At 44.9% G+C, this 72089-nt stretch overlaps 1 long non-coding RNA gene across 1 annotated transcript; it reads left to right on the plus strand.

Moving 5' to 3' along the window:
- The first annotated feature begins 40804 nt into the window (after positions 1 to 40804).
- Positions 40805 to 42274, plus strand: LOC135907876 (uncharacterized). The gene is made up of 2 exons (XR_010566144.2): positions 40805 to 40901; positions 40966 to 42274. It is a non-coding gene; the product is annotated as an uncharacterized lncRNA (long non-coding RNA).
- Positions 42275 to 72089: the final 29815 nt, after the last annotated feature.

Here is a 72089-nt window from a genome sequence, read left to right on the forward strand (position 1 = left end):
AGCCGAGGGGCACAGATTTCAAAGGTGTCAAGAACGTGATGGTGCTTTTAAGTGAAGTGGATCAAGTGTTCCAAAGCTGTGTTGTTATAGCGTGAAAGGAGCCCGCAAATGCACGCCAAATTGCAACGCGCCTGGCCGCTCGAGGCACTTTCCATGTATTCAATTTCAGTTTCAGTTTATTTCTCTGAATTATTATTTAGGTATTTATATTATTATTGTAGTTTATAGATAATAGTTTCAATTACTATAGTTTATTATTATTCACGGGCTGTTCAATCGCATTATAATAAATAAAAGCGAAAGCCACGCATCAAGCCTCTAGAGTGCTGAACATCTCTAGGTCGTCTTTAGAAGCTATTACTTTACCGTTGCGTACTCCAACATGGAATGTTGTGCTCTGTCTGCAGTGCAGTACATACGTGTTGTTTCTCTAAGACCTGGCCTAAGGCACTTATTTTGTTAATTTATCATCATTAGCAGCAGCCTATATTTTTATGTCCAGTGCAGGACGAAAGCCTTCTCCCTGCGATCCCCAATTAACCCTGTTTTGCGCCAACCGATTCCAACTAGCGCCAGCGAATTTCTTAATTTCATCACCTCACCACGTCTTCTTCCATCCTCGACTACGCTTTCCTTCTCTTGGTATCCATTCAGAAACCCTAATGGTGTACCGGTTGTCTAACCTACGCGTAACATGACCTGCAGAGTTCCATAATTTTTTCTCTAAATATAAATTAGAATATCACCTATCCCCGTTGGCTCTCTGATCCACACCACTTTCTTCCTGTCTCTTAACGTTACGCCTAAGATTTTTCGTTCCATATCTCTTTGCGTGCTCCTTAACTTGTTCTCGAGCTTCTTTGTCAGTCTCTAAGTTTCTGCCTCCATATTTTAGCACCGGTACAATGCACTGATTGTTCATATTTCTTTTCAATGATGATGGTAAGCGTACAATCAGTATCTGACAATGTCTAGCGTATGCGCTCCAACCCATTTTAATTTTTCTGTGAATTTCCTTCTCATGATCAGGGTTCCCTGTGAGTAATTGACCTAGGTAAACGTACTCCTTAACAGACTCTAGAGGCTGACGGGTGGTCCTGAACTCTTGTTCCCTTGCCCGGCTATTCATGATTATCTTTATCTTTAGCATATTAATCTTATACTCCACTCTTAAGCTTTCTCTGTTAAGGTCCTCAATCATTTGTTGTAACTCGTCCGCACTGTTGCTGAGGAGTACAATGTCATCGGCAAACCGAAGTTTGCTGATATATTCGCCGTTGATCCTCATTCGTAAGCCCTTCCCTGTTTAATAGCTTGAATACTTCTAAGCACGCAGTGAATAGCATTGGAGAGGTTGTCTCTTTGTCTGACCCCGTTCTTTGTAGGTATCTTCCTACTTTTCTTGTGACCCGCCGTGGTTGCTCAGTGGCTATGGTGTCGGGCTCCTTAGCTCGAGGTCATGGTATCGAATCCCGGCCATGGCAGCCGCATTTTGATGGGGGCGAAATGCAAAAACACCCGGGTACTTAGATTTAGGTGATCGTTAAAGAACCCCAGGTAGTCGAAATTTCCGGAGTCCTCCACTACGGCGTCTCTCATAATCAGAAAGTGGGTTTGACATTTGAAACCGCACAGTTGAATTATTTAATTTACTTTTCTTGTGGAGGATTAAGGTAGCTGTGGAGCTATATAAATTTTCCAAGATATGTAAGTAAGCCTCCTGGTAGTCCTTGATTATGTAATGACTCTATGACTGCTGGTGTCTCTACTGAATCAAATGCCTTTTCGTAATCTATGAAAGCTATATAGAGAGCCTGATTGTACTTTGCGGATTTCTCGATTACCTGATCGATGACAAGGATGTGATCCAGAGCATTCCTTCCTGAAGCCAGCCTGTTCTCTTGCTTGAGTGAATTCCAAGGTTCGCCTTATTCTATTCGAAATTATCTTCGTGAATATTTAATACAAAACTGGAAGTAAGCTAATGGGCCTATATTTGTTCACTTCTTTAACGTCTCCCTTTTTGTGGATTAGTACAATGTTGGCATTTTTCCAGCTGTCTGATACAGCAGAAGTCATGAGACAGTTCGTGTAGAGGGCCGTCAGCGTTTCAAGCATGATGTCTCCTTCATCTTTGATTAAACCGACTGTTATTCCTTCTTTACCTGCTGCTTTTCCCCGTTTCATGCCTTGCAAGACCCTTCTAACTTCATCACTACATATAGGAGAAGCCTCTGTGACCTGCTCATAAATGTACACACATCCCATACCATATCACATAGGCTGTCGGGGACATCACAGTATACGTGCAGAGGTATGAATTTTGAGTAGGTGATATTAGGTGAAATACGATACCGTGGTTGTAGCTGTTGGTTCGAAATTTCCTGAGGATTACTGACCCTTCCCTATTTAGGCCGGCTGAGGTGGCGGGTCAGTTTTTTCTAGCTTCTAGTGTTGCAGAATATCACGCTACTTTTTCAGTTCATCCGTTCTCTTTGACGCGTCTTGTGAGAAAACCACGTGAACGTGAGCTCGGGCGCTTGCGCTTGCGGCCCCATTCCCGAGCAGGGCCGCGTGTCTAGGAGTTCAAACAATGTACATATCTGGTAGGTGCTTCTTTGCCGTTTCTGTGAGGATTTGTAGGGCTTGCCTGTAGATTATCCCTTTCCCGAAATTCTGGCAAGCTGCTTGTGGATCTGTGAGTATTAGTGCTCTTTCCCCACAGGGTGAGATGGCCAAGGCTATTTCTGCTTGTTCTGCCATATCTCTTTCTCTTGATAAAAAAAAATAAATTATGGGGTTTTACGTGCTAAAACCGATTTCTGATTATGAGGCACGCTGTAGTGGAGGACTCCGCAAATTTTGACTACCTGAGGTTCTTTAACGTGCACCTAAATCTAAGTACACGGGTGTTTTCGCATTTCGCCCCCACCGAAATGCGGCTTCCGTGGCCGGGATTCAATCCCGCGACATTTTATCTTGTTAATATGCTAGCTGCCGTTTTCTCTTTACCCTTGCTGTCGACGACACTGATCGCATTGGTCGGGGCTCCTGTATATTTCGCTGCAATGGTGTATCGTGTGTCCAGATTTTGACCATAGGTTTTCGGACCGTCTCTATTGTGGCTTTTCATCTTCATTCATGGTTCGTTGGATGCATATTTCACGGAATAGGGGCCACAAAGGTGTACTGCCAGATTGTATCTGTGATTATCCTATTGTCATCAGGCATTTGCTTCAGTATATCCTAATCTTGTGATTGTTGCCCTTCCTCGTTCTGTAAGCGTATCCAGCTGTTCTGGACATCAGAGTTTAGTACACGGGAGTGCCACCACGTAGCCTACTGACTTTAAACTTTCAAACTACCCGTGGTGACGTAGAGATCACGTCAACAAAGAAATAAAAGGATTAAAAGCTATCTCTATGCAGTGAGCTTCATCACAAAGCTGGTTCCGCCAGTGTTATCAGTGTTTTCGATAAAGAGTGGCCGCTCGCCTGCTGGAAATTACTTATCATCCTAAGAACGCTTAGTCGCGACGACGAAAACCCAGCGATGATTGATTCCACGATTTTCAGATACTTCACCAAAGGCACTCACGGGCTTTCTTTTGTTTTTCTTTTTTTTTAAATGCCGCGGTGTCAACAGGCTTGGATAATCGTCGGAAGCACTTCACAGCAGCTTTAGCTCGGGCTTAACTCTGATGTCGCCTATTCAAATACATGTAAAACACAGAAACGCAGCTCTGAGATAACCACGGCGACAATAATAATGAAATTTGTTGCATTTGGAAGAGGATGTTAACTTCTAGTGAATGTTTGAAACGGAAGTTCAAATTAGTTCTGGATGTCTTAAAATGAATTTTCTAAAGTGGTAAGCATGTAAAAAATAGAAGCGCGAAGCTTACAAATTTTCAGCCCTGCATCTGCAATCAATATCGCCGTTCTGTAAACTGCATCCATGAGAGCATCTAAAGTGCCCAAATTCCATATGTCTATTTATATCTTATGTGAATTTGTTACATTGTTTACAAGGGTGTCGCGAAAATTCCACTCACAAATTATTGGTATTTTTGAGAGTAATGTATATTATATCAATTTTGTCCCCTTTAAATGCATTTTTAGGGGCAATTGACAAAATTGTGATATCCTGTTTCATTGCTGAGTTACAGATGGTTTCGTTTTCTGAAAGTATTCGATATTTGCCGATCTTTGTAAAAAAAATTCATGACCTAATTCAAAAATACGCAACCAACAGTAACTATCTCTCAAAATTTTCTCTTAAATGCAACAAAGCTCATCCCATTTTGCTGTGATTATGGAGCAAAATGATGTCTCAATTTCCATGCATTTAGATAGGAGGCCCTAGCTAACGCTTTCTCAACGTAGCGCAGCGTCTACGAGCGACGCCGTTATGGCGGCTTTTGATTTTCACTAGGGGTGTGCGAATATTGAAATTTTCGAATACGAATCGAATACGAATAAGGCGAAAAACTGCCTTCGAATATCGAATCGAATATCGAATATATGTGTAGTATTAAAAATTGCAAAACGAGGTAACAATAGCTTTATTACCCTTTTAAAAATAATATTGCATTTTACGAGGTTGCTTCAGGTTAAAGAGGCACTCATTAGAGGCAATGCACTCAGGTAATGTCAGGTAATGCTCTGTCAGGCAAACGCTTGTTACAAGTTATCGCGAAGGTAAACTGACTGCTCAACATGTTCACAAAGTAAGGGCTCTCTATGCACTGTGACAACATTTATCCAGGTAACATTTTCTTGGTGCATATTTTATTGCGCATACTTACAAAGCCCGAAAGTACATAATATATTGTTATGAAAGAGCTCTGGAATAAAGCTTGGTAAAAAAAATCGGAACTGATCATGTCTCACGGGCCTGGTGCAGATAGACTGGAACAGAGCGTACACATTCATAGTAAGGTTCGTTACAGCACTTAAGATCACAGTGCTGTAACGCTGTGTCGTATTCTTGTGACCTTCTTTTATCCTTGTTTTGTGTTGCGCTGTAACGAACCTTACTATGAATCCCAACCAACTGGCCCAATTTGCCATCTTCATGCAGAGCATACAGATAATGAGCGGATCATGTGAAGCTCTCAGTGAATAAACATGTTCTTAGGAGAATGTGGAGCAAGCATATAATTCGTTAATTGCTAAATTATTCACAGTCTGTCCGAATATTCGCTGTTTCGACCATTATTCGGCCGTCCTCGAATATTCGGGAATTTACGAATATGCATTTCTCGAATCAAATACGCTTCGAATAAGGAAAATATTCGATTCGTATTCGAAATTTCGAATATTCGCACACCCCTAATTTTCACCTATCGGTTTCGTTAAAGTACCCCCTGTTATTTTCCTAGCAATTTTGTTTTCCGCACTGATGGGCTACCGCAGCAGCTGCAAATCGAGGAAATATGTGCCTAAGTACTAGGATTGAAGCATGTACACGTTGGTTTTGCACCTTGGTGCAAAAGATATGACACATTAATTGTTTGAACTGTTTCTTTGTCATCGTCCATTAGCATGCTATGGCCAAAGCTGTACACAATATCACGTCACATTTACTGGTCACCGCGCCAGGTACACCTTTGGGCATGACATATACATTACTTGTACAGTAGCCCAAATCTTTAACTGGTGTGCGGGAGCGGCGACTTTTCCGTGCGTCAGCGCCGTTTGACGGGGCGAGGCTGCAAACAGTCTGAGGCTAAGCGCATGCGGACAAAGCGCGCTCAGCTGGGCCCATCGTCTACTAGGCTGTTTCCAGCCTCGCCGCGTCATACGGCGCTGACGCCCGGAAAAGTCGCCGCTCCCGCACACCAGTTAAAGATTTGGGCGACTGTACTTAGCAGTGGCAGCGTCGCAGTCAAAGAATCTCACGCATCTACATTGCCTATTATACAGCTTGTTTCTCGCTGCCATCTTCAGCAAGCAAGATACTGCAAGGCTTCAGGAGACAGTCCGGGAAATTTTGTCGCTGCTCTCGGCTGCGCTGAGCGGTTGCGCAGATTCATCTCAGCCATAGGGACGACTGCCGCTTCTGCGAACTGCCAGCGTCTGGACACTTGTGGTTCACCTCCTTATCTGGGCACCGCGGCCTTTGCCGCTGTCAGCCTCACCGGACTGCTTAAAACGAGCAATTCAGTGGGCGTGCATTTATTTGGCAGCAGTGGCAGCGTGACGAGCAAAGCATCATACGCATCTAGATTGCCTATTTTACAGGTTAGTGTTTGTGCACGGGTGCCATTTTTGGTCCTTGCTCTTTTTACGCAGTAGCTGTCACTGTTGCCTTTGCTTAGTTTTTACTTTGCACCTTTCTTTTGCGTGTGTTTGTTTGTGCTGATACCGTCTTGAGTCATGCAGAAGTCAGTCGATGATTTAGGAGATGAACTACGGCAAGAGCTAAAGACAGTCCGTGAGGCTGTACAAAGGGAGTTCCACGCCCATATGAAGGCACAGCGAACAGAACTTCGGGATGATGTTTGCAGTATGAATCACACGAATAGTGTCTTCGAAGACATTAGACAGAATTACGAAGCCATCAAGGCGGAAAACGGTGAGTTGAAGGACGAAATTTGTAAGCTACGCGCTGAACCTGATGGAATCAAGAGACGTCTTGCAGACGCGGAGCCTCATTTACAACACTCCGAACAATATTCGAGGAACAAAAACATCGAAATTAAAGGTGTCGAGGAAAGCCCCAATGAGGACGTAACTGCTGATGTTTGCGAACTTGGAAAGCTGCCAGGGATAAGCGTTGCACCAGATGGCATTGAGGCTTGTCACTGTGTTCATGCTAGAAACAAGCCAGGCTGCATTATTGTACAGTTGACGCGACAACAGAAGCGAGATGCCCTCTTGAAAAGGCAAGAAAGCTGGGTCTTAAGAACAGCGACTTTGGCAATAAATAAGCATCGCCTGTCTACGTAAATGATCGCTTATGTACAACACTAAAAGTCTTCTCGTAATGGCTTGGTCTGAAAAGCGCGAAAACAGGTGGAAATACGTATGGCGCCGTAATGGGAAGATCTTTGCGAAAACGTCGGACGGATCAGAGACACTTTTCATAAGACAGAAGCATGATCTGGAAAAGATCCAATGAACTGCCCTACATGCTTATCGAGTACACTTCGAAGGGGAGCAATACGAAGACAACAGACTACGGCAGCTCATTAGTAACAAAGGCCATGTTACAACAGAAAGTATTGAAGCCAATCGGGCAATACTAATTGAAACACGAAGGCGCAGAGCAAGACGTAAACCTAACAATATTGTTGCATTTTGTTTTGTAGAAACATTCTATAACGGATATAAAATCGGTACTTCGCAAAGACTGTTATCCTGGATGCATTCAAAGACGAAGACAGTTTCACAAGCTGCAATGTTGTTGATATCGGGTACAATCAATAAAATGAGAAGATCAACACATTGTTAAGTCAGATATAGTCCGATGTTCGCTATCGTTTTGGAGACGAGACTGGTGATAACGTTTTTCATGAATCGGCAGACATGGCGTGGTCGTTCTGCATGTTAATAGTGACTGGGACATTCTGGTAAATATCTGTTTTCATCGAGCAAATAACAGAGCAAAAGTATTGCTTTTCTCGTCTATGATGACTTCGTCGACAAATGAAGCCGCAAAATTGATGCAACTAAGTAACCTAACGATGATTAAATTTCAGCAATGCTTTAAGTGTGTCTATTTCAACTTCAGATCCTGTGACAATAAGTACGACGACATTGACGATTTTTTAGTGAGGCTAAAATTAAGTTCGATATTGTGATGTTTACGGAAACGTGGTTTACTTGCGAAGCGGATGTGTTTGAAATGCACGGATATAAGTCTTCCTTTGTAAACCGCTATCAGAAGATTGGTGGAGGCGTGTCTATTTTGGTCTCAAATTAAGTGCATTGCGAATTACGATCTAAATTTTGTTCTTCTACTCCGCACTATGAAGCACTTGTTCTCAAATCGAGGAAATTTTTATTCTGTTTCTGCTATCACCCACCTCGCGGCGACGTTTCCTCCTTTTTTAGCTTTCCAGATTCACTCCTTGAATTAGTTAAGTATCATAAATATGAACCAATTTTACGCGGCAATTTTAATAATAATTTACTTACAGATAATCGTAATAACGCTGCTTTAGAATCTCTCGTAGATATACACAATTGCCAAAATGTAATGACTTCACCAACGAGGCTAGCAACAACCACATAAACTCTTCTTGATATCTTCATTACCAATGTTGATTGACGCCGTGTGCACTCTTGTGTCATTAACTACTGCCTCAGCGGCCATCTTCCAGTATTCATTTCTGTAAATGAGTCTTCTAAACTTCTTCTAAACCAGGTTTCAGCTGAACTCTTTCAACAGCCAATTTATTTGTGCCGAAATTTGGCCACCTTGCCAACGTACGTTGTGGTTTTTTATCCTTAAGTTATTTTTAGGTTTAAGTTAGTGCTACCCTGAGAGTTCCATCAGTTTCACCTTTCCGAGGATGCCCGCATTTTTATCTGCCTCTGTTCATATTTTGGCTGATTTTTGATAGACGTTGAAACCATAGCGCAGCCTTCGGGCCATGCTGTTGAAGAAGTAATTTTCCTGAGGCCGTCTGCAGACTTCAGCCTTCTTGCCGTTCGTCAACTTCCTGAATTCACTATCAATTGTAGCCCGTTTTTATGACTACATTCCTACGGAAGTAGTATTACAGCCATTTAGATCAGATTTACCGTGGACACGCCAGCTGCTTTGTCCCACTTCGATTATAACTATTCCATTAACGAGCGCGATTTTAAAGCATATAACTTCCCATTCTAGAAAATTATGCGGATACCACGCAGTGTGGGAATGGATGTGAGCGATTCTCTATGTGCTGTTTGCTTTGATTGACGATATTTAGCGGTGATGGTGATTGCGAATGTTTTATTAAGCGTTTGGTTTAATACGAGAGTATTCAGTTGATGGTAAATGTTACCTAGCATGTACCACTGCTCTTTCTCTGCGTAGTACATGGAACACACAGGTAGACGTGTTTGCTTGAGTCGTCCTTGTGCACCATTGTTTATAACCTATGAGATGGTTCAGCATTGTCATTGCCTCACATGACACATCGAATCGCGGCAGAAGTGTTGGCAGAATTATATGGCTGTGCGTGCCAAAACCACAATCGATTACGAGGCACGCCGTAATGGCGGACTCCGGAAATTTGGAATACCGGGAGTTCTGTAACGTGCACCTAAATCCAACTACACGGGCTTTCGCATTTCGCTCCCAGGCCCACTGTCATTGTTCTGCTGGTCGGGAAGTTCTGTATGCAGCCGTATGTTCTTTCGCCACAGCGCATGTCCTGGATGTTCTTCAACATTGCCGCGTGAGAGACGTTGTAAAATGCTCCTTTCAGGTGCACGGCCAGGATTGCGCTCTTACTGCGCTTGCCTAGATGATCGATGGCTTCCTCCTTCAGTTGTAGCAAGATGTCTTGAGACTCTAAGTGGGAGCGGAATTAATACATGGTGTCAGGTATGTACCGGTTTTCTTCCGTTATTAGGGTTAGTCTGTTAAGCACCATATGCTCGTACAGCTTGCCTGCGCATGATGTCAGGGATTTGGGTAGCATTTTTATTATTACCAGTGGCTTGTGTGGCTTCGCAATCGTGATGACTTCAGCATGTTTCCAGATTCCTGGGATCGTTGCACTTGCCGAGCCTTCGTTGATGGTTTTTAGGAAGTATTCAGCAGCATTCTTGCTTAGGTTGCAGATGGTCTTGTTCTTTATGTGGTATTTACCTGGGCTTTTATTTCGAGTGAGCTTTGCCTTTACCGCTTCCATTTCTGTCTGTGTGAATGAACGATTCAGTTTTTCATATAGGTTGCCTGTATCTGATTGTTGTGGCTTGTGTACCTCCTGTCAGGTTCTTTTCCCAAGATTTAGTTTTCTGAGGCTTCATAATTGTGGAGGAGCTTCATGAGGTTCTTTCATGACTTGGTTTTTGATTCGGTAGCATATAACGGCGACTTGAGGATGTTCCATGTCTGGCGGTTGCTTAAAGTTCCCTCAAGTGCCTCAGACATCTGGTTCTAGTTCTATATTTCAAATTGGTCGGCGTATTCTTCAACTTACCTGGTCAGCTCCGCAATTCGTTTTTTCAGGACTCTGTCCCATTTCTGTTTTTTTTTTTCATCTACAGATAAGGCTTCTACGAGCTTCCCACAAGAGGAGAAGGTGGAGATCTACTGCCGGTGTTTCCGTGGTCAGTTCAATATCCTTGGTGTGTTTCTATACGTTTTCTGTGATGAATTCGGTCCATTCTTAGAGGTCTTCGGTATCTGGTGTGAGACATTCTTTTCGGAAAGTGGTCTGCCGTGTGTCACCGATCTCGGGGGCATGCGGTTGCCATGAGAGATGAGGTTGGTAGATGCAGAGCAGCAGAACGAGCAGATTTTATTTACCCCAGGCTCAAAATAAAACTTACGTAAACCACAACACCACGAAGAGATGCCAGCACCTATGCCACCTACTTAATAGTGACTGAAGTGACTGAACATGTCCAAATTGCTGGCCACATCAGTCCTTGGCGCTTTCTACGTGAGAGTCCGGCAACCCTAGCCTATGGTTGCGCACTAACAGAAAGGAGTGTTCTTACAGACTTTTGTCTGCGCACGTATCTTCCGAGTCCGGTGCGAGTCAGATCTTCATCATGGTGCTCTCGCCGACTCTGCAAGTGTTGCTGCCTTGGTGTTGGCCAGTCAACTCGTCCGTCTCTGATGTCGGTGTCCCGAACTCCGTCGATGACGTGACACCCCGGCCTCACCAGTTAGGCCTAACTCCGGGTTCCGTCGCTATTTCTTCTTCGAGTACCGACGAGATGCATCGGGGACTATCGTACGTGCTGGTCTGCCTTTCAAGGGGGATCCTTCCTGGAGTGCAAAGCACTGCCATGAGAGGCTGCAGCCGAGGAGTCTCGCTCGAACGTCGCTGAGATCGACGGCTACACCCTAGGTTACCAGCGTCACCGACTTGACCGAACCTCCATAGCTCCCGTCGCCAGTACGATGCTGACGCTACGACCTTCTTGGCCCAGAGCTACGTAGGTAATGCCAGCTCAGCACCGCTCCTCTCTCTAGATCATATCTCTGATCACACGCCTCGAGGCCTCGTGCCGTTCGGACCGATACGTGCACATCGTCCTCTGCCTTTCTTTCTGCGCCGCATTGCTCTTGCATATGACATGGTGTAGTCAGTGATTTTTGCCTTATCCCATTTTGAGGGGTTGTCTCCTGTAAGCCACTTCCCAAGGTTTCTTTGAGCCTTGTCTACTCCACCTGAGGTATCCCCACTGTGAACTCACATTGTGCATAAATATATATACCAGTCTATTTGCTGCTACAATCGCGTTGTCCGTGCAATGTTTTTGCATAGCGGCAGATTTCGCGGCGACTGCCTGAACGACGGTCGGAAGATCGGTTTCACTGGCATCGTCAGCGCGAAAGCCTGTCACAGTACCACGACTCGCTGCCGTTGGTCGCGTCGAAATTACTGTCGGCCTAGTATGACAATATGTATTTCAGTGATATTGACTGTTGACTAGTCGACTGATTGTTGGCATCGTTGTCAGGTCGGACTAGTACTGGGCTCTTAGTGAAGGCAGCTGGCCAACGGCAAAAAGCACTTATGAACGAGAAGCTTTTGAATTTCGCCAGAGAAGGACGGAGAAAATGACATAGAGCCCCAATCGATTTCATTACTCTGTTCATTCTCGCGTTTACAAAATCGTAGCTGTGAACTTCCAATTATACCGATTCACAATCAGTGACGTAAGGTTCAGCTCTAGCTTACACTTGCGCCTGAATAATTTAGAAAGGAAAATAGCACATCCAGCATAATTACTGAAATCGCGATGACAATGTTGAATCGATTAGCCATGCAATGGGTAGAATTGTATCGCAGTTAGATTAACAACTAACTAACTAACAAATAATGGAGAACGCCGACTAAAAATCGACGCGGTAGCTCAGTGCCTACGGTATTGCGCTGCTGAACACGAGGTCACTAGTCTGATGCGGCATGCCGCGGCCGCGTTTCGATGAACTCGAAAAGCATAAACGCTAGTGTATCACACATTGAGTGCGCTTCGATATTTACTGCATCTTCTACTAATTAACAAAACAATCTTAATTAAGTTTATAACAAATAACCTTATCACGCATACTGAAATTTACAAATTCTAGCAGGTAAAATTACAAGGCATATCCACTTGAAAACAATTCCGCGGATGACAGCATTTACGAGATATGCGCCGTCAAACTCCCGATAAAAATACGCTGTTGTTTCACTTACTTTCTTAAAAAGACGTCAATTTAAGCATCGAAGCACAAAAGTAACTAGAAGGCCAGTGCATTTAACTGCAGAATTCAAGAATTATTATCTAGAAACTGTTGTCAACTTGAGAATTCACTCCAAGTGGAACCGCCTTGTAAACTCCCCGGCTAGAAATTGTTAATTGCAGTATTTGCCATAAGGTAGTTTTTTAAAAGCTTATTTTTTGTTTTTTTTGCGAATTAGTCGATTAGGCATTTAAATTTTTTGTGCATGTCCGCCTCTTCAAGCAGACCATCTAATGAACTACAATTGTGCTATATGGCACAGGAAATTTTTAAAATGTTTGGAAAGTGTTCGCTGGAACAACCTGTGGGCTTGAATGTCGGCGTGCCGTTCTGCGTAAGTGGAATTAATGGCTGATGATGCTTGATGCGACTGTTTCTTCCTGCCAGCATCCTGCCATTCTGCAGCTTCGACTTTGCCAATATTGAAACTGTAGCATCAAACGCCTTTTTTGGTTCGCAATCGCCAGTAAACTTGATTTTTTTTCAATAAACCAGCTGCTTTCTACAATGTTACTTATTTAACACAGTAATTTAAGTCAGCAGCATTTATGCTGATGCAAACGTGACTGGTCAGTATTTCAGAATAAGGTGCTTCTTTATGCTTTCATTGCAGTTAGTATATATTGCATAAATCTAAAAACTTTGCTGTCCCTTTTTCCATTTTTGTCTATTGTTGGACACCAAAAAATTTAACATTACTGGCAAGGAAAGGTAATGAGCAATTGTATTTTGTTATTACATGGTTCGAGTTTATTCTTAGGCACAGTACACATCGTTCCAAATGCATACTAGGATATCGTTTGCCAATCAGAGATGTTGATTTATATTGGTGCACTGTAGCCTAAAAACAAACAATTACACTTGTTCAGTATTTTTTCTATCGATTTGCCTCACTTGTTTATTTTGACTGATTTCGATCTTCTTTCTTCAGCTAGCAATTTTTATCATACCTATAATAAGGACTAATACACTTTCATATAGGCATCAGCTCTTGCGTTGGTTTTATTGTCAGCCACGTTTTTCAGAGCCTTTTCTCTACAGTTTTTATTACTTCAGATGCAATGTACAACTAGTAAAATGTAAAATAACTTGTGCCTTGGAAAATCCGGAAGACTGCAGTAATGATAATAAAGGCCACTTTTCCAGTTAACGGGGTACTACAATAATGATCAATAATAAATGTAACAGGTTTATTTTTATCGAAAAGCACAGTTGGATAGCTCACAGAAAAACTGCTAAAATTGCATATATAATGGCGTGACATTGCGGTGTCGTGCAATGGAATTACAGAAGCTAATATTTTTGCACGGGAAATTGCTGTAAATATGACGGCCTGCTGTTGAGGTGCCGTGGAGTGAAGGTATAGAATTATGTATTTTTACGGTACGGTATATTGCCATAAATGTGACGGTGTGTTTGTGGAAAAAATTACAGACGTCTGTATTTTTACGGAAAGTTGCTGCAAATATGACAGCGCGTCATTGCAGCGCTGTGGAATGAAATTACGGATGCCTGTAAATTTTGTGCGAGACAGTTTGCAGCGGATGCTGTCAGGTGACGTCCAGTAACAAGAACGACACATTTTATACAGTGTAAGAACACTACAAGGTTAGGATGAGAACAGTGGCTGACATTTTTCGCTAACTTGATGGTGTTAACCCCCATGCCAAAATTGTGGGGAATTTTCAGCATGCTTGCTGGGAAACCTCACACAAAGGAGCGTTTCGAAGCCTTCACGTCATCACACTTTCTAGTGCACGTCGTGGAAGGCCAGTGGCTATGGCGTTGCGCTGCTGAGCTCGAGGTAAAAAAAATTATGGGGTTTTACGTGGCAAAACCACAATCTGATTATGAGGCACGCCGAAGTGGGCGAATTCGGAAATTTTGTCCACCTGGGATTCTTTAACGTACACCTAAATGTACGAACACGGGTGTTTTCGCATTTCGCCCTCATCGAAATGCGGCCGCCGTGGCCGGGATTCCATCCCGCAATCTCGTGCTCAGCAGCTCAACATCATAGCCACTAAGCAACCACAGCGGGCCAGAGCTCCAGTTAATGGGGTCGAGAGAGAGATGTGGTTCTTTATGAAGAAGGTAAAGGTTGGCACTATCTTCTGCAGCTCTTGAGGGAGCACGGCTAAGTGCGAACGGAGTCGATCCCGGCCACTGCATTTCGATAGGAGTGAACTCTCAGATTAGGGTGCATGTTAATGAACTCTAGGTGGTCAAAATAAATTCGGAGTCCCCCAGTAAGGTGTGCATCATAATGTATCGTGGTTATGGCATATAAAACACCAGAATTTAATTTTTTTAACGTTTTGCTTTATAGCATTATACACTCTAAAACAAAATTACACCCTTTAAGTTGTATTCTGCCAAACAGAAATAAAGGTCGTCTGTCTTGTCCGCATTGCCTTTAACGCTGCGAGCCCGGTACTTCCCACTAATGAACGGCATGCGTGTTAGCAGCATGGCATAGCATTCCCGACAGGAAACTAGCGGGAGCGGCGTTTCTAAGAAAAGAAACGCAAGCAAGGCAGATGACGATTATTGTTGTGTGGCAGATATACACCCCAAAGGGTGTACCTTTGTCTGAGAGTGTACAGAGTTTTTCAGCGAACACTTTCAATTTTTTTAATGGTTGTCTGTGGCTGATAGCTCAATTCTAGTTTATGAGCCGGTGTACTTAAAGCGGCGGACACTACTTGCAAAAAAAAATTAATATATAAAATTGACTAATTAACAAGAATTCACCAATTAACTTTTAAGCTATGTCTTATGACCCATATTGCAATTTACAAATTCTAAGAGTGGTATGCGCAAGACGGATCCACTTAGAACGATTTCTCGGGATGACACCAGTTTCGAGATATAAATTCCCGAACTTTGCGGACAAATGCATTGGCGTTCCAGGTACTTGTGTGCATCAGTGCATGAAAGGACGTTTTCTTAACAAATTAACTGGAACGCCAATGCCTTTCTCCGTAAAGTTCGGGAATTTGTATCTCGAAACTGGCGTCATCTTCAAAATTTGTTCCAAGTGGATCCGCCTTGCGTACTCCACGGCTATAATTTGTGAATTGCAATATGGGCCATAATGTAATTACTTAAAAACATAATTTGTGAATATTTATTATTTAGTCGATTTAGCATCTCAATTTTGTGTGCAAGTATTGTCCGCTGCTTCGAGTAGAGCAGCTCATGAACCAGAATTGTGAAATCCGCCACAGACAACTTTTAAAGATTTTTGAAAGTGTTCGCTGACACACTCTGTATAACATCGCATATTCCGACAATATGTATCGCCAAAATCGCTTCCAAGTGAGTGGAAAGTTCCTTACTCCATACAACTACATGGAGGCATTGAGCCAAACAAAGCCAAGATTTACCGATCAAATTATATCTTTAGCATGTGTCTGACGTAAGATGGTTGAATGCATATTTCGCACAGAAGCCAGTTAAATCACGCACGTTTTTTTTCCTAATCAGCTTGAGCTCAAGAGTTCTGTCTTGAGAGACGCAGTTACTAGAATTATCTGCCGGTTTGTAGTAGTAGTAGTAGTAGTAGTAGTAGTAGTAGTAGTAGTAGTAGTAGTAGTAGTAGTAGTAGTAGTAGTAGTAGTAGTAGTAGTAGTAGTGGTGGTAGTACTACACAGTAGTAGTAGTAGTAATAGTAGGAGTAGTAGTGACAGCAGTAGTAGTACTTAGTGGTAGTAGTAGTCGTAGTGGCAGCAGTAGTAGTATACAGTAGTGTAAAGCTTTCTTAAAGCCTTGAGGGGCGACGATCGGGTAGTGATAGCTGTTGTTACTTTTTTACCCACCGGGTGAAAGAGCAAGAGCACTTAGCCAGACGTCCAGCAGTAGTCATCACCCGACGTGCCCGCTCCAGCAGCCGTAGCTGGTCTTGCAAGCTCGAGCTGTGTGGCTGGATTTTTCTAATCGGGTTATTGTTAGAGTAGCTAGGTGAAACTGAGATGTTTCATTAACATGCTGCCAGCAGGCGAGTTTCATTGCCAAAATAAGTACTTTCCCCTCCATGGACACCTTACCCCATTTTCCTCGACAATCACCGCCAACGACCGTCCTTCCTTGCTTTATTATAATTGAGTCGCGGTGCCACGTTGTGTTCACGTCTCGAGCCTCACCTTACCGAAGTCGCATGCCATAATCCATGATCAGAAATGAGGATGGATGTATGGATGTTATGAGCGTCCCCTTCGGAACGGGGCGGTGGGTTGCGCCACCAAGCTCTTGCTGTTATACTGCCTAATATCCTACCTTGGCTAAAAAAGAAAAAAAATAGGTAAAAAAACACAGGATGAATTCCCATAATCAAATTTTCCGACCCCCTATTGTGAACTTAGTTTTTGTGCGTCTTGTTGCGACAGGGGGTCCGAAGATGTGGAATTCACTTTGCTCGAAGAGGAGTAAGGGAACGTGAGGCTAAGCGCAATATTCAGGACGTTTGACGAACACGTATATATACACATATATACAAGAAAATTCAAAGTAATACAGAAAAAGTTTAGAAAGAAGTTGTAGCAGCCGATCACTCCCGCCGTCCGTTGCTCCTTTTATGCCCTGCGTGGTCATTGTTCAGTCATTTCCGCCAATCCGGCGTCAGAAGACCGATGAAATCAGGCTCCACCAATCCGGAGGTCTGTTGCCCTTTCCCTCTGAAGGGAGCTTTGTCGGAAACGCACGCGCATCGGGGGGCACAGAGAGGGGACGGGAATTGTACACTGACTGTCCCCGGCGTGGTCATACCAATTAGGGCGGCTGACAGGAGATGGGCCGTATCATTGCACTGACCGTGCGTCCGGCATGGACATGCCAATTTGTGCGGCTGACAAGTCATGGCCCTATCCTTGCTAATTGCCCAAACCTCTCCTCCCCGAGGTACTCCCGTGTTGGCCATAAATAATCCGTTTTCAGAACCATGTTGATTAGGCCGTCGGCCCGTTCCCCATAATCGCGTTAGCCGTGATCGGAGGTTGTCGCAGGGTAAACGGACGATCATAACTCTCTCCGTTTTTTGTCGCTTCTCTACTTTTCTTCCACAAATCTTGGAATCTCCTCTTACTAACAGTTATTGCAGATCTGTTTACTTTTCCAGTGCACTCGCTGAATCAAGTGGCTTCAAGGATGCCAGTGGTGCCTAAATCGACCGCTGGGTAGACGTCTGCACATTCTAATAAAACATGCTCCGTAGTTTCCCTAGCTTTACCACAGCAAGCACATGCTTCTTCTTCCTTCTTATATCTTGCTTTATAGGTGCGTGTTCTAAGGCATCCTGATCTCGCTTCGAAAAGTAATGAGCTTCCCTTTGAGTTATCATAAATGGTTTCTTTCCTGATTTCGTTTTTTCCTCTTAAGTAGTTACTCATGGCAGGTTTCTTTTCCATTGCCGCCACCCATGAGATTAATTCAGCTTCTCTGACTTTCCGCTTGACCTTTGTTGTTGCGTTGTCCACCCTACAGGCCGCATACTTGCTGGTAAGCTTCCTAGTTCTTTTCCTCCACTGTGAATCAATGTTTTTCCTGTACAGATACCTGAACACTCTCCCAGCCCATTTACTTTCTTCCATATACCTCAGCCGTTATTCATACTCAATTTTACTGCGAGCTTCCCTCACTTCAAAACTAGTCTAGCCCGTATCACACTGCACAGCTTCATTTGTAGTCTTCCCGTGAGCGCCTAATGCGAGGCGACCCACTGACCTTTGGTTCCCGTCGAGTCCTGATTGTACCCCTGATTTATAGCAAACAACCGCATTTCCAAAAGTAAGTCCTGGAACCATTACACCTTTCCACATACCTCGGAGGACCTCGTACCTATTGTATCCCCATAGCGCTCTGTGCTTGGCACATAGGAACATCGCCGAACAGCGCCTCCAGCGGTGGCCACGGCAAACATGCGCGTTTTCTATGGGAGAGCGTCGTTTTCCGTGAATAACTAATCATAGAAGCAATCTTTCAAAATATTCCCATAGAAATAGGCTCTGCGCGCCTAGCCCGACATCGCATGCAAGCGGTACCGTTAAGTACGGCCGAAAACTCATTCTAAATTACGGGCGAAATTTGAAGCATGAGAGTCCCATGGAAACGTTCAAATCTTGGAGGCTTTTTTTGGCTAGTAAAAAGTGATTTGCGATTAAACTATTGCATCGATTGGTATATTCCCGGGGATTTAGCAACATCAATGACTCAGCCTTCTGCTGGTTGCAGCAGAACCTCTTGAAATGGCAAAAGAGTCATTCCAAAATTGCAGTTTTCATAACAAGGTCGCGAAATTTATTGTGATAGATAAGTAAACATGGTTTTTGCCTGCAGCAGATGGTCGAAGTGCTAGCCGAGTGCTCTGACCGACGGCACATCAAGATCACTGATACCGCGAGTGGTAGTTAGCAGGTTCGAAGCCAGCTGCTTCTTCCGTTTTTTTTGTCACTGCCTAGTCTGGTAGTTTCCCGCCAGATGACATATTACGAAATGCAGGTCATTTAGTTACGTTTTTTGTTACGTTTATTTGTAGCAGCACCAACCTTTTCGTACAAAAATGTAGCTGGCTGCTTTCGCGAACATGCGAACGTGCTTCCAAACTTCCTTTGCACTTTAAGTATAACGTATCTTTGACAATACATCCCGATGACGTGTTTTGAAAGGTCCTTCTTTCTTAAGGCGAAGACCTATGAAGATAATACTAAGAAATATTTCTGCCTCTGGAGCTGTGTCATGGGAAATGCGATGGGAAATGTCATTGGTTTTCGCGACTTTTAAGCTGCTTAAAACATACCAGAAAAAAATAATTAGCGTCGTTTGCGCAAATAAAAGGCACACAAGTAGCAAAAACACCAGGAGCCGCAGACGCAGTATCGTAGACAGGAATATAGTTGAAGTTATTTGGCGGAGTACATTCGCATTATATCAAAGCACTATTTTTGCGTGCAGGGGAAGGCTGTCTGTTTGTTTGTTTGCTTAATACATGTTTGTTTGCCTAATACAAACCGGTACCTGGAAACCTAAGAATTATATCCTCGATACAGCGCACGTGTCTTATCATCATCACGAAATTTCAGAAAAACTAAAGGTCGTCATATCTTTTTACCACGACGCACGCAGAGGAGCATTCGAAATTTTATGCGAAAACACACAGGGGCGTGTTAGTGTAACCTGTCGTGTAAGAAGAGAGAACTCAACCGCAGGCACTTTTTCAGTTATGCCCGCAAAGTTTTGCAAAAAGACCTTTTCCTCGGTTACAATCACCACACATGCTATAGCATTCTGCTGTTCAGTTCTTAACTCACTCTATTGATGTGTCAGGTCACATAACCGTGATATATTTACTGGCGCAGTTCTTCCGTTATTTTGTGAGAATATTCTTCTGCCCTAAATTTACCGTGTTAGAAAAATTGAAGAAACATGAGAAAGGGCATTGAGGGTTTGCTAGAAATGTTCTCTTATCAGAATCGTTTACGACCCACATCGGCGCGGTGGTTTTGTTATGATCACGCCAGCGCCCACTGAGCATCATTTACCATTTCCTCCACTGCCTGTAAATAAAATATAAAGTTGTCGTTAGTTGTGCGTGAGTAACACAATGACAGCTGAGTCTGACATAGGTTCTCACTCAGCCACACATTCCCTCTTCTGGCATGGAGCTGCAAGACATGGTAATTTAGTCCTCGAATTTCGCACTTTCAGTTTCCGGGAAAGCTTGGGGAGGTACACGAGACGAGCTGGCGAAGTTTTGAAGTAGCCCTGACAGTTGAGTAAAATTTCATAGGCAATTTTATCATCTTTTCATTTAACCTTATTTGTGCTAATAATGTTGTAATGCATTCGAGTTGAGTTCTTTTACTCAATACATCATGTTTGCGATGGCTGTTCTGAAAATTAGCCAGGCAGAATCACTGCATGACGTTCGCTGGGAGGCCGTTCATTAGAAAGATTGTGTGCAGAATAAAGAAAATACAGGTGCTCATTGGCACAATCGCTGTCAAAATCTTACGCGCCGTGGTTCTGCGAACAAGTTAAATTTCAACGCAGCCAAATCCAAAGGCAGTAAAATTACGCAGAACCGTTGGTTACATTAGACCAATGCATGCTGAAAATCCTAGAGAGCAGAAATATAGACGGTTTGTTTTTTCAGATTGTGCGCGCCGTAAGCTTTTGACGCTGAACATACGTTACGAAGCCGAGGCTGCTTTTTGAGTTACAGATGATGACAAGCGCCGAGCTCTTGGTGATGGACTATTGGAAGGCAGAAGTGTAGAACTTATGCAAGGTCAGGCGACTTCATGACGCAAACCTACGATAGTAGCTCAGCACGCTTTTTGTTTAGTGACACTGATGGTGAATGAGTAGTTAGAGTAAATGAAACCAACGGCATCATCGCATGCGTCACCCTGTGGTGCGCATATAAATAGGCCAACGATGACGACCCTCGTCAGTGGGCATGGGATAGCAGCAATGGCGCAGTCTTTGCTGAGACCGTTCTTCTTTTACATCCAGATTCTTCCAGTAATCGGGCTGTTTCCTGTCCGTGCCTGGAACCCCTTCGATGGAGCCTGTACAACGCCCTTCCTTGCTGAAAACTCGGCCTTTGCATCATGCGGCGATTTGCTGCTCTCTTCGTCTGCGCATGCCGGAAACGTCAGCAGAATCATCGCACCGGATCTTTTCACCAAACCAACGGCATCAACGCATGCGCCACCCTGTGGTGCGCATATAATAGGCCAACGATAACGACCCTCGTCAGTGGGCATGGGATGGCAGCAATGGCGCAGTCTTTGCTGAGACCGTTCTTCTTTTACATCCAGGTTCGTAACTCGACTTCCCTTTACTGTAAGCGCTCTAGCAATCGCACTTTGCTGCTCGTCTCATGCGCGGACATTTTGTGGTGTTTATTTGCCGACTGCGTACATGTTACGAAGTTGCTTGTGATGTCCGGAGACATTGAGCTTAACCCTGGGCCTAATCCCAGTTGTAGCACTAACTTGGCTCTCGAGGCCATCAACTCTCTTGCTACTAAAATGGATGCGCGTCTTGCTGAGCTAATCTCAACTCTTAATGAAGTGAAAGCCAACCAAGAATTACTTGAGGAGCGTATTACAAGCATGAATGCCAGATTAGCGTACGTAGAGCAGAAAGTCGCTGCACTTAATGCTCGGCAAGAACCTGCTCATATACGAGGCATTATTACCGAAGCCATGAAAAGTGAGAATGCATCGGTGCAATCTCGTCTGGACGATTTCGAGGACAGGTCAAGAAGAGAAAACTTGATTTTTTAAGGTATCACCGATGGTGCCTCTGAAACTTGGGCGGAAACAGTAAAAAAAGTTCGTGCACTCCTTGTGCAGTTTTTCGCGTTGCAATTACCCGAAGAAGGAATTGAACGTGCGCATCGCTTAGGTTCCTTTATAAATAACAAATGTCGACCAGTGGTAGTGAAGTTTGCATCATTTAAAGCAAATGAAAACATATTAACACAATAGAAGAAACTGAAAAGATCCGGGATATCCATTCAAGAAGACTTCTGTCTGGCAACTAGAATGACCAGGAATAAGTTAATTGCATTTGGGAAGCCTTCCGGTAAATTGTATTATCTCAGGTACAACAAATTGTTCATCAACAAAATGGGCTACGCATATTGTTCTCAAACCGATACCGTTTATGAACTCCAGCAGAACAGTATTGCTACTGCCAGCGGTAATGTAGGCAGCAGCGGAATAAATTTCCCTGCGAATTCCCCGTCACCCGCTTCGAGTTAGCATCGCAGAACAAGCAGAACAGAACAAGCATGACAACGATTACTCTGTGCTGTTCACTAACATCCGCTCCATTATGAATAAGCACGATGCCCTGTCTGCGCTGATCGACACGCGCAATGCAGATATTGTTGTTTTAGTCAAGTCCTGGCTTTCAGATAAAATTGAAAATTCGGAGGTTTTCGCGTGCAGTAAGGCTTCCAATATTTATAGAAATGGCAGAATAGGACGATGTGGTGGTGGGACCTTGATCGCTGTCTCATCTGATATCACCTCTTTTGATATACACGTGCCTCCGCAAATTGAGTTGTTGTGCTCTTGTATTCACATAAGACGTGATATTTGCCGCTTGCTGTCGACCACCCGATAGTACATCTACATTTTGCAATGAGCTATTTGACTGTCTTAACCAAATGGTTGTTAAATGTCCAGCAGCACCAATATTCTTGCTCGGTGATTTCAATTTCCCTGGCATTGACTGGGCTGTTGACTTCCCATCAGTGACTTTAACCTCATCCCAATGTTCAACCTTTCATGATATATGTTCGACATTTCGCCTCACCCATTTTGTTGAAGAGCCTACCCGTGTCACTGCAGTTTCTGCCAACATCATTGACCTCGTCTTCACCACATCCCCTGATTCAATTTCATCATTATCAATTATACCTGGCTTAAGCGATCATTGCGTGATTCATTTTGCAATTCCCTTACGCTCGCCACAGCGTCTAAAACACCGTAAGAAAATTCGTGACTACAGTAGAGCAGATTTTTTCTCGATCAATAACGAATTACAAAGTTTTGCCGATTTCTTTTTTCCTCAGTTCTGGGAAAGAACAATTGTAGAAAACTGGCTCCTTTTCAAGAACAAGGTTCAAACGCTAACTGAAAAATATGTTCCGACTCCCCTATTATCATCATTCAATCGGGCTCCTTGGTTTACCTTGAGTTTAAAACTTCTTAACAAGAAAAAAATGCATTTTTCTACGCTTCAAGCTATCTGGGGAAACCTAAGCAAAAGCTGCCTATACGTAGCTATCGCATCTGAATATAAAATGGCCATTCGCTCAGCCAATTACTTTTTTCTGATACACTACCTCATCTGCTCACAACTAATCCTAAGAAGTTTTGGAACATTATTAACGTACGCAAACCCACAGAAATTGTTCTGAAAACTGACGATGGATTTCCTGTCCCCCGTGAGCTTTGCTCAACGGTTTTTAACAACACATTCTCGCTATCTTTTTCTAACGCCCTAATAGATACTTCACTGTCCGCACGTGCCTTTACGTACCCTGAGATGGAGCCGATTTAGCTCGATTTAGATGGCATATACAATTTGATTATGAAAGCTAAACTTTCTTCATCGACAGGTGTTGATACCATAAATTACAAATTCCTTACGAGTACTGTAGCGTATTCATCTGCTTTCTTGTCATATATTTTTACGCAGTCTTTGCAGAGTTCAACACTTCCGGACGACTGGAGGACGGCGAAGGTGATTCCAGTCCACAAGTCTAGTGATATACATGACCCCTTAAACTAACGGCCGATCTCCTTAACTTCTATTCCATGTAAGTTATTAGAGAACGTAATCTACTGCAACCTGATTAGTTGTCTCGAGTCTAATAAATTGTTTGCGTCACAACAGCATGGCTTTCGTAAAAATTATTATTGTGAGATTCGATTATTAACCTTTACAAATGACTTATATTCCGCTTTAGATCCAGCTTCAGGTATTGACTGCATCTTCCTTGACTTCGCGAAAGCTTTCGATGCCGTCTCACACCGACTACTATTACTGAAACTTAGCACAGTCCACCTTGATTGCAACCTGTTTAAGTGGATTGAATGTTTCTTGCATAATAGAACACACTACGTTTCTGTTAATGATCATGATTCTAAATCATGCAATGTAACATCCGGTGTTCCTCAGGGGTCAGTCCTAGGGCCTCTTCTTTTTCTAATTTATATAAATGACCTGCCTAATTCTGTTACTTCTAACATAAGGCTCTTTGCAGACGACTGCGTTCTGTATCGCGTAATTTCTAATGAGTCAGACCTCTCCGTTCTTCAATCTGACTTAAATAAAATTTCTTCTTGGTGTGATGCATGGCTTATGAAACTAAACATTAACAAATGTAAAGCAATGAGGGTGTCTCGAAAGATTAACCAATCCATTTCTCAGGGCTATGATCTTAATGGTTGCCCTCTTCAGTTCGTCGACAGCTACAAGTATCTAGGCGTCCATATCGCTAATAATCTGTCATGGCAGAAGCATATCCACCATGTTATTAACAAAGCTAACAGTTCCTTTGGTTTTCTTGGGCGGAATTCCCGCCTCGCTCCCGTTCCGCTGAAACTACTACTATATAAAGCACTCGTGCGTTCTAAACTCGAGTACGCTTCATCGATATGGGACCCGTACACTAGCTCGTTAACACAGACCATAGAATCGGTTCAGAACCACTCAGGTTCATCCACTCTAACTACTATCGCTTAGCCAGCGTTTCTCGCATGAAGAGAATGCTCGAACTACCTCTCCTTTTTACTACACGTCGAATTTCCCGCTTATGCCTGTTTCACAAAATATACTACACTAATAATGAGCTAAAAATTACACTTTTTTCGCCACCGAGCCATTTGTCATCCCGTATTGATAATCGAATGAAGGTTGGGGTGCCTCAGTGTAAAAGAAATGTATACCTCGAAGCCTTCACCCCGAAAGCAAGTCAAAACTGGAAGCGCCTTCCCGCATCCATCGTCACTATCACAGGCCATGATGTGTTCAAGTCGGCTATCTGTGACCATGTGCTGCCTCATTAGCTTTTTTTTTCTTTTTCTATTGCCACTCCTTTCTGTAATGCCTGTAAGGCCTTGAGAGTAAATAAATGAAATGAAATGAAATCTTAGCGTCCGATATTGTACACACTCGCGTGTACAGCATAAGTTCTATATTGCTGAAGATTCCATACTAATTCGGTACTACACATTCTTATTCGAATTTTGGCCTGCCTTACGTCTACCTGTCTTACGCCGGCTGGGGTAGGCGGTTGCTTCTTGGGATGTAGCCGAGGCGATGGTAGATGTGATATAGTAATGTTGAATGCGTGAGTGGGTTGACTGGGTTTATAACATGAAGTACGCCAAGGTACCTATGTGAAGTCACGGTCCAAATTAAAGAGCCTCTTATTGTATATATTAAAGTCATTTGAGAGTGTATCCTGTAAAAATTAGAGGTTTATTAATATTAGCACTTCTTAGCCTTCTGTTAGGCTATTTGGAAAGGCACTGTGTACGAAGCTCTGTGGTGTGTTCAATTACAACGTTATCATCACTTCCAAAAAAAAAACGTGACTGTAGAAGTAAACCTTTCGGGTCTACTTAATTTCTCCTGGGTACCTCCGCCTGACTCATGACCTTTATATGTTTAAGTCTGCCCCGATGACGTAAGTCACGTCGCGGAACGAAAGTAAATACTATTTCTAAAGAATGAACCATCACAGCTTCCCGACAAAGCTTGATAAAGTTAATTAAATTATGGGGTTTCATGTGCCAAAACCACTTTCTTATTATGAAGCAGACCGTAATGGGGGAGTCCGCAAATTTGGATCACCTGTGGTTCTTTAACGTGCGCCTAAATGTAAGTACACAGGCTTTTTCGCATTTCGTCCCCATCGAAATGCGTCCGCCAGTCAACCCCGCTACCTCGTGTTTAGCAGCCCAATACCATAGCCACTGAGCAACCACGGAGGGTTACAAAGCTTGCTACGTTGGCGCAAGTTATCTGTGATAACGATAATAGGAGCAATACGTCGTTCAAAAATGACTTGTCACTCCCCGGTTTCATTTCTCAAGGACTAGATTAACGTGTAGAAAGGTAATTCCAACTCTGACGTGATGCTAGGGAACTTTCAAGTGCCGGACGAGCCCGTTCTTTGCGTACATTTCTGGCTCATATCATCAAAAGGCTTAAGCCTTTAAACAACGAAAGTTTTTCACAGTCACTTCGGTGGCTGCACAGAAGGAGCGGACTATGTCCGCTTTTAAGAGGAAGCTTTAACTCGGGCCCAACTTTGATGCGGCCTATGGTAATACATTTAAAAACGCAAAAACCTTTTTCTGAGATAACCCCCAGACCGATTTTAACGAAATTTGTCGCATTTGGGAGAAAAAGTTAACATCTAGTGACTGTTAATCGCGGAATTTTTATACAGGTCCTGAATTTTGTTAAAACAATTTTCAAAAATTCAAAAATTTGAAAAATATACAAGCACGAAGGTTGCAGATTTATAGCTCCACATAAAAAACAGATATGTCTGTTCTATAAACGGGATCCATTAGATCATTGAAAGCGAACAAATTCGATACGTCATTTTATATCTTACGTGAATTCGTTACGTTGTTTACAAGGGTTCTGCAAAAGCTATATTTTCATAATACTAAATTTTTGAAATTCATGTGCAACATATCAATTTTGTCCGCTTTAGATATACTATTAGATGCAATTCACAGAATTGTATTATCGATTTTCGTTGCCGAGTTACAGAGTTGTAAACTTGATAGTTTCATTTTTTGGAAATGTTCGCTTTTTGCCAGTTTTTAATAAACAATTGACAACCTAAATCGAAAATTCGGAACCAACACTCACTAGATATTAGGTTTGTCTTTTAAATGCAACGAACCCAGTCAAATTAGGTGCAGTGGTTGCCGAGAAAAACGAATTCTCTTTTTACATGTATTTAGATAGGAGCACACGAGCTAAAGCTTCCTCTTAACACACCCGTTCGGAACCAAGGTACATATTTGCGAGAAAGGGGCTCCTATATTACCCGTGGCGAGAAATTTATGTACAAATTACACTTCATTGGCCCGATGTGTAGATGATACGAACTCTGCTGCTTGTTTGCCGTGTTATGACAAAAAAAATAGTTTATACAGGGTCAGTAGCATACACCGAAAGCAGGAAATAGAAGTTAGAGTCACATCAACTGTCATGTATCGTAAATTACAAGAAAGAAAACTGAAAGTGTATTTCATAAATCTCGCAAGGCAAAGTTCGATGCGTGTGATTCATTTAAATTTCTTATCAGTTCGAGGATAAAAATGTGCTGCTCAGATGTAAAAGACAGTTAAATTTCGCAAACACTAAAAAAAAAATGTTGCCTTTAAACAACTGTTCCTATTGGTCATGCACATATGTCTCCATGATATACATGGTATGAACATAACTAAGTCTAATTGTGAAGCAATTCAAGGTTAAACTGGCTTCTACACATCTAGGGAAAATACCGTAGGCGCTTGAAAATGGCATAATAAACAATCGTTTGTTCGCATAAATTTCCTGTCTATAGGTATGAAATTAAAACCTGAAATATAATGCACGGCTTTGTCATTTCGCAGCAAATTTCATGCACTGCGTTTATGCAACATCGCCCTTTTTGTTATTTGAGCGCGTGAGTCCAGAAATACATAAGCAGTTTCTTTGCGCAGATAATCCGAAATGCGATACAAATTTCAAGAACTCGATGGTTAGGTTGTTATCGCATTAATGAAGACGAAAAACTTTCATGCAGACAAAATAAGGACCTAAGAGTGATAACTGATTAGCTAGCTTCTGCTGCTGATAATGATGATATTACATGACAGGAGGTGACCGCCCCCCCCCACACACGCGCACACACACACACGCGCACACACACACACACACGCACACACGCACACGCGCACACGCACACACGCACACACGCACACACACACACACACACACACACACACACACACACACACACACACACACACACACACACACACACACACACACACACACACACACACACACACACACACACACACACACACACACACACACACACACACACACACACACACACACACAAACTTTTTTACAGTGTAATAATTTATCTACGCCATCAGCGCTCGACGGTATTGCGGAAAGGAGTGGGTGGTGAAGGCTAAAAGAAATGGAATGATTAAAACGTAACTTTATAACCATACAATTTTAGTGCATGGTAATTGGAAGAAAAAATTGTGTGCTCCAAGAAGGCAGTTCCGCAGTTATGCACTACTACCTGACATTGCAAAAAGTGGATGAGAAAACAACTTTCCGCAACGATCCCACAACCTTCGCATTTCGCGTGCTATGTTCTACCAGTTGAACTACCACCGTCGCCATTTCCCCATCCACTTTCTTGGATATTTATGTTTTCTTAGTAAAACTCTGGCAGTGTTAGCCAGCGCCACCACTCAGACCTCTGCCGTGGATGTGCAACATCCTTTCTGCCGCAGGCGTCGCGAGACCGTGATCTTTTTCGGTGAAGGCAACCGGTCAATAAACCCACACATGCTATGTGACGGCATCAATGTTGCAGGATTCGAGGACCTCGTTATGTAATAAAAGAGAAGAAAAGGGGTTAACCGAAGGGCCTATGAGGGGCTCATGATCTGACATTGGAAATAATTATAAAGTAACATAATCAGTAATTAATAAGATAATAATAATAATAATATATGGGGTTTTACGTGCCAAAACCACTTTCTGATTATGAGGCACGCCGTAGTGGGGGACTCCGGAAATTTAGACCACCTGGGGTTCTTTAACGTGCACCTAAAACTAAGTACACGGGTGTTTTCGCATTTCGCCCCCATCGAAATGCGGCCGCCGTGGCCGGGATTCGATCCCGCGACCTCGTGCTCAGCAGCCGAACACCATAGCCACTGAGCAACCACGGCGGGTAAATTAATAAGATGAAATTCCATAATGTATGCTATAGTTCACGGCGCACGAAATGTGCGTTTATTAGTATTCTTTAGGATTTCTTTGGGGAAGCGAATCAACTGAAGGCCACAAAAAGCTTACGAATAATTATGTGACTTGATTTGTAATCTGCTTTATACAGCTAATCAATAGAATACATATCGTAAATATATGTTGCGATGGAGATATCAATTAAAAGTTGGAAATTCAAGGTTAGTTTTATTTGTGGTTAGAGTAGCTATTCGATGATAAGTTGCAATATAAAACAAGTGGAGTAATTTTTCGAAGTTCTAATGAGCTAATAATGTTAATGGAATCTCACAAGGCAGATGCATACTCTAGTCTTGTTCGCATTAGTGTTTTCTATAGTACTTGAGAGCCGATGGTGGCATTATAAACCTACTGGAGCAAATATTCCAAAGTTCTATTCTTTCTGTTTTTTTTGTGTGTTGTTACTGATGTCGATATAGATTGACCAAGTAAGACTAGCGGTAATACGAACGCGTATGTGCATTTGTGAATATACAGGCTTCAACGCACGGTTGCTAAGTAAGGTCGTCGAAGAGCTGTTATGAATGGGAGTCGCTCAAATAATGTTGGTGTGCCGCAGGGCTCCGTGTTGAGGCCGATTCTCTTTCTTGTTTTTATTAATGACCTTTGCGATGTTATCGCGAGCAAGACACAATTTTTGCGGAAGATTGTGCCCTGTGTGCAAGGACATCCAATGAGACATTGTTTTCAATTTGCGGCCGACCTGGAGCGCATAGAAAAATAGTGTGTCACTAATAGCATATCCCTCAACCAAAATAAATGTGTGCATGTTAGCTTTACTAGAAAAATTTACCAAAGTCAGACATAGGTATTTGTTAAGCAGACAATAAATAAAGAAATATTCATTAGTTAAACATTTAGGTGGTATGCTGTCAGAGCATGACCCTTGCTCACACCATGTTAGTACCGTAGACAGAAGTGCAGGGTATGACCTTGACTTCTTGCAATAATGTTTGAAACGCCGTAAGCGTTATACCGTAAAACTAGCAGCGTATAAACAAGTTTTACGAATGTTCGAGTAGGCTTGCCCGGTGTGGTATCCATTTTATGATAATGGAGCCTTAGAAAAAAATTCAATCCATCGCGGCAAGGTTCGTCCTGGGGACATACAACCACTTTCTAAGTTTAGGAGCAAGAAAAAAAAAATAATAGTGCCCTTCCACCTTGTGAAAGATAACCAGCGAAGCTGTACTGGGATGACTATATTGATAACTATTGTCACGTGGTGGTGACGTTAAGAATACAGTAGAAATACTGTGAAAGGCAAAAGTAGATCTTATTGGGCGAACCTGTGTCCACAAAACAGGCTACACTTTAAGCACAACGAGAGCGGCGAACATGGTCGGCGATCATCGAAAATCTGATCTGCGGGTCAAGCACGTCGGCTTTTATAGGGCAGTCGTCGAATGTTCCAGACTAATCGTTCGGACCCGCGGGCCTTCCACAAAGTTCTACACCATTCGCGTCAGGCGAGGAAATCAGATAACATAAGGTTCGGCGACAACACACAGCGGTAGAAGCATCGATAACTTTCCAGAAACGTCGGATACATGCAGGCGCGTCCCTCGCTGTGCGATTACAGTTTATCGGGCGACCACGTTTCGCCGCTTAAGATAAGTACACGTGTCAATACCCCCCTCTTAAAAAGCATCGACCCGATGCTACATACAAAAGAAATAAAAAACACCCGTAGCAAAGAAAACAACAAAATAAGGAATTTCGTCAGCGTCCGTAAAAGGGTTTAAGGCGCACCACGTGGACCACTTCAGATCGTGCGCGGCGCCGCTGTGAATTCGAAATGCCGTCTGGCACGACCTCATAGTCCAGAGCGCCAATACGTCGGATGACCTTGTAGGGTCCGAAATAGCGTCGGAGTAGTTTCTCACTGAGTCCTCGTCGGCGTATCGGGGTCCATACCCAAACACGGTTGCCGGGCTGGTACTCGACGAAGCGTCGTCGGAGGTTGTAGTGTCGGCTGTCGGTCCTCTGCTGGCTCTTGATTCGCAGGCGGGCGAGCTGTCGGGCTTCTTCGGCGCGCTGGAGATAGCTAGCGACGTCAACATTCTCTTCGTCAGTTACGTGGGGCAGCATGGCGTCAAGCGTCGTCGTTGGGTTCCTGCCGTAAACCAGCTTAAACGGCGTGATCTGTGTTGTTTCTTGCACCGCCGTGTTGTACGCAAAGGTCACGTACGGCAGGACCGCGTCCCATGTGTTCGACGTCGACGTACATTGCTAGCATGTCGGCGAGGGTCTTGTTCAGGCGCTCCGTGAGACCCTTCGTCTGCGGATGGTACGCAGTTGTCCTCCTGTGGCTTGTCTGGCTGTACTGCAGAATGGCTTGGGTGAGCACTGCTGTAAAAGCCGTTCCTCTGTCGGTGATGAGGACTTCTGGGGCACCATGTCGCAGCAGGATGTTCTCCACGAAAAATTTCGCCACTTCGGCTGTGCTGCCTTTTGGTAGAGCTTCAGTTTCAGCAAAACGGGTTAGATAGTCCGTCGCCATGACGATCCACTTATTCCCGGATGTTGATATCGGAAACGGCTCCAACAAATCCATCCCAATCTACTGGAATGGTCGGCGAGGAGGTTCGATCGGCTGTAGCAATCCTGCTGGCCTTGTCGGTGGTGTCTTGCGTCGTTGACAGTCTCGGCATGTCTTGACGTAACGGGCGGCGTCGGCGGTCAGGCGCGGCCAGTAATACCTTTCCTGTATTCTCGACAGCCTCCGGGAGAATCCGAGGTGCCCAGTGGTTGGATCGTCGTGTAGGGCGTGCAGTATTTCTGGACGCAGCGCTGACGGTACAACAAGAAGGTAGCTGGCGCGGACTGGTGAGAAGTTCTTCACGAGCAGGTTGTTTTCTAGCGTGAACGAAGACAACGCGCGCTTAAATGCCCTAGGGACAACGTCGGTGTTCCCTTCCAAATACTCGACGAGGCCTTTTAGCTCCGGGTCGGCTCGTTGCTGTTTAGTGAAGTCTTCCGCGCTAATTATCCTAAGGAAGGCGTCGTCGTGCTCGTCGTCTTCCGGCGGGGGATCGATGGGGGCGCGCGATAAACAGTCGGTGTCGGAGTGTTTTCTTCCGGACTTGTATATTACCGTGACGTCATATTTTTGTAGTCTGAGGCTCCACCGCGCCAGCCGTCCTGAAGGGTCCTTTAGGTTAGCTAGCCAACACAATGCGTGATGGTCACTGACGACTTTGAATGGCCTGCCATAGAGGTAAGGGCGGAATTTAGCTGTAGCCCAAATGATGGCGAGGCATTCCTTTTCAGTCGTAGAATAGTTGCTTTCCGCTTTTGACAGCGACCGGCTAGCATACGATATCACCCTTTCAAGTCCTTTCCTCTGGACTAGGACGGCACCGAGGTCTAGGCTACCGGCGTCAGAATGGATTTCGGTATCGGCGTCCTCGTCGAAGTGTGCAAGTACCGCGGCGACTGCATGCGTCGTTTGAGTTCTTGAAATGCCTTGGCCTGCGGCGTTTCCCACTTGAACGCGACATCACATTTGGTTAGATGTGTTAGTGGCTCCGCGATGCGTGAAAAGTCCATGACAAAGCGCCTATAGTAGGCACACATGCCAAGGAATCTGCGCACTGCCTTCTTGTCGGTTGCCGCGGGAACTTTGTGATGGCTGCTGTCTTCTGTGGGTCGGGGTGTACTACTGATTTGCTGATCACGTGGCCTAGGAACAAAAGCTCATCGTAAGCGAAACGGCACTTTTCCGGCTTCAGAGTGAGCCCTGATGACTTGATGGCTTCTAACACTGTCGCAAGCCGCCTAAGGGGATCGTCGAAATTTCCGGCGAAGACAACGACGTCATCCAGGTGAACAAGGCACGTCTGCCACTTCAGTCCGACTGACACCGTGTCCATGACGCGCTGAAACGTTGCAGGCGCCGAGCACAGTTCGAATGGCATGACCTTGAACTCGTAGAGGCCGTCTGGCGTGATGAAGGCAGTCTTTTCGCGATCTTTCTCGTCGACTTCTATTTGCCAGTAGCCAGACTTGAGGTCCATCGACGAGAAGTATTTAGCGTTGCAGAGCCGATCCAATGGGTCGTCTATCCGTGGAAGGGGGTACACATCCTTCTTCGTGATCTTGTTCAGTCGACGATAATCGATGGAGAAGCGTAGGGTTCCGTCCTTTTTCTTTACCAGGACTACAGGAGAGGCCCACGTGCTTTTCGACGGCTGGATGATGTCGTCGCGCAGCATTTCGTTGACTTATTGCCTAATAGCTTCACGTTCTCGCGTCGAAACTCGGTAAGGGCTCTGTCGGAGTGGTCGAGCGCTCTCTTCGGTTATTATGCGATGCTTTGCAACTGGTGTTTGTCGAATCCTCGATGACGTCAAAAAGCAGTCTTTGTATCGTCGGAGAAGACTTCTGATCTGTTGCTGCTTACTCATAGGAAGACTTGGATTCACGTCGAAGTCTAGTTCGGGGACAATGCTCATCGGGGTAGATGCGGCTGAATCCGAGAGGACAAAGGCATTGCTGGTTTCCACAATTTCCTCGATGTATGCGATTGTCGTGCCCTTGTTGATGTGTGAACTCTTGGCTGAAGTTGGTTAGCATAACTTCCACTTCCCCTCCGTGGAGTCGAGCGATCCCTCTTGCGACGCAAATTTCACGGTCGAGCAGTAGATGTTGGTCGCCCTCGATGACGCCTTCTACGTCAGCGGGTGTTTCAGTGCCGACGGAAATAATAATGCTGGAGCGCGGCGGGATGCTCACTTGATCTTCGAGCACACTCAAGGTGTGGTGACTGCGACAGCTCTCCGGCGGTATCGCTTGATCTTGTGGCAGCGTTATCGATTTCGACTTCAGGTCGATGACTGCGCCATGTTGATTCAGGAAGTCCATGCCGAGAATGACGTCTCGTGAACACTGTTGGAGGACAACGAAGGTGGCAGGGTAAGTCCGGTCATGAACGGTAATTCTTGCCGTTCAGATTCCAGTCGGCGTAATGAGGTGTCCTCCAGTGGTTCGAATTTGAGGGCCTTCCCATGCAGTTTTACCTTTCTTCAAATTGGCGGCGATGTGTCCACTCATTACGGAGTAATCGGCCCCTGTGTCGACTAAGGCAGTGACTGCGTGGCCGTCGAGAAGTACGTCGAGGTCGGTGGTTCTTTGTCTGGCGTTGCAGTTGGGTCTTGGCGTCGGATCACGGCAGCGTCGCGTTGAACTGAAGCTGGAACGTCAAGTCGTCTTTCATCGGTGTAGTCTTGGCTTTCTGATTTCGTCGGGACGGCGGCGTGTCGTTATGTCGCCGAGGTAGTTTCTTCGGTGTCTTCGTCGGCGGCGGAGGATCTTCGTCAGTTCGACGAACAGCAACCGCACCTCCATCGGTTGCTGCTTTTAGTTTCCCGGATATGGGCTCGCTGACCGGGCCCGGGCTGGGCCAGTGTATGGTCGGCGTTGCGGCGACAGGTAGCGGCCTGGTGATGGCGAACGCGACGGTCGTCGAGAGCTCCACGGAGTAGCGGTGAGGTAATCGGCGATATCGCGGGGGCGTTCACCTTGCTGCGGGCGCGGAGCGTTCACGGCGAAACCTCGCAGTCCCATCTCCCGGTATGGACATCGTCGGTAAACGTGACCCGCTTCTCCGCAGTGGTAGCAGAGCGGGCGGTGGTCAGGAGCGCGCCAAATGTCCGTCTTCCTCGCGTAGGTGCGCTGGGCGGCGGGTGGTCGTGCTGGCGGTGGCGGACGACGGAACTGCGGCGTGACAGGGCCCTGGCGCGGACGCGGAGGGGGACGTGACGGCGGGCTACAGCGGCGTATGTCATCGCTTGCGGCTCAGGCGATTCAGGGGCTACTCCAAGTTGTTGTTGGAGTTCCTCACGCACGGCGTCGGCAATCGAAGCCACTTGAGGCTGTGATGATGGCAACAGCTTTTGTAGCTCATCCCGCACGACAGCTCGGATAGTCTCGCGTAGGTCGTCGGTGGTCAGTGACTGAACTCTGGCTTAGTTTGTCGAGTTCATGCGGCGGTCGAATTGCCGGTTTCGCATCTCGAGTGTCTTCTCGATGCTGGTAGCCTCGCGAAGAAACTCGTCCACGGTCTTCGATGGGCTTCGTACCATTCCGGCAAAAAGTTCCTCCTTCACACCACGCATCAACAGGCGGACTTTCTTCTCCTCGGGCATTTCAGGGTCGGCGTGGCGGAAGAGATGGCTCAGTTCTTCAGTGTAGATTGCGGTCGTCTCATTAGGTAGCTGCACTCGAGTTTCTAGTAGTGCTTGGGCTCGTTCTCGGCGTACGACGCTTGTGAATGTCTGCAGGAAGCCGCTTCGGAAAAGGTCCCAGGTCGTTAAGGTGGCTTCTCTGTTCTCGAACCACGTACTGGCAGCGTCTTCCAATGCGAAGAAGACATGTCGCAGTTTGTCGTCGCTGTTCCAGCTGTTAAATGCAGCGACCCTCTCGTACGTCTCGAGCCAGGTTTCCGGGTCCTCGAATGTTGAACCGCGGAATGTGGGGGGCTACTCCAAGTACTCCCTGGGCTGCTGCAGCACGACGGTGGATGCTGGGGCTGCCATTGGGGTGGACTTGGTGGCAATCTTCCTGCTCGTCTCAGGTAGAAGTCCGTGCTCTGGGGGCAGTCCTTGCAGTCGGCGGCTAGCACGCTGGTCTTGGGCGACGTTGGTTTTGTCCTCGGGCTTTGGGCTTGGATCGCGGCTTTGCGGGGGCGTTCGGTACATGAACGCACAAGCACCTCCACCAGATGTCACGTGGTGGTGACGTTAAGAACACTGTAGAAATACTGTGAAAGGCAAAAGTAGCTTTTATTGGGCGAACCTGTGCCCACAAAACAGGCTACACTTTAAGCACAACGAGAGCGGCGAACATGGTCGGCGATCGTCGAAAATCTGATCTGCGGGTCAAGCGCGTCGGCTTTTATAGGGCAGTCGTCGAATGTTCCAGACTAATCGTTCGGACCCGCGTGCCTTCCACAAAGTTCTACACCATTCGCGTCAGGAGAGGAAATCAGATAACATCAGGTTCGGCGACAACACACAGCGGTAGAAGCATCGATAACTTTCCGGAAACGTCGGATACATGCAGGCGCGTCCCTCGCTGTGTGATTACAGTTAAGCGGCGAAACGTGGTCGCCCGATAAAGATAAGTACACGTGTCACTATATTGATTCAAATTGATTGCTATAGGACTGCTATATCGGTTGAATAATGACACATACACGTCGTGTTTTTTATCGTCTTTATTTTGTCTCATTCGTTACCGCAGTGACCGTAGCTTTGTGGTCGCTGTGGTACACCGCAATCCGTTGTACTGTTGTGCTCGAGAACCGTGCAACCGATTGCGGTGTACCTGGTCGGCACATTGCCGTCCGTGTAGTACTCAATTCGAAACTGTTCCATTAGGAAAGATATTGACATGCATACTTGTTTATCTTTCTCGGGTTACTGCATTTCACCGTCTAACAAATGTTATCGCTCAGCGCGTGACATGCCCGCATGTATCGGAAGCTTGTAAATATTATCGATCGTTCTCTCTGCTGTGTGTTGTCACCGAAGCTCGTGTAATCTGATTGCATGTGCGACGCGAATTGTGTAGAACGTTCGGGAAGACACGCGGGCACCGCGACACAAGAAGAGGCAGGTTACGTTGGTGATCTGCGGGTCGATGGGAATGACAAGACAACGCTCGCCACTGATGGCAAGGTAGCCAGCATCGACGATTAGATTCGTGGAAGCCATGCTCTTGACGGTGGCTTTAAAGTCGAGGTCTATCATGTGCTGAACGCAGTAAACCTCAGAGAGGCCAGATATTGAGGCCGTCGCGCCGACGACAGTCTCGGGACCATTCCCCGTAGGGACAACAACAACGAAGACTTTGGCTTTCGAGGGAGTCCGCGAGGCTGTATGTGCCATGGCGTGAGAGGTGGACGTCCCTGACGGGAAAGACGCAGGAACGTCAGCAGAAACACTCCGTGTCGCAGAAAAACCACCGTCGGCGGTGTTGTCGGACAAAAGAAATCATCCCGAACCACAACCACCCAGGACCTCCGCGTGGCGCAGAGGCGTTACTGAACTAATTGAATTTGTCAAAGTAAAATATGTCAGGGAAATTCGCAAAGTCCGACTTACACACAACCTACAGACATGATAGCGTCGGATTGTAATTTGAATATACGAGAAAATAGAATTTTCTTACGCGGAAACTCAAACAGGAAGCGCCTTTTCTCGTGCTTACGGGGGTGTGAGCCATTGAAGTCACTGCTTGAAGCTTCTACCTTACGGGTACTGCCACCGGGATCGGCCCACCATTGTTTGCTATGAAATCCCGTCACTGGCGCGCAAACACACACACACACACACACACAAACACACACACACACACACACACACACACACACACACACACACACACACACACACGCTATGCTATGAAATCCCGTCACTGGCGCACACGCACACACACACAGTGCAGACTGTGTTCAAAATTAGAGTTTCAGGGTTTTTTCAAAAATGCGAAGAAGAGTACACAGAAGTCATTTGTCTACCTAGGTTATGCGGCCACGCGGTCGCAAAGTGTGAGGATAATTGTCGTGGTAATGTCAGGCGACGGTGATTATTGTTTGTTCTCGGCCAGCGAAACCGAAGAATGACAGTGCGGGTGACGTGAGACGAGCCGTTTCTTTAAGCAATTGGTAGTAGTGTGGGTGACAAGACGCCGTGCCGCTTAAGTCTTCTCATGCACTCAGGTGCAGCGATACTGATCTGCTTCTTTTTATTATGATGGAAGCTTCGTTTCCAGAATGATTGAAATTAATGGCATCTCACAATATAAAGCGACAGCGTCAGCTGCCATACAACGTATTATTAACCAATAAAATTTCCAGGGCGCCTTCCACATCCGTAAAGAGAATTTACGACCCTGCATTATCAGCACATAGGAAACGCGGGTTAACGGCCAGTATTCTCTATGTCACCTTTTTAAAATTTGAACGCATCTACCAGTCCCCATGACAAAGCATGAAATTCTGTCTACGTAGTCAAATTCATATTTATTTAGTTACAGACAGTACCGATACCGGCATTACTTCGAAAGAAGTTGGAATAAAAAAACAAAAAAAAAAACAAGATCAGTGTAAATACATAGCCTACATACACACAACACAGCAGTTGGTATAAATGTAAAAACCTGAAAGAGTACATTAAATTGAGTAGTAGGCAGGAAAAAAATTTTCGAAATGGAAGAGTAGGTGAGGTTAAGAATTAAGGTTAGCTGGTGGCCTAATGTGTTTTGTGTCTTGGTTGATGATGGCAGAATTTCAGATTTAAGTTACCGCTTTCAAAGATTCTAAGTTGCCGCGTGCCAAATTAATTCCTGTCGGGTGTAGGCAATTAAACTTATGTATGAGGTATGATTCCGTATACTTCTTTTCGCGAGAGGAACGCAAATTTGTTTGTAGTATATAGAGCCAGGCTTTGTCCAATATATGACCATGTTCATTAAAGTGACTGGCTACTGCTTTGGGTAAATTGTGTTTTGTGTCCGCGCGGGGACCGTTGAGTCTTGCATTAATTTGTTGTCCAGTCTCGCCTATGTATTGTTTGCTACAAGCGGCGCATTCTAGACAGTAGACTACGTTGCTTGATGTGCAGGTGAAAGCCGAAGTTACCTTGTGTGCGCAATTCGACGCTGTGCTTTTTACTGTAGTAGTAGATTGAATATGTTTGCATGTAGCGCACATGGGGCGGCCACAGGGAATGGTTCCTAACTTCCTCTTTGTAGTTTGGCGGGCACAAGAACATCTTTAAAATTAGTGTTGCGTATGTAGGCTACTCTGGGAGGGTCGGGAAAAATCTTCTTAAGTTTCTGATTGCTGGTGAGAATTGGGTAGTATTTACTAAGGATGTTGTTCACGTTTGGGAGTGCGTTTGAGAATTTAGTAGTAAGAAGAGGAGTTGTTGTTCTTGTGATCCTCGGGCGGGGCTTGAGGACCTCGGCTCGATCAAGTTTGGTTGCAGCGATGTAGGCTGTTTGAAGGTCACTGTTTGGGTGGTTCCTGTTTGATAGGGTTTCTTTAAGGTGACCGAGCCTATCTATGTAGTCTTGGTTTTCAACGCAAATGCGACGAAGTCGTGTGGCTTGGCCTTTAAAGATGCCTTGCTTGCAATGTCTGGGATGGTGGCTGGTATATTCTAGGTACTGTTGTTTGTCGAAAGGTTTCCTACACAGCGTTGTCTTCAGCTCACCATTGTCAATGTATATTGTTGTGTCCAGAAAGTTTATGCGCTCAGTTGAGGATTCTGATGTGAATTTTATTGTTGGGTGAACAGAGTTTAGAAATGCTACATATTTATCTAGACTGTCTTGACCATGTCCCCAGATTATGAGTATGTCGTCCAGTGGCGTAGCAACAGGGGGGGCCGGGGGGCCGTGGGCCCCGGGTGCAAGCGGCCAGTGGGGGGTGTCATATACGTCTGAAGACATGCCTCTTTGCGGCGGCTACACCCGGGGGGGGGAGGGGGTGACAGAAGATCTATGGGCCCCGGGTGCCAGACGACCTAGCTACGCCACTGATGTCGTCTATGTATCGTAGGTATGTGTGGGGCGTGGTAGTGCAGCGCGATAGGTAATCTGTTTCTAGAATCCCCAAAAATATGTTCGCGTAGGTTGGTGCAAAAGGCGTACCCCCAAGTAACCACGGGTATCCGTGGGACGTCCACCGCAAGTCCCAACGTCCATCCATCCGGATATCCAACACGGACGTCCGTGGGACGTACAGGAAAAGTCCATATCCTGTTTGGATGTCCGAAGGACATCCCACCGGGATGTCCATGGGACATCCCATTTTGAACGTCCGCTGGCTGTCCATAAATAGGCATGCCCAAGATATACACTAGTGAGGTATATATAAACTAGCATAAATATATTGCCGGAAATTTTATTTGTTCACATTATATTTGTTTATTTTTGTTCTCTATCGGACACAGTAAATTCTTTTTTCAAAGCAAAATAAATATATTTCCAACTTGATATAAATTCTGCCCACTTTAACATCGCAGTATTAAAATACGATTTTTTTTTCTATCGGTGGGTCATACAAACAATTTGTAGTTTGCTTTAAAAAAATGCTTGTGGATGACTAGCAGAATATATAAGCGCCCATTTGAAGCCACTTATTCGACCTAGAGCCAAGCACTCAAGTTACCCCTCATTATGAAAAGTTCCTGATCATAGAGTTTTGGTCCTGACCTCCGAACATGTAGGTTCAGGTGTATCATTGAAACAGGAAGTAAAACACGTTGTTGGGCTAGTTGGTGCATTGTGTTAAGAAAAAACCAGCAAAAAAAAAGACGGACACAGGAAACATACACAAGACAGGCCTCTTCCAGCCTCTTTCCTGTCTTCTCGTATGTTTCCTGTGTGCGCCTGTTTTTGGCTGGTTTCTTAAAACAGGAAGTTGTCTGCAGTGTTCAATTGTGCATACAATAATATCATTATAGGTAACAAAAACAAATCTCAAAGGCTACGCTTTTGGTGGCTGCGTGCGTTGAAAGCGATTACGAAAGCTATAATGCGTCAGAGCCGCCATGCATTGACAGTAATCTCAAAGGCTATGTTTTTCTGGCGCCGACAGCTTTAGCAGAAACTAAAAACTCGAAAATCAGATACCGAATATTCTCAGAATAAGTAAATATTTCACTGTGTAATAATAGAATATTTTAAAAACCTATTTATGCTTGCGTAAATGCACGTGGAAGTGTTAGAACCTTGGCAAAGCAGAACGCTGCAGTCATCCAATCCAATCCAATCTAAGCTCTAGCCATCGTCGCCATGCCATTTTTTATTCTGCGATCGTTTTAAGGGCAGCGGAGCAGCGTTTGTCACCTTCCGTGCCTGCCGAAGTCTCCTACTCAGCTACCAAGGTATGACAGCTACATCGATTTCTTTTTTAATTCGTTTGGGTATTGAAATGTGTTTTCTTCACAGGTGCCAGGATGCCTAGACTGCGGGAGAAGCCGCACGCGCCAAAAAGAGCGTCGCTGGAAACAAAGACGATATTCGAGGACTTCGGATCTCGCACCGGCAGCCAGCAGTCAACAGCTCGAGAATTCGCAAGTCTAGAACTGTGCAGTGGCGCGTATACCCCGCACGCGTGCATTAACATGTGCGGTCGGGCTGTCCCTGCAAACATTTGTACGTCTTGTGATGCTGGTCGCTGCACCGAGGCGACATCGGAAGTTCAGGACGGTGGTTGTGAGACTACGCGCACTAAGGACAATGTGCCTTGCTTCCCTGATGGATATACTCTACGTGACGCTTCGGATGGTTCACTTCGCTGTGAGAACGGAACAGGATCCCTTAGGAGAGGTGTACGCACAAGTCAATGCGGGTTTTCTGGTAAGCAGGACCCCGGAGTCTACATTTGCTTTAGCTACCGCGGACTCTTCATCGGCGCCCTTTGATTCTCCTGGCAAACAGCTTCTCCTGGCTAATGCGCTCATGATCAGAGCTGTAGCCGTCAGTAGCGGCAAGATCGCGTGCTGATCTCTACGAAAATAAAAAGCTCCTTTTAAAAAATTGAAGAATATATTAGCTGTTTTTATCTACAAGTTTGTTTAATATCGTGAGAATATGGTCACTACGGCCACGGCGGGGACATTGTAAACGAGAGTACGCATTCGATGGCCAAGTGAGTTTTAATAATTGTAAGAACGCACTACGCCACGAGAAAGAGCTATTGTTTAAAGAAAGTGAAGAATATATTGATTGTTCTTCACTAATAGTTCGTTTAGCCTCGTCAGAATGTGGAGACATTGGGAACGAGAGTACGCATTTGACGGCAAGTTGACTTACGAGAACGCACTACGTCGCGAATAACATTTAAGCTGCAATACCATTAAGCATGTCCGTGTGGCACCCCGCGAATGACATTAAAGTTTAAGGCATTAGCCAGTTAATGTCATTTTTTGTGCCCGTGTCGCAGAGTGCTAGTGAAGTGATGTAGTCAAGATTAATTCCTTCTTGTCATTTCTGTTGCTTTCGCTGCTTAATAATGCTAATTGATGTATTTTTGCTCTTTCTTTTTATTCCATGCTGCAAACTCAAATGTCAAAGCAGGGTGGGCAATAAGTATTTTTGTTCTGCTGTTCTCTACCTTGTGTTGTGCTATTGAAATTGCAAGTTTTCTTCTTTATCCGTGTATTTATTTGTTCTTTGAACAGTACGCATATATCTGCTTATTGGTCTTTTTATGTATATGTATAAGGTGACAATAAACGTTTAATTGTATGTGGAAGTTGGTGTAAGTTCATTTCTCGTTTATTTAAAACAAAACTGCATTCAAGCATTAGACCAATGTAACATATATAATGGTCCGGTGCTTGAATGTGTCCCGGCCACTATTGTCGCTTCAAGGCATGCGTATATCTGGAATATCCCCGGGACGACACACACACACACACACACACACACACACACACACACACACACACACACACACACACACACACACACATATATATATATATATATATATATATATATATATATATATATATATATATATATATATATATATATATATATCCTGAACGTCCCCTGAATGTCCATGCTGGATGTCCGCGTCGGACGTACTACGGATGCCAAAGCGATTACCTTTGGATTTCCCAGGGACGTCCCTCGGACGTACGTCGGACATTCATGGATATCCCACGGACATCCCGAATATCCAGAAAGGACGTCCGTCGGACGTCGCCCGGATATCCGTGGTTACTTGGGCCCATGCTTGTGCCATGTATCTGTAGGTAGTAGCTCTCCTTAAATTCGAAGTAGTTATGTGTTAGAACTAATTCAAGGAGAGACAAGTAGACTTCAGTAGAGTGTTGTTCATTGTGTTTAGACAGCGTTTGTTTTATCGAAGATAAACCATCAGGGATTGAAATGTTGGTGTACAGCGCCGTGACGTCTAGTGCTGCGAGAATCGTGTTGTGGGGTGGTGTGCCTTTAGTATTAATGTCCGCTATAATTCTCAGCAGGTGGGGCGTATCTTGTACAAATTACTTAAGTGCTTTTGGCAAGTCACCAAGGTAGTGGTTAAGGAATGTTGTGGGGGGTATGTCGAAAGGGGTGCTAGTCTTATGATGTCTGCTAGGCAGACATATCTTCACTATCGCTGGGCTGCAATATCGCAACGGTAACATCAGCCTGAAGGTGGGTTGATTAAAATATATCTAAAATATTTTAATGAGCTATTACTTAAACAATGTCACTACTGATGCAGGCAATTGCTGCTACTATCTAAAATGCGCAATATCTCTCTCTCTCTCTCTCTCTCTCTCTATATATATATATATATATATATATATATATATATATATATATATATATATATAAATTCTTCGAACCAAGTGAGAAAACAGATGCTAACTGATCAGGTACTGCATTGGTTGCTTAACTTTTCATTTCATGACGCCTAATTTTTAGGTCTTCAAAGAACGCATTCTAACGCATCACAATTACAAAACAGAGTATACTGCGCGCTGTCTAAGTGCATATGTTACGGTGGTCGCGAATAGCAAATGTTGAGAGTATTGTATTCTCAGGAAATTGATCTCTCACGCATTGCTTTATTTCCAACCTGAAGCCCACAGTGGCTTGTGTTGTGCCCACGCGTACCATGTAGCTGGCGAATCGTTACCCTCCATAAAGCAGCAAAAGCAAGCGATCCTACATGCTCGCATTTCCTGCTGTAAATGCTATTGAATACAGTGAACGACGGATGTAGAACTGATTCTCCTTGACACAGCAGAATGTTGTGTTGACATAGAAACTTCGATCTCGCGGACGCTTGTGCGAATGAGCTCATTTATAACGTCGACGCATACAATAAAAAAAGGTAAATAAAGATATGACTTCAATCGCTGTGGTGTTACACTAGTAGCGAAAACTTCTGTCATGGAGAGTTGTTCTGAACTTGCGCTGTCCTAGCCTGCCGACCGGCGCACTCGGCGATTACGCTTCACCACTTGCGACCGGTTGCAGATAGCAGGGGCTGTTATTTTCTGTGCTCTGAGTAGGTGGCACCATCTAGGGATGCCTTCGTAAATTGCACTACTATTTGCATGATAGCCGAGCCTTACATACCATATTATTAGAGCATCTTGGTTCGTTTGATTTTATCCCTAATATTTTGTTATTTTATCTGTGGCACTCTGAAGGTGCGTCTTCTCATGCCTCTGGAATGCTCGGGCTTCCGAAACCTGAGAAATTTACTTGCTTTCCCTATGTTTCTCTCCGCACTGAAACTGGCTGTGCACGCAGATCTGAATGCAGTGCCGCTTCAGCGTTCAGCATATGCAGTGTATGCCCCCCCCCCCCCCCCCCCGAGTTGTTCAGCGGTCGATTAATATTGCGGGGAGAGTGGAGAATGCGTCCCAACAGCCCTGCAATTTCGAGGCTGACAGTCGCCATTGCGTGTCCATGTAAAGACGGGAAGATCACAAAATGAGTGCAATCATCAATCGACTCCGTGCACTTGAGTTTACGTCGCCCTCCCAATAATTTATCGACGCCAGGCTCCCTGACCAAACACCGAATTTCGCCAAATGTGCGGTTCAGGTCCCACCGTGAGTACAGTAATTCTTTCCCATAAAAGAACTATCGCTGCAGAAGTTCGGCAGTTAGAGTGACCTCAACATAGTTCAGAGAGGAAAATTGTAGAGAGCGCCATTCAAAACCGCGGCAGCGGGGTCGAGGGCAACAACGTCCAAGATAACAATGACGGCACGGCTATGATAATAATGGTATGACGTCTGGTACTCCAGCTACTGTAAAGATACTGAAGAAATGAATATTTCTTATTTTGACACGGCACTAAAGTAAACTAGTGGTAGTAAAATATGTGGGTGCATAAGTTGAATGAGGGAAGTTGAAATGTATAGAAATGGGGTAGTCTTGAGTCGTGATAACGAGGGAATGGGGGAGGGGTTGTTCTGACAGTTATTTCAAGAAGTAAGAGTGACAAGAATAAAAAAGATATGTCCACGTATACGCTGGCGTTTTCAATTTGGCGGCTTCTGTGCTGCCATAAAACAGGAAGTAAGAAGAAATATGCTTTGAAGAGCTGAAAACGAAGAAAAAAGAAAGAAACATGGGTCTTATAAAGAGGTGTCTGCTTTTGTATACTTAACGGCCACATCAATTACAGCGAAGACAAAAGAAGTGCGGTTATCCCTAACGCATATTGAAAACACGGCGTACGTACAGTCTTACGCTGTTTGAAGTTTTCTGGCAGCAGTAGGGAATCCTTTAATATATATTGCAAATCTACATGTACACAGCGTAGAGTCCACTCTTAAAAGGTACACCTATGCGGTAATACACCAACACTTATTCAATCATTTAGGTCAATTAATCAAAATGATTGAGGACCTTGGCCGACAAAGTGTTTGAGTAGGGTTCAAGATTAATACCCAGTAGACAAAGGTAATGTTCCATAACCTGAGAAGAAAACGAGAATTCATTATATTGGCAGTCAGTTTTTATGATCTTTTCCATGGTATGTCTATATAGGCCTGTTACTCAGAGATGACCCTGACCATTAGAAGGAAACTTATAGAACAATAAAAACTGGTTGGAGAGCATACAGCAGGCATTATAAAATCATAACCGGCAGCCTATCCTTATCCTTGAAGAGGAAAGTGTTCAATCGTTCCATTCAACTGGTATTAACGTGTTGAGCGGAAACTTGGAGGTTAACAAAGAAGCTCAAAAAGTTGTGGACCGCACAACAAGCGATGGGACAAAAAGTGTTAGGCGTACCGTTAGAGACAGTAAGACAGCTTGTATGGACGGCAAACAGGGCGGCCGATGTTGAATAAAAGAATTGTGGGGGTTTACGTGCCAAAAGCACGACTTCCTTATCACGATTTATTTTGACCACCACGGGCTCTTTAACGTGCTCGCAATGCATGGGACACGGGCATTTTTGCATTTCGCCCCGTCTAAATGCGGCCGCCACGGCCGGGATTTGACCCCGCCAGCTCGTGCTTAGCAGTAGAACACCATAGCCGCTAAGCCACCGCGGCGGCCGGGTAGGCTGATGATCTAGTTGGCATTAAGAGAGAAAAATGAGGCTGGACAGGCCATGCGAGGCATAGTGCAGATAAAAGGTGGTCTATTAGAGTTACAGAATGTGTACCAATGAAAGAGAAGCGCAGTCTAGGACGACAGAGTATTAGATGGTGTGATGAAATTAGATATTCCAAAAGGACTTCTTCTTGGACAAGTTGGTGCTTAGGTTTCCTAGGTATACATTCTGGCGCAAAATATATTTCTTGAAAAGGGACAGACGAGAGATTTCACTGTCTTCCTTTTTTCATTCCCTTTTCAAGAAATGTATTTTGCGCCCCAAGGTATACCTAGGAAATTAGATGTGTTCAGGCATAAGATGGAATCCGCTGGCGCAAGACAGGGGTAATTGTAGATTGCTTTAAAAGACCTTTTCCCTTCACTGGAAACAAATAAGCTGATAATGATGATGATGACAAAGATGATGCTGGACAGCAACGCACAGCTCTTCAACTCTCGTATGAAACATCAGGTGACATATGATTAAGCGTTCGCCCCTGGTTGACAATAGGCTGAACACTGCGGCTTCAGTACGTTTGATGCAGTATAACTCCGCAAGAAGACAAAAACGCCGATTCCCTGGTAACCTGCACCTAAAGACGGCGTCCCATTCATGCCTTTACAGGCCTACGAAATGTTCGGCTATGCGCAGTGCATAAAATGCCGTGTTGATCATCGACATACGTTCTGCTGACAAGAAGGCGACATAAGTTTCTCGCACTTCATGTCGAAACTATTAACGTGCTCAGCCAGCAGGACGCTCCTGTATTTACACTTCCGCATAGGTCATATGCGGAAAGTTTTCACTTTTCCAGGGGGAGGGGGGGGGGGAAGGGGCTGGAGCTAGACAAGCTTTCCGAACGCCATATATATATATATATATATATATATATATATATATATATATATATATCTTGCACCTGAAGAAACTTCGTGTGACCTCGAATAATTTTTCGCTGAAGGGACGGCCTTATATGAGAATTTACAAGACCTGTTAGTACGAGACAGTTCAGTTTCACAGAGCCTGAGTTCTTTCCCACCACCAAGAATCTCATGTCTCTCGGTGGTGTAATCTTTCTTCGTCTGATTGTACCCTTCGCTATCGCTAATACTGCTTCGCCTTTCCGGTGAATCTGCAACCCCTCTGTAATTTTTTTTCTGCGAGTCCGACTATAAGCGCTCCTGCACAAGGCTGCTGTTGATTCTGACTTCGAGTGAATCCGGCTTGGCCTCATTTCGATTATTGAGTGAGTTATACAGGGTGCCCCAGCTATCATTCACCAAGACTGAAAAAAAAAGCAGTTGCGTCACTCGAAGAAAGCTTACTGCATATTGTTTCGAGTACAGTGCAGTAGCCGCCAGTAACTCTTCCATTCCGGAAATTTAATTCAGCGATTGCAATTATCTGATTCTAGAAGTACTGCCCTAATTATGAAACTGACAATGAGACATTTGTAGGCACCCCCAGGTACCTCCAAATGAGATACAACTGCTGCGTTTTCAGCGACGTACCAATTGCGTGCAATTTTTTTCCGACTACAAACAAACCTCGCGAAATATGAAAAATACCACGTGACTGCGCGACCACCCCCATCATAAAGCAGCGCCATCAAATAAACTGACTGAAAGCAACTACATTGCCTGTCGCAAACCCGAAGAGACAGCGCATCACCTTGATAATGGTACGGAGGGTGCACCAACAGCAGGTTTCGCGGCTTTGCAGCTATTCCTTCCTCTCTACGTCACACTTATTATCTGTCTCTCAAGGCCTACTGATCCCATGGATAACCAAATCCCTTTGGTAACGTGGCCGAAGCGCCACTCTGAGCACGGACGAAACGCGAAAAGCAATGTAATAGGCACAGTATGTTTCAAAATCTCGGCTTTGCTACACCACATCGGACAGAGTGCGCGCGCAGCTATACTTCGCGTCAGATATTTGCTTCCGACCAAAGCCAAATTGAAGTGACAGTTTTATTTTTCATGACGGTGTATACCTGCTGTAAAAACATCTTCATGGCATGAAATACAAGCTTAATAAGCAGATAAGGAAGTGAGCCCCTTGTATAACCAAGGCAAAACTGCTGCGTTCAGGAAAGTAAATCACCTATTCTAAATGAGCCGAATGAAGAATCGGCAGCACAAAAAAAAAAACATCAGATTTTAGTGTGCCCTTATTATCTATGAATTCGTAAACGCCGTTGAACACCAGCTGCTGCGTAGAGGTCGTGGTCGAATGGGTATTCTAGGGCTACGCAGTACTGAGTTCTCTTTATCACAACTTCTGTACCTTTCTTGATGACTGACGCTCAAATTCTACGGCAGACATCCGTTATCCTTGTCTTGAGCTAATCTGATGTCTGTCTCGATCACGTAAGCTCGCTCTTTCACAAAACCCCAAAGAAAAAAATTGAGTGGAGAGAGGTCACGTGACCTAGCCGGCCAATTTACAGGCTCGTGCTTTCCAATCTATTCTACATGAAATGTCGCATCCATCCAGTTTCGTGCTCGGCTGCTGCTGTGTGCTGGTGCTCCATCTTGGTGATACCACAGAAGTGGAAGACGGGACAGCGGGACTTCGCTGAGAAACTATTCCACCTCTTCTTCAAGGATTTCGTCCACGTAACGCTGCCCAGTCAGTGTGTGATCGAAGAAGATGGGGCTGATTATAGCACAGGCGTAAATTCCACACCCCACATTGAACGACCACTGCTACTGGTGCCGATGGCGCTTTACCCAGTGTGCATTGTAGTCACTCCAACAGTGTGCATTATACAAATTTATCGGGGCGTTTCTGTGAAAATTGGCTTCATCTGTGAGCATGATGTTGCTCAAGAAGTCCGGTGACTCATCAGCTTTCTTGAGGACCCAATGTGAGAAATCTAGACGATTCTTTAGGTCCATATCATTCAAGCATTGGTGCTGGTTAAGGTGGTACGAGTGAAAGGCCATCGTTTAAAAACCACCAAACTGATGACTTGGAAATCGGTACCTGGGCGGCCACGTCTTGCACGCTAGCAATAGGGTTTTAGGCCAAATGGCTAGAACATCCGTGCGTAGGCTAGGGCTTAAAGATGGAGTCCTTCGCCGCTGTGTCTTGAAGCTGCTGGTTTGTCTCGGATTTTCATCATTTCTGATGGTAGTCGACACGTTTGGTCGGCCGCCACACTTCCATGACTGATACATATTTGCGGCCTTCCTCTTGTTGTCATTTGCAGCTCACAAAGGCAAGGATCATTTTTACCCTCTCCTTATTAGAGAAAGACATGGCGACTGGAATGAACCAAAACATGCCTTTAAACAGTTGCACTGACATTGTAAATTCGCTTTTGTGGTGTTAACTTTTGTGGCGAAAAAAAAAAACAACCATCCATGCGCATTATCTACGCTAACACAACAGCTATCACAGCTTGTTTCCAACTACCACCAAACGCCACGTATTACTTCGGCCGAGGCGCGGCAGATAAGGCACTAGCCCGATGACGATGTTTTACAGTGAAGCTGTATATGGCTAGTCGAATCGTCCGCCCGTCCATATGTCGCCTGTACGCCGCAAACTCCTCCGGTGCAACCCCGTGTGAATGCACGAAAAAAGAAAAAAAAGCGATACAGAGGCGCGCGATTGGCTGAGCGGGCATGCCGAGTGGGCACGCAGCAGTTTTTCCACCACTTTTTTCTACCCCATCCCCCCTGTGCAGTGCGGTTGAGGTGTCCTCATCTGAGAGACAGTTACTGCGCTGCACTTTACCCCATGTTTCTTCCTTCCCAAACAAGAATCTCTCTCTCTCCGGCTCCGAAATGGGTAGTCCACGCCTCATACGTACTGCAGCGGAGCAGGCAGCCTTCGATCAGTTATGCCGCGAGCGGAACCGGGAACGAGCTCGTCTACGTCGTCCCGATGCTTTAGCCCAGACATAAGAACATGCTCGTGCAGCCGAGCACAAGCACCAACTGCGTACCGAGGATCCGGCAGCCTACCAAGCCGTCATTTAAGGAACCATCGGGATTAACTCAGTGATAAACACCAGGGCCACACGTTTCAGCTTCGCTAGTTAACCGTCTGTACGGAATGCTTGGGGGTGATTTCTTTCGTTATTTTCTTCATTTCGTACTGGCTAACTCAAAAGGAGCCTGTTCGAGGGCGCTGCTTTAGAATGCGGGTGGGAGCACAGCCACGTGGTATTCGCCATATTTCGCAGGGTTTATTAATCAGACGGAAAAAGTTTGTACGCAATTACTACGTCGCTGAAAATACCCCAATTAGATGTCCCTTGGCTGTACCTACAAATACTCTATGGAACTTTGATAATTATGATAGTAGGTGTTGATTAGATAATTAATTACAATTAATATAAATAATTACAACAATTAAATCTCAGTAAGGAAAAGAATGCTGGCAGCTACTCCACTGTAGTGGAAACAATACGCACTTGGTTTTCTTCGAGTAACACATTGCTTTTTAAAAAAATATTGGTGAATGATAGTTAACTGGTACGCTCTGTATATACATATCACCTCTGCATGCAAGTGACGATGTTTCCATCCTTAATAAATGTTGCAATTTATTAAAAGTGTTCTTTTTAACGAGTCGTTAACTTAGCTTACCGGAAAGAAAAGCGATACTGAGGCACATATCATTCGCGTGCATTTCAGGCGCCACGATAAAAGACTGCCGAAGGGGTCACTAAAATCTAAAGGTTTTGTTTCAGGGTGAAAAAAATGGCTGTGGCTTAGCTAAGGTTAAGCCCAGGATGCGAAGCATACTAGCCTTTAACAAGCAACCTTGGACCTGGTCATGACCTGGGAGTACTTCTACTCGCTCGGAGTGGCGAAATGCAACCAAACTGGTCTCGACGAGAGCGCGCCGCTCTTTTATACAGCTGTTATGACGCCAGTGCCCTAGCGGGAGGAACGGGAGTTACGCCGCAGCACCGGCTGTGCGACCGCAGGCGAGCGCAAGAGTTGAGCCCGGCTTGCTGCTGTTGGGACGTCAGTGCTCTAGCGGGAGGAGCGGGAGTTAGGCCGCAGTCGGCTCGGCGACGTCGGCGCGGAGTAGGCCAATCGCGCGCGCCGGTAACCGAACGAACGCGCCGAACAACCATCTCCGATCGTTCCCCAGGTTCGGGTGCTGTGGTGGAGTGTGCCGTTTCGAGCATTCACTACACCCATTTTAATGTTGTGGCCGGTACCATCTCCAACCATGCAATCTGCTTTGCTGGTAGCCATTTCATGCATACATCCACTGTCGATAATGGGAGAGCCACAATTTTTTTGCCACTGCAAATTTCCTGCTAATGATGGGGTGACTGGTTGTACTGCGAATCTCAACTCCAACAAGAATGACTTGCAGCGTTGGGCTTGCAAACTCTTAATCCCGTATCATCCGATGAGTACCTTGCTGCACTAATTATTTCACCGAGATTGCTACCACGTAGACGAGGGCATTCGGTCAGTGAGGAGTGATCAAATATGTTAAAATAAATTAACAATATGCCATCTCTGCCCAAAGGCAATTGCGTGCCCTGGTTCTCGTCATTTTAGTCAGCGAGAAGGCTTGCTGGTTGTGTCGCGGAAGTGATGTTCTTAGCAGCGATGAATCGTTGACGCGGCAGCGATGAATCCCGTCGAAGATAACATTAATTTCGCCAGTCCTTCAGTTTGGCATCCCTTGGTCAGTGGCTTCATCGTGCACACGGCTTGGTGCGGTCCAAATATCTACGCACCGAGCAGCAAGCCTCCTTTAGCCAACGAGGGAGTATATGGATGAGTCGGTTTTGTTGTTGCCGACATTGCTTTCTCTAATTTATCCTGGGATAAACGTATTTCATGGTAAACGAACATTCCAGCAAACGGCGCTGATCGCGCTTACTCTAGCCCCTGTACGAAGCTTGCCAGTTCTAAAATTCTGACTGTCCTCGACGTACTAAGTTGCGACGGTGCGTAGATACGAGACTCGAAAAACAATACAACAAGGAATAACAATGACTTCATTAATAATCCTTCAGCGCATTCACGCCTCCATACCCTTCCCCGCCCTTCCTTCTCTTCCCCATCTCCCTTCTCGCAGCGTAGAATAGCCAATCGGATTCTTGACTGGTGAATATCGCTGCCTTCACTATATATATATATATATATATATATATATATATATATATATATATATATATATATATATATTCAGCGCATTGAAACCGAGGCTGATGATGATAAGTGTTGACTTTGGGCCAGGATGCCATAAGGCTTCTAGTTCTTTTCTTTCATAAGCTTTCCCAGCGTTCTGAACACCCCTCCACCCATATGTTATCTCCAGGACTGAACAGTCTTGAGCTCTGGCTGATAAAAAGAACAAAGCCGTGCTAACGAGCGCATCTGCGTTTCATGTCGGCCTTTTTTGGGCTAATTACGCATCATTACTGCTCCGTAGTTAGCTCTAAGCTAGTTTAGCGTGTCTTTTTTAAGCTTCGTTTTGACGCCTTTTTCATTGTCCTACGTGCGCTAGAAGACCTCAAATCTCAAATCGTCCAATTTACAAGACGGAAGTGGTTAGATACCCCGACCCCATGACCACAAAATCTATCAGAACTTGTCACGGAAGACCTTGTCTTCAAAAAAGCAGCGTGAAGAAGGCATACACAGGGCGAGAACTAGAGATAACAAAACGCTTCGCTGTGTCTTTTTCTGGTCCTTTGCGTTTCGTCTTCGGGCTGTTTTATTACCCTAAGATTTCATTTCGCGTGGATAAAAGGGAAATCGCAACAGCACAGATTCATTCCCCCAAAATACGTGGAAGCACTCACGAATCCCGACAACGCTGCTGTGCGTCATTGGAGATGTTACTGATGTTGCAAAACATGGCCTGTACGTGTATGGATGTGTGCTTTTGCGTGCAGATGCTGTTGGTAAACAAACGAACCTGGTCTTACGTTGCTGCCGGCAGTTGTCGGTCTAATGTGATGCTGGCCACAAGGTGCATACGTCGCACTACCACTCCTAGGCCAAGCTTCTTTCACCTTGGATTGAGCTTAAAATCATCTCACTACTTCAAAGTACATACTTCTCTCCAATGGTTAAATGCGACATGCATCCTACTGTGCAGCTGGGATAGCGGAGATCGTTCACGGGGTTAAGCAACCTAGGCAGGCGAAACGCGAACGGGAGCAGCCATATCCACGCACGCCGCGCACGCTGTCGCTATCACAGCTGAGCTGTTTACGCCGAAGACGCTAACCTGGTCCCTCTAATAACTGTCATGTCTGTGAGCAGTCGTATTCAGACAAAACATGGAGAAAAAATCATGAAAAAAGAAACAATAACACAAAGTTATGCATAAAAGCAATCTGTGCTTGCGTATTCTTTATTCCTCCTTATCTTTGATATCTTTTTATTTTCATATTTCTGCGCATGTTTGCGTAAGCCAACTTGAATGGCGACCTTAATACACGCCAAGCTCATTAACTAGACGTAAGTTCCCCAAATTTTCTCAACTATTCTCTTTTGTTGGTTTTTATAAAGGCAGATCCAACGCTGGCACTGCCGCCTGTGGGATGCCAGACTGACTATCTGTGGAGGGAATCGAAGGCCTTGAACCCGCTGATAGTAGTCTGCAGTATTCATCTGATATATATTTAGGGAATTTCGTTCATGTAGAGAGAGTGCAGCAAAGGGGTGAAGATATTGGGGTGGCGTGCGCATACGACTATAAGGATTTGACAAATTTTGGCTACAGGTTGACGCACATCCAACGTTGAACAGAAGTCGCGCCATACAGGTATCGTTTATCCAGGTATCACTGCATATGGCGTTGCGTCCGTCCTCAGGCACGGAGGTTTTCAAGACATTTCGTGCGTAAAACTTTCGTTTCAGTTCGCCTGCGGATGGCACACAGTCTCAAATTCTTCGTCATTTGGCGGTAAGCTGTCTTTTTTAATTGAAATTCATGTGCATTTCCTCAGACAATGAGCCATTGTCATGAATACTTCCTCGTCCTGTGTTGCAGCAGTTATTCCCCTGTCTGCAGCGTCCTTGTGTGCATCCCAATCTATAGAGCTTGTAAGAACAATTGCATACAGACAGCTGATATAAGAATTGGTAATGGTCACTCCCGCATGTTTCCAAGCCGGTACACCAGGCAATGTTTCGGGCAACTGAACTTGTTACAAAGGTCACATCAATGCTGCTGGTAGTTGTCGGGCCTCTGAGGTAGGTTATACTGCCGAATTTCGAGGTTCGATTGAATGGTTTCAGAGAAGCTCTGCGAGGTTTGCTCCTCGTGCACCTGTGTTTGAGCTGCCCCAAATTTCATTGTCAGCATTAAAATCTCCACAAATATTATGTGGAGAAAGTGTCGTTGCACTCAAGTTTTCAAGTCTCGAAGCGTCGAATGGCCTGCCTGGCTCCATGTATGCTCTATTGAGAGTGTACTCTTGTTGGCCTATTAATGTTATGGCACACACATATTCATTGTCACTGTGAGGCGGAATATCAACCACGGAGGCCGGAATATCCTTGCGAAAGCCTGTGAGTAATCGGCTGACGTCATACGGTCACTGTGAATGATGAAAATAGTACATTTGCATTCGGAAATGTTCCTCGACGTGCTGCTATTCGCAGGTCGTCCTGTCATGTTGTGGCGCCTGAGGCTGATGGCGGCAGTGGTGGTTTGGTGGGTTTTGTGCGACACGTTGCGGTAGCTTCGAAGGAGGCGATGAGGCCGCGGGCTTCCTACGTTTTTTTCTGACCACATCAGCGTATGTGTTGCCAGAGGCCTTTTGGCTTTGTGGTGATTGTTCCTGGGAATGGTTTGTCGTATTCGTGAAAACCAGGGCTGGGTTAGGCGGTGGTTTATCACGCGTGGGTGGTTTCCCTTGTACTTGCTCCACCGTGCGAGGAAGTGTAGCATCCTTCTTTTTAACGCACGCACCATATGAAGCAGGGTGTGGGCTACCGCAGTTGCCGCATTTAGGTTGCGATCTTGAGGTACATTCCTTGTGCGATTGGGGCTCAGCACAAACTTTGCAGCAAACTGGGCTGGTACAATGTCTCGATATGGGGCCATGCCTCTGGCATTTGTAACACTGCATTGCTGCCCCAAGATATTCGCTGATAGTGTAACTGCAGAATCCAAGCGTAACTCGTTGAGGTAAAGGTGAATCTTTGGTGAATTCCAATATAACAGATCGACTACGTGTCTCTTTGACCTTGCTGCCATCTTCAGGGGTGTAAGTGGTGAGTCGCCTTGCTGTAACGACGCCTTGGTCACGTAGAGACTCGTGCAGGTCTTCATTTGAGTAGCTGAGAGGTAGACCGTGCATTTTGTCGTAGCTGGCCGTGTATGGATATGGGACGCGGGCTTCTACAGCCACGCCAGCTAGCTCAGTTACTGTGGGCAAACGGTTGGCGGCGGGAAATGTTGACACTGTAACCATCAGGCTGCCGTTGTTAAGGCGATCGCTGAGAACTTTCTCTTGAGCCGATGTTACAACCACCAATGCCACTATGTTAGGGTTAACATTCCATAGGTTTTCTCCTTCTAAAGCCTGTTTCACATGATGCGATTTACGTCGCAGCGGAAGTGCGATTTCCGTCGTTTGCGATGAAAATCGCAGTCGCAGTGCCGACCCCCCGATTTTCGGCTGCGACCAACCGGTTGGTCGCACAGTCGCACCGTCGCACCGATCGCTGCGATATTCCGTCGAAATTGCACGGAGAGCTGTCAACGGAGCTATTTCGCCGGTTTGTTTTGGAAAGTGGCGTCTCGCCCGACAAGTGCAATGCGCGGAGACGTGGATCGTCGAATTCGGTACGTACGCGAAGGGAGAATAAAAAACTTGTACCGCAGATTGCATTCTCCGATTTCTATGCGTTTGTTGGCACGCTACACAGCAAATGAAGTGCATTTTCACGTTTGCTTCGTACGCGTTTGCGAGTTGTCAGTGCTAGCTAGAGATGTTCGATCCCCAGCAGATGACGAGGTCGCTACAATGTTTTGTTGAGTAGCATGGAAAAATCGCGCTTACGGAGCAGCTTGAATTATTTCAACCTCGGCAAGGGCAAATGACAAGACAGCAAAGTACCCGAAATTTCAACGTTGCGCTGAACGCGGTACCGTTCAGTTGCATTTTCTTGTCGGTTTTCAAGCATGAATTTCCCGATGCATCTTGAAAGCTCATCTTGCCTCTTATTAAATTTGACAGAGCAAAAGTGTAGGCTATCGTAATGAATTTGCTACGATAGCATTAAATCCGTGGCTCGAATAAAATATTACATGCACGTTAAGTTGCACCTCTTCTCTGGAGAATTTTTTTTTCTTGCACAAAAACCAATAAACATTCACTATGTTGCGGACTTTGTATCCTTATTGCATCTGTATGAACACTTGCTCTGCAAGGTAATTAACTGTACGGCTAGTAGATTAAGTAAATTGCTTGCTATAGTGGCACAGTGACAACGTACCCTCCTGCACAATCATGTAGAACTTGTGCAACAATGCAAAAAGCAGGCAAATGGCCTGTTCTTGTGGGGATAAAACAGTAAAAAACGACACCCTGAAGGAAAGTAAATCAAAACTGTGCAGTGAAGTCAGCCAGTACAAGCAGTTCTTGCACGTTCACAGCTGATCAAGTGTGCAGAAACCTTCATGCCTTAAATGTTTCTAGTAAGTTTCTAATAAGTTTGTGATCACATATATTAGTGTGTAAACCGTTATAACGATATCCGCTGTGATTACTATCTTTATAAGTAATGAAATACCATGCTACTTGCAAGAACATAGATATCACCCGAGGATCTTAGAACAAATTTCTGCATTTCAACAATACACAATATGTGGTTTACTCAATAAAGGACCAAAAACTGGGCTTTTTTTGCAATGACAAATTTATTCCAAACTTTACTTGCATACAGGCAAGAAAAAAAATTATAGACAGAAATATTGTTCTTCAATTTGTTCACCTGCAACTGTGTCTATAGCATTCTGCTGCTAACACAAGGTGAGGGGTTGATTTGCCAGCCATGGAAGTCGCATTTCTATGGGACTCATAGGTGAAAAAAAAAAGCTCTTGCACTTAGATTTAGTTCATCACCTTTTATTGAACCCTTAGACTTCAAAATACTATTGCATAGGGGGGGCATGCTTATGCAAAATCTAACACCAATAAAAAAGCAATAGAAAGCAGAGGGCAGAATTGTAAAACAACCATCTTTCGTGATAATTTGAGTGTGTAAATATTCATTGCATCAATATGTATTGTTCAACAGCACTGCACAAATAAGCATGATCAGGTATAGCAAGTACTGTGTCAGGAAGCTGGTTCTACAGATGTATAAATGTGAAGGCATGAATGCTCGTACTACGTCGCACACATAGCACAAAGAAAACCTTTTTCAGGAGTTGTCCCTTCTGGCAGTTATGAGTGGGCCATAAGCAGCAGAAACTTTATCGCAGGACATTGTGTAATACCGCTTATGAAAGAGTGAAGAGGCCTTTAACAGCAGTATCTTATGCTGCTCTAATAAGAGGAACGATGAGCAAAAACATTTCTGGTACAGCACTTAAACAGTAACTTTCTGCAAGACGGAAAATTCCAGGTCAGAGTTGGAGGTACATTTGGCCCACACACACCAACAACACGGGCATACTACAAGAAACACTACAGCCTATGGCGTATTACAGTCTATGTGAAAGCTATCTTATACAGAAATCAAGAATGATGCAACAAGCCCTCGACAACACTGCAGACTTTCTTGGCCAGTCTGGCCTCTCGCTTTCTGATAAGTCAGCTCATATCGACGTCGGAAAAAAAAGAAAGACTAGAATCAAGAACTACCCCAGGTTGCACATTGTGATCCACATAGCTGGACAAGTATGCCCGCAAGTCAACGTCCACAAATCCTCAGCAAGTGTAAGCCCATGACGGCAGAGCCAGCACATGGGTGAAACAATTATGCAACGCCTGGACGCAACTTCCACACCTGGTGAAAAGAATAATCTCGAAATAATGGGGGTGGAAGAGTGTATACTATAGAAAATCGCAGATGCTTTGCTTGTGTCCAAGGTATGGTACGGTATGAATTACCTGCAGCACACAAAAAGACAACTCATCGAATACAGGCATCGGGTAGTAATAACAGGTCTTTCCAACTGTACCATGCTTGAAGACCTCTTTGAGAAAGAGCTAACGAACAAGCACCTAGACAGAGTAGAATTGCTGCCTGCAGCACAAGTTCTTTGTCTCAAGAGCTCAGAACCTCGTACCAAGATACTATGCCAGCTAGCATATGAGATGCAAAGACGACTACCCCTCCCTTCAGAAACACAACCTCGGGAGTACCTGAACACAACAGGCCCATACCGTGGAATATGGGGGTAAACAATTAGGCCAGGAGACTATATGCAACTGCCAAAACCACAGGGGAGGTTGCTAATCATGAAGATGCAAGCAAACATAAGGCACATATAGTACACTGATCTGGCAATAGCAGTGTAACAGTAGTATGACACTACATAAAAGTGAACCCCATATAAGTGAGTACCATTCCAGGTCATCCTACACCTAGAAAAGCTGAACTGAAAGCAATCAAAGCAGCACTTGTAGTGCAGATTACACCCTGCACAACACCCTGCATGGATTCACCAGAAACTGTCTGGGCCTGCACATTACACAAGATTGTCAGGAAAATCAGGAGATTGACACGCGACTTGCAAGCACATGGCCAGAAATTAAATTACAGGATACATAGCCATGCAAATATTCCAGCACACAAGCGGGCTTATAAGCCTGACATAATAACTGAAAACTAGAGTTTGTGTGTATTCATTATTAACTAAAGTGCAACAGATAGACAACAGACAAGAACGAAGTGCTCTGTGTGTTCACTTCGTTCCTGTCCATTGCATTTCTGTTGCACTCTAGTGAATGAATTCATAAGGCTGCACAGGAGAAGAACGATACCTCTGCCCAAGGGCCCGATCTCACATCCAAATCCACATGTGTGCACACACACGCACACAAATGTTGCAAGAGTGCATAGCATGAAGCAGTATCAACAGGATGACACTAGATATGGATGAGGACTAACCTTCAACTGAGGTTCATTTGTAAAAATGTGGCGAGTTATACAAATTACCAGAAAAAGAAAGGACGACGAGCAAAACGAGAACAAGGTGAAAGCAGGAGCCAACGTCTCGACTAGTGGACTTGTCTTCTTCAAGGTCCACGTTTTGAAACGTTGGCTCCTACTTTCACCTTGTTCTCATGTTGCTCATCGTCTTGAATTTCCATCTCCTGCCTTCCCCGAGTTTTCCCCAGAAAAAGAAAGACATCTTTGAAAGATAGATAAAAATTGGTGCTTGATGCAGCCAAACATAAATAAATATGCTACAGAAAGAAAACAGAGAAAAATTCCAAGTGCAGGAAAAAATCATTACATTTGCCAATCCTGCATTCCAGCACCTTTCAAGAAGCACTGTTGTTATTCCAATAGACAGACTGACAGCTTGCTTATGCAAGCACATTCTTCCAGTTCCATGCCATTGGGAAAAAAATGAGTTTCCTGGAAGGTAGCCACATGCACACTTGGTGATCACAATGTTTTTTTTTTCCCTGGACTTGTATATCTATAAGTATTTTCTCCCTTTCCTGCTTTTATGTTTGGTTTCATCAAGCACTAGTCTTTATCAGGTTTTATTGTTGTGCTACTTTGTGGTAACCTTTATAGATCATTGCATTTTCACAATAAACCTTTTAATCAGAAGTTAGCATAACCTGTTCTTACTGCTTCACACTGTACGTTCTTGCTACATTGGCCAAATAAAAGATTTTATAAGGTCTCATGAGGGCCATTAAAGTGACTTGTTGCAGTCTAAAAAAAAAACGGATAGCCTGGCTGCAAATGGCACGAGACATAGGACAAACAAGGAAACCGAGATGATCTAACCATCAAAAGTTTAATGTACACACCGAGTTAATGCTCGCTGACAAGCAATAGACTGAACATACACAAAAAGGAGAAGCAAAAGTTCATGTGCATTTCCTGACAGGAAATGCATCCATTCTAACGGAGGCCATGATGACAAGATTAACGCAGCATTTTTAGATCTACAGCTTCCGTAATTTCTCTAGGCAGCCGATCTGCACAGAATGCTAGCTTCTTCCTCTACAATGCATGCTCAGACGTGGAGAGTGCATTATTTATTTATTTATTTATTTTAAATACTTTCAAGGCCCGTAGGCGCTACAGAAAGGAGTGGTACACATACATAGAAAAAAATGCAGATGAATGAATAAAACATTTGTTAGATGGCATGGAGAACAGCAGTCTTGAACCCCGATGAGTCTATAGTAGTAGCGACCGATGCGGGGAGGTGGTTCCAGTCATTGCAGGTGCGAGGTAAAAAAGAGTAATAGTACACGTTCGTGCGACAAGATGGCACGAAAACTTTATGAAGGTGATCGCTGCGGGATGAAAAGTAGGACGGACGAGTAAGAAGTTTTGCTTTTAATACCGGGTTGTGATAAATCTTGTGGAAAAGGCAGAGGCGACTGTATGCACGACGTACTGAAAGTTCCGGTATGTTAAGGGTTTGCTTCACGAGTGTTACGCTAGCATGACGAGAGTAATTAAATAGAATAAAGCGGTACGCGCGGTTCTGAATGGCTTCGAGGGAGAGGGTTAGCGATATTTGAGGGGGATCCTAGATGGCCGAGGCATACTCTAATTTTGATCGAACGAATAATTGCAATTGCAACGAGTAAATGCAATTGTAGAGGAAGAAGCTAGCATTCTGTGGAGATCGGCTGCCTAGAGAAATTATGGAAGCTGTAGATGCAAATACACTAGGAGAATCTTGTGTCAGCATGGTCGCTGTTACACTTTCAGAGATGGATGCGTTTCCTGTTGGGATCTGTATGGACACACATCAGATCTTGCTTCTGCTTTTTGTGTAAATTTGATTTATTGCTTGTCGAACAGCATTTACTCGGCATGTTCAATAAACTTTCATTTGTTAATACACCTCATGATTGTCTTGGTCTCTAGCAGAAAGGTGTTCATTCTTTTTACAGTGAAGCTGTGTATGCCTAGGCAAAACACTCATGGTCCGATCCCAAAAACCCTAGTGTAGGGGTATGAGCGATTGTTTAAGGGGGTGTGAGCCATAGCATTCGTCTTGCATGATGGACGGAGACATTTCGTGTTGGGTAGACATAGAAATGCTTATGCATTTCAAACATACATTTATCTGCATATTATTGCAGGGAAGGGACACAGAGAGGGATGGGGTTAAGACAAGATCATAATGTCATTATTATCTCGCAGCGAAGGTGTGGTGGGCCATTGGCTAGACCGATAGTGACGTCGTTTCTCTCTAGCAGCAGAGTGCGCGTGCAGAAGTCTCTCCAACTTCCCAAGAGGTTCGAAAATGTTTCCCTGTATTTAATTAAATGAAATGTGCAGCCCCGGTGTGTCACTTCGTAACTGCAGTGCATAACTGAGTCATAAACATTATGATTAACGCATTACAAAACACAAGTGCATAACATAATCCAGAAAGACTTTGATGGACCCGCTGGATTAACACAATGAACCACTCATTGCACTTTCCATGATGGTGATCTTGCAAAGTGCAATGTGTGGCATTCCAAACAAACAATGTGATAAACCCAAGCCAAACATGTGCATAACCTCATTAAGAAACACAGACATAACCAATAATATAGAAAGACTTGAATAAACCATTGGAATTAACTCAGTGGTAAACACCGGGGCCGCACATATCAGCTTCGCAGGTTTACCGTCTGTACAGGGTGCATGGGCAGTAACTTTTTCTGTTATTGTTTGTTAAATATTATATATGTGCCAGTAAAACATGTTGGGCTAGTTGGTGCAATGTATTGGTACTGCTTTTTTTCTTAATGTTGTTCGCTTCTTCCTTTTGTAACAACTTTTTTATTCCTCCTTGCATAATATTCCCACCTTGCAGCCTGCGAGGTATATAAATAAATAAGTACATAAGCACGTCATTCATTCATCTGCATACACCTCGCACCATTCCTTGCTCAACAAATGTCACTGTGTTGATGTCTCGCAGCATGCATCTACATTAACTGTCATTTGCGTTTCGGTATGGTTTGTGAACAGTGTAATGCATAAAGATTACATGACATTAAGGTTGTGACTTATGCGGTGCATAAGCAAACCTTGCAAAAGATGACATGTTGGATTGTTGAAAGTAAGACAAATTGTATATATCGCAGTTACTTTAACCGCATTTAATTGACCACTTGACAAAAACTTCGCATAGATTCCAACACGTACACTGAATCTGCAGTTTTTTTTTGCTTATTAATGTAGTTGTTACTGCATGGCCACATTGTAGATTTGAAAAGAAAGTTAAATAAATTTGTTTGTTGCAACATAACAATATGTGTAGATCACTGCGATTGTAACACCAGAACTTGATACAAACATGCACACTATATGATGCAAGCAAATGCTCAGGACAAGCTCCAGAATGTTTGCATCCTGATACTTATGAAAGTGAACGGTTTCATTCCATGGCTGTCAAAAGAGGGAGAGAGAAAACTTAATTCTGTTCGTGGAACAAAAACTCATTGATAAGCTTAGACATATAGCCATTGCTTAAAGCTTTCGCAATGAATAATTATAGCTTGCTATCCACATTGAAGCAGCCTTTCGACAGCAAGAAAAGGAATCAGTTTTTCCTGCTCTGAACATTGAATTGCAGGAAATGCAACCAGGCATAAAATTCTGCCAATATAATCTGTTTAGGAATACCAAATTCGAATAAACATTGAGACTTGCATTTGTACTTTCTCTGGCTGAGCAATCTAGTTTGAAATGACTCCCATAAGCATGTCGTAACAATGTTTATCTAATACAGGTTAAATGCATGCCTAGCTTAAGAAATCTGGATGATTGCTATAAATTACAGTGAAGAAACTATAATATCTAATAACATTAATAATATAAGAATAATATTTATTTCCACAAAACAGGCTAACCGTGAGAGAAGTGCGAGGCTGAGCAGAAAGCTGAAAAATTCTACGGCAAGTGCGAATGCCGCAGGCCTACGATCCTGCTTTATGAATGGCGCGTATTGATATGGTCTTCTTGTTAGAAGTTCCGAGTATGGTGCCAGCGCGAGACACAGAACAACAAAGTGGACGAGAAGCGTGTCCTTTAGAATGATATGTTACAACGTACAGGTTTCTACAAAAGTGACGGTAACTGCTCGAAACATTTGATGCGTCGGCTTTTGCGCCTTTAGAAATATTTAGAGAGGGCTCCCATATATATATTCGCAGCGCAAGCACGGCGATGGACGAACCAGGATAGCGCTAAGGTTGAATTTCACAACACAATTTTCATTCCACGTCGTAATCACACAGATCATTTGAGGCTTCGTTCAGTGGCACACGTGTGCTTTCGGGTTGGTGCTTGTTGTTGCGTTTAGCGTAAGAATATGGCTAATAGCAGGCACCACATATGCGCAATCACGGGCAATATATACGCATCATTTCTTCAGAAGCTGGCGCTGAGCACGGGTAGCGCGAGGATCTTGTTGGGCTGACACGACGACTTCGTAGCAGCCGAATTCCGAATACTGCATATGCGGTGAGGGTAGCAATATGAACTGGTCGATAGGTCATCTTGGAGATTGTTGTAGCGCAGGCAGAACGAGACGGTCATAGAAGGCAGATGAGACAACACACGGCGCAGAACCACCTGCGAACAGCTGTTTACGTGCGCCATGTCGCACTGAACTACCGAAACCGCCGTCGCGCACTCCAAGACAAATCTTAACTAACGTTTTTAAATTAGTAAACGTACATATTATTTGCTTCTAATCAAGAAAAGTCAAGAATATTATACTGTAAACGTTTTATTCATTACAATAAAAGAATTATACAGCGTGTGCCACGAAACCTGGCACTAAGCAACCCTGGGCGTCGCACCAGTCGCATTGTTGAAATCGCAATCATGTGAAATGAGCCCTCTAAAAATCGCATTGCGACGCGTGTGACAGCACCGATTTTCGTCGTTGCAGTCGCAGCATGTGAAACAGCCATAAGGCAGGCCTGAAGATGGACACCACCACCTCTTTTTTTCATGTACGATACAACCGTGAAGGATGCCTGGTCCAAAATATGCTTCTCTGCATTTTCGTCCGAAGGCTCTTCTTCGCGTAGTCTCTTGCTCGCTGGGGCATGGCCTGTAGCTACTACTGCCGGGGCTGCATGACTAGTAGTTGCTACTGCTGCCATGGATGCAGCGTGGAGTGCATCTGGCGGTGATGTTCCATGTCGTGGTGGATATGGCGCAGAGCGCCTAGAGGTTCGCTTCATGTGCTTCTCCGGGTGGGCGGAACCTCCAGGGGGTCCCACGGCGAGTACAGAGCACAAACAAGTTTTAAAGGCTATCAGGTGGAGACAAAAACTGAAAAATTGGCAACTGGTCTCAGACAACCAATTCCCTAAGACATCTTCGTCGTCGTCTGTCAGCCAGATATCAAGGAAGGCAGAGAGTTCGGCCTCAGCTAGCGTGCTTTAGCCTACAACGTGATCGGAGGACAATGCCTGTAGATGACATTCGCGACGCTATACGAATGTGAACACAAGCCAACGTCACCTGGGGTAACTGGACAGGAGGCAATAGCGGGTCTTCTAGTCCAATGTTGATCCAAGAAAACCGCTGTAAAGAATATAGAGCATTGTGCGTGGCCTTAAAACCCCGCCGACTCAATTACATCCTTTCAGTTCTATTGCGCTATTCTGCAACAGCAGAGAGTTCGATGCGGCGGAGACTTTCTGCGCTAAGGTCATTACTGCAGTAACGCTCGCAACTTTGCCTCGAGCCACACAGAAGGTTTCAGCGACAGTGAGCACTATTAGAGCCTGTTGCACTATTGCGCCTTTTTCGATTATAGAGCTGCTCGGCGCGTCTGGTATTGGTGACAAAGGCAACATCTGCTGGCCTTGACTGCGTTGGCTACGCCGAGTTATTACATTTAAGCGACAAGGGAAATATGCGCCTTCTTACCATATTCAATGCCAGCTCGGAGAGTAGCCGCCTTGTACTTTGCAGAAACCGATCTTGTGTTATCCTTGTCGTCAAGCCTGGCAAGACTCCAACAGACAAACTCCTATCACCCGGTAGCTCTCCTCATTTGCATCAGGAAGCTTGTGCAGAAGATCGTATTGACGCGCCAGGACTGGTTGCTGATGAACATGAACGTCTACCGTCCGCAAATGTCGGGTTGCCGAAAAGGCCACAGCAGCATAGACAACGTTATTAGCTTTGTCAACTGCATAAGACTCAACAGGGCTGCGTGCAACATAAATATTGGCGTATTCCTCGACATCAAGGGAGCGCTCGAGAACGTGACTCTCGAGGCTGCCCATTGGCTCTAAAGCGCATTGGAGTTGGTGGACGTATGTACCGCTGTATCTCAGACTACCACACTGATCGGTCAGTCTACATGTCCACAAAAGAAGGTGAGAGCTCCGCCCACAGTGCAGTGAAGAGTTCCCTGGACGGTGTTTTAAGTCCCACTTTATTTATCATCACTGGTATTGGACTGGACAAGTTCATTGCAACATGGGTTGAAATTATTTATATACAGATGACATCTGTATATGGAGCTGTAGTCGAAGCTACGAGCAAGATTCTAGGAGCAAGATCACAGAAAGCTATCAATAGCATTGAATAATTTGTATTCGCACCAGATCTAATGATGTCACCAAAATAGTGTGCCACCATTGCATTCACTAGGTGCGATGTCTCGTGCTACACGTTAAAGGTTGCTCACTCTCCTATTCAGTACGTGTAAAGTCAGATGTTTCTGGGCGTGACAATTGACATGCTATTTTCGTGGACACCCGATGTTCGAACACTGGGGGTTTCTCCATAAATTCTCTGCTACGCATGTATGTGGCTCTCTGTGAAGATCTCCTACAATACAGCCTTCCTTTGCTACAGGGAATTTCCCAAACTAACATAAAAGCATTCACTGGTGCGAAAGCAAAAGCCCTGAGGGTGTGCCTCGGCCTACAAAAATCACATCAAGTTTAGGTACCCTTGCAGAAAGTAGACTCCTATCGGCTCCTGTGCTTCTGCAGTAGGATTTTCTTCGAGTCCATATGCTCTTTGCTGCCCGAGTGCCGGGACATCCGCCTGTTTCAGACAGCGGTCCTGTGGTGCGGAGCCTGCTGCCGCTGAACTATCAAAGCCCATCTATGCCCATGGAACCCCCGTGGAAAATTCCTTCGTGGAAAATTGTCAATTTAGTGCCTGGTTTCAATAGCAAGAGTACTACACCCGGTCCAGCACTGACATATTTTGCTCCAGCTGCAGCTACAACACCAGCCACAGCGCTCATCATCATATTTACACTGATGACTCCGTTAGGCCTACATCATCTGCCATTGGTGTCTGGATACTGTCTGCGAGGGTTACCATCTCTTCCACTCTCCGTCACCGCACATTAGCCGTACCCACTGAAGTAGCTGCACTGCGGGTAGCCTTTAACTTACATCATAGACCAGACAGTGGAGTGATGGGTAATAATCGATTCAAGAGCGGCCCTGCAGTCCCTGAAGTCACTACGCAGGCAGGAAAACTCATAATTGACATATCAGACGCCAATGCAATAAAGCCTGCGAATTGCATGACAGCACTGTACTGCAGTGGTTACCAGCTCACTGCGCAATACAAAGCAACGTCCAAGCTGACCATGCTGCCCAGGCTGGACATGAAATTTGGAGCGAAATGGTCGATACCTTTCTCGAAGAAATAAGCGGTGATGCTGGTATCTGCACATGATTGCTGTTTCAAGCGAGCCCTCTGGACAGATGTAAGTCATCAGTACGGACCCGTATACAGAATTGATCCGTCGTGTGACTTTTACATGCCGCGAGGCCTCAATAGGAAAGACCAAACATGCCTACACTGAATCAGAATTAACAAGGCCTACAGCAATTTCTTGAAGTGCAAGATTAAACTGACGGACTCACCAAGGTCCTTTGAATGTAATGTCTCTGAGGACCTGTAACAAGTTCTGTGCGACTGCCGCTGCTACGCACTATGCTGCTACGGCACTACGCCTTCAACGAGACTCAAGCTTGGAATTGCGGCACATTCTTGGCCCGTCGCAAAGCCTAACCTGCACGTTGCGCACCACGAAATCGCTACTGATGTTCTTGCGGGCCACAAGCCTTAACAAAACTTTGCAAATGTCACTATTGTGCGTGTGTATCTGACTGTATAGCCCCGTTTACATGAATGCGACAGTGGCGCATCGCATTTCCAAGCGCATTTGGGAAAGGCGATGCGACGCCGTTTACATGTAGCGCCTTAACTCTCGCGAGAACGTAGCGCCACATGGTGTCGTAGAAGGGAAGTGCAACCGACTTCCGGTGTAACTGGTTTCCGGTAGTGGGCCGAGTGCACGTTGGTGGTTGAGTGCCGAGAAATAGACAGTTTTAGTTAAGCGTACGCAACCTATAGCGTACGCTATACGCTATAGTGTAGCGGACGCAAAGCCGCGCACGTCTTTTGCAGCTTTAGTTAGCCAGCGAGGTCTTTGGATCTCAGAGGCCATATGCCGATGTTGCGGCTATTTTCCGACTTTAGCGAGAGGTAGCGCTGACATCTCAAATGTTTCTTTCGTTAGGCTTCGACTCGTTCGAAATTAGAAGCGATCTCGAAAACACCACAAGGGTATTCATGATACTCTGTCGTCGAAGCGGCCTGAGACTAAGCGAAAGCCGTTTACACAATCATTTGCTGCGAACGAAGTGCATTTTACAAAAGCAACGCCAAATTCGATTCAAAGCGGGCAACAGGGAACGCCGCCATGTTGATGGCGAATTCCTTCCCATCATTCCTAATGCGACGATCCTGCGTTTGCATGCTCCGCGAGAGTCGACTCGCGCCCGTAAATCTACCCTCGCCTGGCGCATTAATGCGATGCGCCTTCCTAGCGCATTACTGCTGTTTACATGAATGTGATGCGCTAGAAATGCGATGCGATGCGACACTGTCGCATTCATGTAAACGCGGCTTATGTGCTGTTAAGTGTTTATCACTAGATATATCATAATCATCCGGCACCTGGAGTAGCATGTCAGGCGAAGAGCAAGGTTAACTTTCCCAACTTTCCCAACATTAAAGCTTGTAAGCTCTCGCACTTTTTTCCTCTGCCAATTCATAACTCACCTAATTACCATGCCTACGCATCCGCCTTTCCTTGACCCAGTCATTCTGCTGCACCTCTCCCATACAAAATTGCCAATAACAGACGGGTGCTAAAATCTCATAGATGCGTCTCGGGCAAGGCGTACAGGCTAATAGCTGTTTCATTCAGCTGCGTTTGAACTTCCAGTCATTTTTCCTGCTGGCGACCACCGTGCATGTTTATGCAAAATTTCACCATCTCTATTCTTATCCTTTGTGCATCATTTCTTAACTCCTTGTGGTCTAATTCTGGGCTTTGCGTCTTTGTTACTAAACCGAATACTTACTCTTCCTTTCGGATTGCCTGAGGAACGCCCAGAAAAGCTACTACCCGTGCCGCGACTTGCTTTCCAACCTGTGTTGCTTCACTATAGCTAAAATTTATCCCGCCACGCATAAATGCACCTTCGCGGCCTGCTCGGTGCACTTCTCAGTTGATGTCAATGACCGTAAAATTAGTTACCTTAGCTAGCGTCCATATTTTCCTGTTTATTGCAAGTATACTGCTCTTTCAATCGCATACCCCTGTCTTTTAACTTCTGGCACTGCACACACTGCGATTTGCACTTGCTTTGAGACATTCTGAAAGTCGGTAACCCCTTTGGCTATTTGCTTCGGAATCCCTGTCCCCGGTCCTTGCAGTACGTCAATCACTCCGCCCATTATCACCACTGGGTGCCTCTCCTCCATTGTGTCCCACATGCCTGGCTTTCGCTATCACTTCCTTAATGTGGTTTCCCTTGAAGCACGCTAATCTAGACTCGCCTGCATGAACTTACGCTCTCTATTATCCCCGGTTCTACTTTTCGCTTGTTTGATACCCAAACAAAGACAACGGGACGTTTTTGCCTCCTCTTCGCTGCCGAAAGCTGCACCTGAGGCCTCGATGCATTCCCCTTAAGTCTCAACCTCACCTTTCGCTTTGTTCTCTTTCGCGCGCGCGTCAGTGGTAGCCGCTTCGTGAGCATCACTGACGTGTAAGCCACTGCTTTCGGGCGTGCTGGTTTAGGCTTCCTTACCTACTCTCGCTTCCGTGACAGCCCCGTTCGCCGTGCTCGCATCGAAGTGTTCACCATTGGTTTGCGAAATGGCGGCCCTCAACTTCATTTCTGCGTTGGCCTGCTTATCTTCTACCAACCTCCTCAGCTTCTGTTCACTCTTGAGTTAACACCTGCTTCTGTTCGCTAGTCGTCTAGTCGTGACCCTAGCACCCACATCCTACAGCAAAAGGCTGCTTCTTTCGCTTCGCGTACTGACTCAAACCGCGTTCCTTCCAACGCGTAGGAATGCTCGCACTCAGTACAACGCACACATGGGGTCCTCCTAGTACGGACCAACATCCTGTACTAACAAGGCGTAATAAAAAAGTAGCCCTACTTGTCGAAAAAGAAAACTGCAGGTATTCATTAGTTATTTATTATTAAGCAAGTAAAAAAAACAAGAAACTGAAGAACATGCAAAATAATGTATATAGATTTCTTGGTTAACGTAACACTTCTATAACAACTAAATGAGCGAAAAATAAAAATAAAGAAATATGCGTATCCCCCGCACTATGGGAATCGATGTAGACGAAACTTTCTGTGTAGTTTGCTTTGATTGACGGTAATTAGCGGTGATGTTGACGGCGAATATTTACTTCCTTCAGCGTTTAGTTTAACAGAGAGTGGTAGGTTAATAGGGAGTTTTAGAATAGGGGCCCCAATAGTTTGGGGCCCCAAAGAGCTTTGCGGGTGTTAGCGTTGGGGCACGTAGGACTGAAGAGTTTTAGAATAGGGTTTTACGTTTGCGGATACCGTCTTGCGCTGACAGCGCCACTACGGCGTCAAAGAAAAGCTATTAGAAATAATTAAATAACATATACCATTTTGTGATAGGAATAATAACTTTGACTTGCGTGTATTCGTGTTTAATTACAATTTAGAGGTTATTCTGTAAGCAGCAAACAATTAGTTGCGCTTAGTTTTGAGCAAACCAACTTTACAAGCCTTCACCAGCCAAGCTTAGCCGCGTTAGGCCTACGAGCCATAAAATCCACAATCGAATTCAAAATCAGCGGCGTCTAATGAGTCAATCTTCACAACACACGCTAGCTGAGAGAAAGCGATAACCGCAGTCACTTCTCCTAGCTTGCGAACTTCACGCGTTACCGCGAATCGAACCCAGTTTTGTGCTAGGTTAGAGCCGTCGCTTCGATGGGTGCCGCCATGTTTGCCGACGCAAAGTTTTTGGGGCCGCTATTTGGGCTCACGCTAAATCGGTGAAATAGCGTTCCCAACGCAAAACCCAAACGGAGTTTGCGTCTTGCGCATGCGCAGTGGCTTCGACGCTATTTCTTTGGGGCCCCAAAACGTTTGGGGCCCCTATTCTAAAACTCTCTAATGTTAAACTTACCTTGCGTGCACCATTGCTGTTTGTCTGCGTAGCACACAGAACACACAGGGGGAGATGCTTGGTTGGGGCGTTGTTGTACGCGATATTTTCATAACCTCTCAGACGGTTGAACATACTGATTGCCTCACGCGGCACTTTTCAACATAGCAGAAGTATTAAACTTTAATTGAATTATGGCGCTGTAGTGCCCAAACCGTAATCGGATTATGAGGCACGCCGTAGTGGTGGACTCAGGATTAACTTTGATACCGTGGTGTTCTTTAACGTGTCCATAAATCTAAGTGCACGAGCGCTTTTTTTTTCGCCCCCGTCAAAATACAGCTGCCATGGTCGGGATTAATCCTGCAACATCCAGCAATACCATAGCCGCAAAGCTACAGCGGCGGGCAGAGAAGTGTTGATTTGATGTTTTACTGCTTCTGTAGTGTCGCCTAGACCCTAGGGTGCGCTTTAATGTGGCTCTGCTTCTGCACGCCCTGCGTAAGCTGTTCAGTTGACAAATTTGCGTGGTGCTTATTTTCAGAAGTAGCAGAAACGTACCGTAGCATGCCCTGAACTACAATTTATCCTGTTTGCCCGAAACCACTGTCGTGTCCTCACGTCACTTTTTCGGTCCCCTCCCCCTTGTATGGGAACTGCGATCGAAGAGCGGAAATGTTATTCACTCGTTTCGCGACTGCGACGGTTCTATCCATTCTCTACCTCCTCTCCCCGCTGCTCTCTGCTATTCTATAAAGCTTTCCTCTGGACTTGCACGTTAGTAGAAAGGTAAGCGCTGCGATTTCTGAAATGCTTTTGCGGGTGGTTAAGGATAACTACAGTTTTTAAGAGGCTAATGGCAACGCCCAGGCAGCTGTAGATGGTGTCGTGCACATGGTGTCGTGCACAGGCTATGTACACCTCTCGCCACCTTATTCTTTAACCCCCACTCTCCCTTATATATATATATATATATATATATATATATATATATATATATATATATATATATATATATATATATATATACGACGCGGTGTGCCACACGGCAGCAGGAGCAGCAGTGGAAAAGTCGATACAATAGGCACAGAAAGCTTCGCTTTAAAAGACGCTTATTTCTACAACCTTTCAGGTAGCGCAGTGCAGCGTCATTCTCGCCATCATGCTTTCATGCGAGGAAAGAGAAGGTGAAGAGTTGCGAGAGTCAGTTCTAAGTCATCAGTCGTATATTGGTCCCATGCTTGTCGTAGCAGCTATTAATTGTTGCCCCTTCTTATGCATATTCAAGTTCTTCGAATGACGCGCGTTTTCTATCGAGCTGACTGCGTGTCATCTCATGAATGCGTTGCAGAAAA

The sequence above is a fragment of the Dermacentor albipictus genome, chromosome 1, assembly GCF_038994185.2.
Source record: "Dermacentor albipictus isolate Rhodes 1998 colony chromosome 1, USDA_Dalb.pri_finalv2, whole genome shotgun sequence".
Taxonomy (NCBI): Eukaryota; Metazoa; Arthropoda; class Arachnida; order Ixodida; family Ixodidae; genus Dermacentor; species Dermacentor albipictus.